Genomic DNA, 72,089 nt, shown 5'->3' on the forward strand with positions numbered 1-72,089 from the left:
GAAACAAGTTAATTGAAACCAGTAACCAAAGAGTTAACAGGGCAGGTAGGTGCAGCTAGAATTCTTTTACCCAAATCCTTTTTTTTTTTTTTTTAAGATTTTATTTATTTATGAGAGACACAGGGGGCTGGGGCTGGGGGAGAGAATGGGAGAAGCAGGCTCCATGCAGGGAGCCTGATGCAGACTCCATTCTGAGACTCCAGGATCACACCCTGAGTCAAAAGCAGATGCTTAGCCGCTAAGCCACCCAGGTGTCCCTCTTTTACCCAAATCTGCTCATTCTGGGGATGCTGTCTGCCACCACGTTTCTCTTATATTTTTGCCGGCTCCATGAGAGCCAAGGATTAATTTAGTTGTTTAGGAGAGATTTGAGGTCTCATCAAGAAGCTGGCCAGCACCAGTCAGGACCACTCACCTCCTCCTTGAGCACAACACAATGAAATAAGCTCCTCCCTACTTAGTAATTTCCTTTTTTTCTGATTTTGAGTCTATAGCTCCTGTTTCCTTTACCCAGAACCTTTCCCCTGGCCATTAAAGATCCCAGACTCTCCTCCTTCCCAGAGGTGGATTTGAAGCTTGCCCTCTCATCTCCTCCTTTGGCTGCCTCCAGAAAAAAACCCTTTCCTTGTTTTATACTCCTGTCTCAGTGATTGGAGAGTGGATGAATGTAGGCCCAGTTGCACAATCAGAAAGGCATAGTGTGATCCCATTTCAAAATGGAGGGGGGAGGCTGGTGAGGCAAGGAGAGAGGTATACATGGATATTCTCTGTCAGAAGCAAAGCCTTTTGCAGTATTGACAACCTTTCCCCCACCCCCGTTCCTAAAGGGAAGTGGTTTCTTACCACTCAGACCCATCTTGAACTTCTCTGGGGGACAAAAACAGACAAGACAAGACATGCTAGAGTCCTCAGTTGGCCAAATTGTCTTCAATTGCTTGAGACCTGGACCATGAGAGAGAAAGCTGGCTGAAGTAACATGTAACCATCTACTGCTTGGTCATGTGTCATATGACCCCTCTACAGAGTCTGCAAATAAACCCATGACCAAGATCTAGAACACCAGTGAGGTTTGGAAATTACATTTCTTTCTTTTGCATGTTTCTGCTCTGCCTATGAGGGGAGAATAAGAAACCTAGTTGATGGCTGCAGATGGGAGAAAACAGCAAGGAAAGATATCCCAGAATTGTCCAGTAGTTTCCTCTGCAAAGTTAGATTAGGTATTGGCAGCCTTTGTTACAATGAACATGTATTATATTTATGCCTTTAATAGACAGGTCTTTTATACTCCGGGCAGGAACTTGGATGAGGCAAGTAGGGTGCAGAATTTAAGCTCAGAGTACTTGACAAATGCCCCCCGGAGGGACCACTTACTTAAATTTAGCACCCCAGCCGCCCTGCTTGCCTCACCCCAGTGCTGGCCCTGGCTCACCCCTCTTCTAGGTCATTATCATAGTTCTGAATCTCATTTAAATTCAAGCTGGATGCCATGTGCCACACACACACTACATACAGAGTAGGCTGGCTGTCATTTCAGAAGTATTTTCACATACATATTTCACTGATTCTTTACAACAATCTCGGAGGAAAACGAGACAGAGGTTATGATTCCCATTCTACAGATGCAGGACTAGAAAGCTTAAGATACCTGCCCAAGATTACACTGCTCAAGTGGTGGAGAACTCAACCCAGTTCAACTGTCTCCAACGATTCCCACCCCCAGTGTTTCCAGGACACCAGGCACACAAAATAATCGATATTGTTGGTATCGGGGAAAAGTGAACCTAACCCAAATAGTCATATCTTCCAGCAAATAAGGCAGCGCATCCCTCCTTGCCACCTTCAAAACTACCGCAGGTGGAAGCCCACAGAAGATGCTGGCACCCTCTGGCCCAGACGGCCGCCCCATTAGGAGCAGCTCCTCCGAAGTCTCTCAGAGCAGCCTTTCACTGAGGGCCTACAAGCAGGTCGGTGGCTGCTGGTTAGCACCTGGTGTGAGTCAGAGAAACGCTGTGGAGGTCAGAGAGAGGGGCGCAGCTGCCCAGGGGACCTGAGCCTAAGAGAAAGCTCTCTCAGAGGCAGAGAAAGCTAACGGGAATGCATGCTGCCACTGGTGGTCAGCACTTCCCGCTTTTCTCCCCAAAGTGAGCAAGAGGAGCAACATGGCACCAGTAGCTGCTAACCTAGAAGCTCGGCCAGGTGGCCTGGTGACCTGGTGACCTGCAAGTTTGCTTAGGGAGGTGAGCTCAGGCAGAGGCTGAACCACCCCGCCCATCCAGCTGGGCCGCTGAGAATGCAACCCCCACCACCCCCCCCCCCACCGCATTTGATTAAAATGATGTCTCTCCCTCGCCCTGCCCTCTGAGGATTTGTTTTTCCTGCTTCCCAACTGGTATGGTCTTTTAAAACAGAGGTTTAAAAAAAAATCAAACTGAAAAAACACTCTGGCCTGCTAATTGTGTTTTTTCTTCCTTTGCGGAGGCTGTCTCCTACCGGTAGAATTCATCCTGCTTTGTTTACTCCTCTAAGAAAAAAAAAATGGATTCGTTTCTCTCTAGCCTAGGGTTTAGGTAGACTGTTTAGCCAAGTCTTTGCCTCCCTCTTCTGTTGAAAAGAGAAATAGCAGGCAGCGAATTCAAATCCGGTATTTGGGAAAGCTTACAAGGAAACCCTACCCTACAATGTTTACATGGGCGGTGTCAAGTGGCTTTAAAGAGTGTCTGGTAGTAGAGCATTATCCATATGACACTCCGATTAATACTTCCCAGAAAAAAATAAACTTCAAATCAAATCAGGATAAATTGTATACCACCTAAGTGAACAAAATCAATGCAGTGATTCCTTGGTCACTGGACTAAAAAAGATTCAAGATTGATTTTTCTCCCCCCTTTAGTAAAATACAAAACTCTCTGGTAACCTGAAGCATTACTGGAGTCCAGTATCTTGCAAGGATTTATGTGGCAAAGGCATAGCAATTTATCTAAAAACATTCAACAGCTATACATACAGATGGCTGAATTTGCATGATCTCACCAAGCAAAGATTTTTAAAAGCATTAACCTCACAAATAGGGAGAAAAAAATTCAAGTTTCTCGCTGAGTACCAGAAATCTCAATAATAAATCAATTCTTTTGCAAACTCAGTTATATCTTAAAATAATCCGTTATGACCTCTAGAGATATTCAGTGATATGCAGGGAATGTTGAATTTTCTAAAGAGCCTCATACTTTCCAGAATGTAATGGAAGATTCCTTTAAGGAAGTTTTTCTTTCTTGAGAAGTGCCCATGCACCACGGAAGACTATACATTCCTGCTGGGCCCACGTTAATGATGAGCTGTATCCAAGGTGGGATCACCTGGTATTCATACAGTGCTGGTCCTCCTGGTGAGGACGACCACTAGCGAGCATTGTATTAGGCACTGCGCATATATACAATGAGTTATGTTTACTTTCGTTTCTCAGGTTAGGAAACAGAATTTAAAGGTGAGGTGACAGGTTAGGTGAGAGGCAGAGCCATAGTCCTGGTTGACTGAACCTCAACGTCCATGCTCTTGAAGGCACCGCCTACTACGTCTAGAAGACGTGGCTCTTCTCTGGCCTGACAAGGCGACACACCTGAGACCAGGATTCTCTGGTGATAACAATCACCTGGGAAACTTGTTCACTACAGCTTCCCAAACTCCCTACTCTGGAGATTCTGACTCAGAAAGTCCACGTTTGGCCTAGAAATTGTGCTTTTAAAAAAAATTATTTATTCATGAGAGACACAGAGAGAAAGGGAGAGACACAGGCAGAGGGCACAAGCAGGCTTCGTACAGGGAGCCCAAAGTGGGACTCGAGGAGCCAAAGGCAGATGCTCAACTGCTGAGCCACCCAGGCATCCCAGAAATTGTGCTTTTAACAAATAATCAGGTGATTCTTATCCTCAGAGAAATATGGGAATGGTCTTAGACCAGGGTCAGCAAGGTAAAGGGCCAGAGAGTATTTCTAGCTTTGCTGAACACAAAGTTGGTCTCTGTCACAACTATTCAGTTCTGTCCTAGTAACACAAAAGTAGCCAGAGAAATATCACAAATGAATGGTGTGGCGGTGGTCCGATATTTTATTTACACAAAACAGGTGGCTGGCCCTAGTTTGCTGTCCCCTATTTTAGATCTTTCATAATATCATTAAAAAGAAACATTAACACTTGCTACTTGTCACCTAAGGTTGTTTCTCAGTTGGGCAACTGATCCAATGAAAATCTCCCCGACGCCATGAAACATCACCTACGTCAAGGGGTGCAGGAAAGGTTGTATCTTCCCTCCTTCAGGAAGCAGCACTTTTAAGGTCAGATGCAGGTTTGTGACCAACCCTGTCAACACAACTCCTGACAGTAGGAGAGAACATTAGTAGGTCAGGAATAGGCCAATAAGCAAAGCTTTCCCTTCTACCTACTGGGAAGCCTATAGGCAGAATTCTAAGATGGCCACCAAGTTTTCCAGGCCCCTGTGAATTCACACCTTCTTCAAATTATCCAATCACACACACATTTAAGGGCCACTCTGTAGGGATTTTATCAGTTGACCTTAAAGATAAGACCCATCCTCATGGGCCAGATCAAATCAATTAAGTCCTTTAAACCTGACTTGAGGAGTCAGAATCAACATAAGAAGAAGGGACTTGAGGGAAGAGTCTCCCTTGCTGGTTTTAGAGATAGAGAGGGCCACGAGGCAGGAAAAATGAGTGACCTCTAGATGTTGAGGGTGTCCTGGCTGACAGCCAGCCAGGAAAGGTATCCTCAATCCTACAACCATAAGGAAATGAGTACTTCCAGTGACTCGTGAGCTTGGCAGAGAATGTTGATCCCCAAATGAGCACCCAGCCCTGGGTGAGACTCTAGCAGAACAGAGATCCAGGCATGTCGTGCCTGGGCTTCTGACCTAGAGAAAGCATGAGATAATAAAATGATGCACAGCAAACTGCTAAGTTTGTGCTCCTTTGTTAGACAGCAAAAGAAACCTATTACAGAGAGGCTTCCATGTCTCCGTTACTGCTGGATAGTAAGTCCAACAATTTCTGGATTTAAATATAGGTGGATGTGTTCCTTTACAGCCATATTCATTTATCATGCCTGGATCCTCCTATGACTGAGGCCTATGTGCACTGCCCACCTTTCAGGAATATAGTTAGAGATGCCTCCTGCAATGATGTTTAATCCCAAGATCAACTCACAGGCTTATTTCAATACACCTGTCACACGCAAAGCATCAGACCGGATATAAGGGGGTAGATGGGGGATGGGGGATGAAAAGATAAATAAGGAGTTTACATCTTGGGTGAGGGACAGATGTTTGGAAAATTAACTGTCAGGCAGGCATTATCATTGAAATGGAAGAAAACTATACAGAGGCTCAGAAAACAGGACAGTTAATTCTGATCAAAAAAAAGATGGAATTCGCAATGAGAGGCCACTGTTTAAGCCAGAGAACAGAGTGCACAGTATTTTAAAGAACTAGAAATAGGTTATAAGTGTAAAATGTTAGAGATGGGGGGTGGGGCTTTGGACTATGTTCTTTGTGTAATGGACCCCAAGGGCCCCCAAATCTCTTCCCGCATCCTGGGAGTTAGTAGCTCTGACAACAGCGTCATCTTTCAGGGCACCTGTTGTTATCTTTTTTTTTTTTTAACTCCTTCATCAGGATGACTGATACTCAGCTGAATCTGAAGGAGCATTTGATTTGTCTGTTGTCCTCTGGGGATGCCCCTGCCTCAAGGCATGAAAAGCATCACAGATCATTCAGCCACAAGTGTGAGAGTCACTGTCACCTTATACAGCTTAGCCAATGTCCTCTAAAGGTTTTCCCCAGTGCAAGATCCAGAGTGGGCGGGTAGAAGGAAGTCAGGGTGTGTGGCTTAATACAGTGGAATTTCTATCGGCACTGGCTCCCAAGCAACCTTTTAACAGAGATGTTTAATTGATCTTTATTGAGCAGAACCCTCCCTTCTGCTTATAAAAGAAATGACCGCTCTTCCCCCTGGTTCTATCTGGAGGGCTTAATAGCCCCAGTTTTCTCTGATAGCAGACACTTAATGACCAGGAGACCATCATAAATAGAGTTTATTGTCCAAAACACAAGCCATGTTCTAATCAGCCTTCACTGAGATTGCCTTGCTTGTATCTGTTGATTTTCAAAGGGGTTTTTCCTGATTGACAAGGGCATTGTTCTTGCCACTCAGGGTCTGCTGCCAAATTAACAAATGCCTTCAACAAAATAATCTCTAGGCCCTTGCCAAAGACCCTTGAGGATGCCATAATGTGTATCGATTTGATCCCCGCATGAAGGGGCTTCTAGATGAGGCCCAAGAGCCGAGCCATAATCTTTTTGCACGCATTGTGCACGAATATTTTGCAGGTAAGAAGATGATCGTTGCAATACTCCCAGGATTCAGAGACACTTCCAAGAGTCAGTACAAATAGAGCCATTGCTTGGTGAGCTATGAAGAGTGATTGAGAGGAAAAGTAATACTTTCCAAGTTGCTTCCATTCGTTTTTGAAGGGCTTTATTGATATTAGCATTACTCCTTGAAATAACCTTCAAACAAGCAAGTATTTATATTTCCATTTTAGCTAGAAAATTTGGTATTAAACGTTCCTATTAGTGTGGTATTTAAGGAATAAACTAGAGCCTAGTCCTTGATGCCATAGAAAACCATTATTATTTGGGGATTTGGTCTGGAGTTAAGGATCTTCTGGTTCTTTTTTTTCTCTCCTCCTTCTGGCTGACCTCGCCCACCTGTCACCTGCTCCTCCCTCCTCATACTCTAAGCTGCCATCCTGGCATGGTAGGCCCCGAGGCCATAATTCCTAAACAAAATTTCGGGAACTCTTGTATAAAAAAATACAAGCGTTCTTAGGACAAGAGGACAAAGTTTTTGAAATCATGACTGTCCAGAAAAATCTAAGAGATATGATCACTTTAATAGTGAGGCTCTCACACATCCCCAAATGGCTAGCAGAAAACTATGTGGGAGGGTAGCACCTACCATTTATTAACACAAGAATATCTTTTTCTTTTTTTTAAGGTTTATTTGTTAAAGAGAGAAAGTATGAGTGGGAGGGGCGGAAGCAATAGAGTCCCAAGCAGACTCTGTGCTGAACATGGAGCCCAGCATGGGGCTTGATCTCATGACCCTGAGATCATGACCTGGGCTGAAACCAAGAGTCTGACGCTCAACCAGCTGCACCACACAGGTGCCCAAACCTGAGAACATCTTTAAGGAGGCCATAAAACCTGGGCCTGAGATCTTACCTGAAACATAAGGAGGAGAAGGGAGGAGGCTTTATACCTAAGACATTGGCTTTTTTTTCTAGTGTTAAGATATAATTAATACATAACATTAGTTATACAACATGACAATTTGATATATGTGTATTTGTGAAATGACCACCACATGAAGTCTAGTAGATACCCATCACCTCGAGGTGTCTGGCTGGCTCAGTTAGAGGAGCTTGAAGCTCTTGATCTCAGGGTCATGAGTTCAGCCCTACACTGGGTGTAGAGATTACTTAAATAAATTAATCAATTAAAAATCCATTGCCTCACATAGTTGCAATTTTCTTTTCTTGTGATGAGAACTTTTAAGATTCTCTCTGCAAATTTCAAAGAAACAACACAATATGAATTACAGTTACCATGCTGTACATTACATCCCCAGGGCTTATTTTATAAGTGGATGTTTATAGCATTTGACCACCTTCACTCATTTCACCCACCCCCTACCTCTAACAACCATCATCTCTTCTCTGTATGTAGCAGGTCAGTTTTTTGAGATTCCACATTTAAGTGAAAATAGAGTGTTTTTCTTTCTCTAGTTTATTTTACTTAGCATCATGTGCTCAAGATCCATCCTGGCTTTTACAGTTAGTATCACAGTTAAACATTCAGGACCATGGGGCACCTGGGTAGCTCAGTAGTTGAGCAACTACCTTTGCCCAGGGCATGATCCCCGGGTCCTGGGACCGAGTCCTGCATCAGGCTCTCCACAGAGAGCCTGCTTCTCCCTCTGGCTATGTCTCTGTCTCTCTCTGTATATCTCTCATAAATAAATAAATAAATAAATAAATAAATAAATAAATAAATAAAATCTTTTTTAAAAAAATCAGGACTATGTTGGTGTTATTACCAGGTCCTTCTCAGATGTTGAGGGCTGAACTGTGTCTCCCCAAAATTCATATGAAGCCCTCCCCTACCCCAGTACCTCAGAATGGAACTGTATTCAGAGATAGGGCCTTTAAGGTGGTAATGAAGTTATCATTAGGCCATTAGGGTGGGCCCTCATCCAGTCTGACTGGTGTCCTTCTGAGAAGAGGAGATTAGGAAGGACCCAGAGACACCAGAGATGCCCACAGAGTTTCGAAAGGCCACGTGAAGGTATAGGGAGACATTGGTTGTCTGATGGCCAAGGTGGGAGGCCTGGAAAGATCCTTCTTCCCACCATCAGAAAAAAACAATCCTGCTGACACCTTCATCTTGGACTTCCAGCCTCCAGAACTGAGAGGAAAAAAATTTATTGCTGATACTACCCCAGATGGGGTGTTTGTTACGGTAACCCTAGCAAACAAACACAGTGCCCAGAACGTATCAGGAACTGCTGACATGTGACAAAAACTATTCTGAACATGTTCGCTGTGAGGTGGGCACTACTATTCTCATCCCCATTTTAGAGATGTGGAAACCGAGGCACAAAGAAGTTCAGTGAATTGCCTAAGGCCATACATAGGCATGTGAAAAAACTGGAATTTGAACCCAGTTACCAGTCTGGAAGTCTTTTTTTCCTCAAATTTCTGCATGTGTCCCACAATTGATCATCTATAAAACCTTCCCCCCCCCCAAAAAAAAAAACCTTCCAAAACTGGTCTAGGAGACAGTGTGGAGGGTGAATCTGAGGATACTGTGCCCCTCTCTTGAGAGGCAAGGAATCACCAGTTGGAAAGCTTTAGAGAGACAAGGAAAGTCGGTTCTACTCAAAGGCCAGTGGGATGGAAGGAAGAGATATGGGGACCTGGTTAACTGAGGGCCCAGAGGCAGGAAGGTTTTTCCACAATGGCTGTCATCCTGACCACGGCCATGCCATGGACACAGCCCTGCCAGCAGGGAGCCTTGGGGTCCTCCAGGCATGTTGGCCCCAGTGGGCACATATATGAGGACATGGAGTCAGAAATGGCTCACTCCCTCTCCAGCAGCTATTTCTCCAGAACAAGCAGGGAAAAGATGCCAGACTGAGAGGCAAGGGGGACTCCCTTCATCCTCCAAGCCAGAGGTTTTCAACCCTGGCTCTAGTGATGGTTAGAGCTAGATCTGTATTTGTTGGGGGGTGGGGACGGTTGCCAGGTACACGGGAGTATGTTTATCAGCACCCTATCCCTAACAACTAGATGCCTGGACCCACCACTCTCTTGTAACCAAAAATGTCTTCAAACATTGCCAAATATCTCCGAAGGGGATAAAACCACCCCCATTGAGAAAAATTCTTTATCATCCAAGACAAACAGAGAAAGATACTTGCTCAGGACACTAATTTCCATCTGTCAGAAAGCTGTAGTAATAACATATGCAAATGTTCTACACCTATGATGTTGTATAGTGCACAACCTGCCCAAACGCCCGTGGCAGTCCTCTCCCTCCTCTTTCCCTCTCTAGTCGCACAGGAGAATGAGGCTAATCTGCCCTACACTTGATCATTCCTTTCTATTTCCCATACTCCTGATACACTATAAGGAACCCGAGGGCTGACTATACTGTCAAAATTCTAGCTTCCTGACCTAAGCTCAGGGTTGAGTTTGGGAATGACCTTTCTCCACCCTGAGGTAAAGATGAAGAAAATAAAACCCACACTAATCCTTCTGATTTCCTAGTCCAGCCATTAATGTGACGGGCATGAGTTGCTAATAACCCTTTTTCTCCCTCGTTGCTGAAGCAATAGATAAAACAATTTTATAGCTGTGTTCCCCTATCCCTAAAGCAGGAAGTATTAATTAGGAAATAAAGCAGTGACAGGGTGTGCGTTAATGGGCTATTAATGCCTGCCGTGGGTGCCCTGCTCGCTCTGAAGCCAAAGGCCAGGCAATTTCCACCGCCCAGTAAGCACACTAATAGCCAATTAAAGTCTATCCTAAATCGGCTCCTCTCTCTTGGTCAGGAGTTTTTTCAATTTAAAAAGTCGTGAAGTTTCCAAGCAAGCATAGGCTTGTTTTAACGCGTGTGCCTTTTCTCTTCTTGCAATAAAAGATGAATGCACACACAGGGGATCGGAGGAAGGAATGCAAGAAAGAACGGGAATGACAGGGGTTGACATTCTGACCCTGGAAGCAGTCCTTTGACCCCAGTGGCTGGAGGCAGGAGGCCCCTCGGAGTGGGCTTCTTACTCCACCAGTACCTCTCTGGGTGTTCGAGCTGCAGGAGGGAAGAGGGCTCACATTTTGTAGGAGCTTTTGTTTTATAGGATATTTTGTCCTGTTTACGCCTCATCTTCTTTTTTTTTTTTTTTTTTTTTTAGGATTTTATTTGGAAAAGAGAGTGTGTGTGCATGAGAGACCACGAGCAGAGGGGAGAGGCAGAGGGAGAAGCAGACTCTCCTCTGAGCAGAGAGCCCAATGCAGGACTCGATCCCAAGACCCTGGGATCATGACCTGAGCCAAAGGCAGACATTTAACCCACTGAGCTACTCAGGTGCCGGACACCTCACCTTCTAACAATACTTGTCTCCTGGTAAGAATCGGAGCTGGGATAACACAGACTGGTGGTGGTTTACTATGTGCCTGGGCTATTTATCTCATTCAATCCCCATAACAGCTCTGCAGGATTATGATTAACTCTATGCTGCTGATGGATAAATAGACACAGAAGGTTAAATAATTTACCCAAGAGCGCACAGCCAGAGAGTGGGAAAGCCAGTTTTTAAACCCAGACTACCTGCCTCCAATTCCAGGTTTGGGGAACCAGACCCATAGCCTATAGGCCTCTTCTTCTGCCCTTTACCTGGTGGTACAGGACCCTTGCCTGCGAGGGAAGTAGGTTCTAGAATCCCTATTGCAGGAGATTTCTCCTTCAGCAGCAGACATCCAGCTCTAGCAGGAAGCAGGGGCAAAGGCAAGAGCTACGGCCTTGCTATTGCAAGTATGGCCCATGGTCCGTCAGCACAATCACACCTGGCTGCTTGTTGGAAACAGATCCAGACCCACAGGAGAACCATCAGATCCCACTTTTTAACAAGATCTACAGGAGATGCACCTACATATTAAAGCTTGAGAAGCACCAAGCTAGAGTCCAAGTACCCCACCCCTAGTACCAAGTTCTCTGCAACTAATTAAAAGAAAGCAAAGATTCATTCCATGCATTCCATGGTCACCTGGATGTCACGCAAGCTCACTATATCCTCCCCAGAACTGCAAATGATACTGAGGTCAGAGTGGTCGAGTACCTGTGGTTCCACCAAAGAACATGACCAAGCCACACTGGAGCCCAGAGTCCCCATTAGAAAAGCCCCCTCACATAGCATCACAGCACAGCCACCCAAGCCACGGGTCAGGAGGACAGATTCACACCACTCTGCCAATGTCCTCAGCAGAGCACAACACAAAGGTGAGAAGTAAATTCTTTTCATGGAGTCTCTGCATTTTGAGATTTAAAGAAGAAAAAGTCTTTTTCTGGGCTGGTTAAAATAGTATTACCAGGGAGTAAAGAGAGGGTGTCTCAAGGCCCCTTCTGGACTTAGAATTTAATGCCTATTTATTGAGAACCTCTTGGTGCATTTGCTCAGTACTACATCAAAATGGAGTTGTTCTCTGTGCCCTAAAAGCTTATGATCTAAAAAGGCCGCAGAAATGGGGGAGACATAAAAAATGCCAGAACAATACAACAGCCTTAATCAGACCGTCTTTGCTTTTCTTTGCTTATAAGTCACTGGCTTTAAATTTAATATAGTGTCATGTCTTTATTTTTCTTGAAGTTTTCTTAAAAGACCATATAAAGATTTTCTTCCATGGTAAGACTTTTATATTGTATTTTTCTTAAAACAGAGTATGGTACATTTACCCTTCATCAGATGATTGCTTATAACTCACCTTGCTTTATTAAGAACACTGCTAGAGGCTTCTATGCCCCTAGTAATAAAAATGTATTTTCAGGCCCATTCAAACCAATGAAATTCTGAGTTTTCAGAGCACAAGATAATGAAAATTCTCTAGATCGGTGTCTTTTACTACTTTTAATCTGTTAACAGACCCTGAGTGTCTCAGATGAAAGGTACTCTAGCGTGAATTGCTATCGTTAATAGCATTCCATACAGGTAACTCTTGATTATTCCAATTTCTCACAAATTTGGACACTTTTACTACCTCTATAACATCTCTAGGGGGTGTGAAAGAAAAGAGACCTTTACAATTTATTTCTCAAAATATACACAGAAATATAATTGTGCATGCATAGAGGGAATCTTATAAATAATGTATGAAGAGCAATAGAATGTCAATACTAAAACTCCTCGTTTGGAATGACAGCACCAGTCACAAAATGCCCCCTCACCAAAAGCAATCACGAGATTTTAGGGACTGCCAAACCGGAGATGGAGAATTATAGGAATGTGAGAGGTTTAAAAACTGACAACCTCTTGGTGGAAGGCAACAGTTGTCTTCCAAAATCACACACACACACACACAAACAAAAAACCAAAAAACCGGCTCCAAATAATCTCCTTGTATTCTCAACCCGGTGAGGTGAGGTGACTTTACAGCTTCTCTCATGGAGAAGTAGACTCAGTTTCCCCACCCTGGAATCTCGGTTCACCATTTTACAGGCCTTGGCCAATGGAATGCAGCGAGGACGACAGTGTGCCACTTCAGAGCCGGGCCTCAAGATGCAGTGTCTACGCTCCCTCTTGGAGCCCTGCCACCACCACGAGCCCAAGCCCTGGATCTCTGGTGGGGATGACAGACACGTGGCCCCAGGCCCACTGACAGCCGGCCCTGAGCTGACCCCACAGGTGCACGAGCAATCCCTGCCGTGATGAACTCGGTTTTGAGCGAGAATCAACAGCACATGCACACGCTGTACAAACTGCTCTGCCCACCACTTTGCAGAAGCATGTTTCTGTTGTTGTGAATCCCTGCAAGGACATCTCGAAAACACCACTCCAACCAATGAGTACTCAGAGGAAAGAATGCAAACTGAAACCGAGAGTCAAATATGTTAGCATATCCAAATTCACATAAGGTTTTTATAAATTCGTAGACCAGCAGTTGAAAACAGACTCAGATTAAAAAAAAAAAAAAAAAAAAAAAAACCAGTCCAAAGAACAAGAAGGGTGAAGAAACATGTCAGTGTAACACCAACTATGCCCCAAGGATATAATGGAAAGTATGTGTTTGGTTTTGGTCACAGAAGCGTTATTTGATGTACATCCTTGGGAGAAAACCGAGCGCTATGATCACTTGTTGGTTTGCAAACCTGCTATTGCCAGGGGCCCGGGAAAGGCAGGACACCGCACAGGCCACCGCAGATGGGCAGGTGGCAGTTTTAAGCAGCAGGGAACTTTCGAGGCTTGTCTTGGGTGGTGGTGAAGCAAGAGCATCTCTGCCCTTACCAGAATCTTCAGAGTTTATACAGAAGCCTTACCAGGTTTCAGATGGTCTCCACGACCTACTGCTCCCCCAAGGCTGTGTCCTTTTTTTCTTTTTTTAAAAAAATATTTTATTTATTTATTTGAGAGAGAATGAGAGAGAGAGAGAGAGAGAACAGGAGCTGGGCTAGTGTCCTTCTAAGCAGCTCTGGCTGTGGGAATGGCAGGCAAGGGGGGGGGGGCGGTGCCTCCAACTTGCCCGGATCCTGCTTGCAGGTCAACTGGGGGTCATGTCCTCTCGATGACCTCTGCCAAAATTATCAACAAGGACAAGGAAAGATAGCAGAAAAGATAGCTTAGGGCAGGAACCACGCTCCACGTTATAAGGAAAGCCAGGGCAACCCAAGCAGGTAGATAGGTATCCGCGTCCAATTAGGGCTTGGAAGTAGGAAGCATTAGGGGGGACTAGCCCCAGACTGGCACCGACCTCCGTCCCCCGAGGGACAAGGACAGCAGGAAGCTGGATGGGGTCAAAGGAGAAAACAAAGCAGGGGCACCTGGGTGGCTCAGTGGTTGAGCGTCTGCCTTCGGCTCAGGGCGTGATCCCGGGGTCCTGGGATGGAGTCTCGCATCGGGCTCCCCACATGGACCCTACTTCTCCCTCTGCCTGTGTCTCTGCCTCTCTGTGTGTCTCTCATGAATAAATAAATAAAATCCTTTTTAAAAAGAGAGAGAAAAAACAAAGCACGCAGGTGTGGGTTTGTGGCTGTCTCCCTCGTTCTCCTTGACCCCCACCCATCGGTACAGACTCGGGGTTGGCTCACTCACCTCCCCGTCCACCTACACCGACTCGACTGTTGACAGTCCCTTCCCATGGTGAGCCAGCCTGGTGGGACTCCACAGCTGCCGGGGAGGTGTGAGACCCCAAGGAGTCAGTTAGTCCCCCCTGGGAGGGGACAGGCTGTCAACAAGGACCCTACGGGAAGGAAGAAGCAGTGCTCAGTGGACTGACCGTGGATGGATGACGAGTGTTTCCCTTCTGAAGAGCTAAAGACAGCAGGTGTGGAGAAACACAAAGGGAAGGGGATCATGAGGATACCATTAATTTACAAACTTTATATAAATTCCATTAAATCTGCTCGGAATAAAAAAGAGGAAAAAAATGATCATATCAGTGACTGTACTTGTCACAGCACCCCAGGAGCTCCCAGCCAGAGTGAGAGGGAAATGGGGGTGCGAGTCTGCTGTCCTCTCAGGAAGCCTCGGGGCCCCCAGGCTCCGAGGCCTGTCACTGCAAAGTGTTATCTCCTTTTGCATTTTTCCAGCAAATATACACCGCGGCCGGTTTCTGCCCCACCACTCTCGTGAAAGCACCCTCCTTGACGCCCCAGTGATTTCTTTGCTAATAAGGTCAAAGCAGTGCTTCTCAAGCCTCAGCTATGTAGCATCTACTGATTTATTTATAAGTAGGTTCCATGCCTCGAGTGGAACCTGACATGGGACTCGAAATCTCAACCCTGAGATCAAGACCTGAGCTGAGGGACACCTGGATAGCTAAGAGGTTGAGCATCTGCCTTTGGCTCAGGTCGTGATGCCGGGGTCTTGGGGTCAAGTCCCGCATCAGGCTCCTCTTGGGGAGCCTGCTTCTCCTGCCTGTGTCTCTCATGAATGAATGAATAGATAGATGATGATAGATAGATGATAGATGATAGATAGATGATAGATAGATAGATAGACCTGAGCTGAGGTCAAGAGTCAGTTGCTTACCTGGCCAAGCCACCAGGTGCTCCTCATCTATGTGAGCTGTAAGGTTACCACCTCACATGGGGCCTCTGTTGTGACAGTATTTTCCTTCTTCGGTTTCTGTGCTGGCCAACCCGCCTGAAGTTATTCTCTCTCACCCTGCCCTATTGGTCTCTTTCTGAGACTTTGTCTCTGGTGGCTCTCTGCCCTTCCTTCCCCTAGGCTGTCTCTCGGAGGATCTCACCCACTCTCCTGGCCTCTACTACCATGGAAGCCTGTCTCCATCCAAACCCCACTCACTGCAGCTTTCCACTTGTGTATGGGACTCCCTGTTGAACACCCCCATTTCAATGCCTCATACAGGCACCTCAGACTCAACACGTCCATGTTACTCAATGCCCACTCAGAAAAATAGCCCCAAGAAAGGCAGTTCGATACAGCGAATTTCATAGGGTGATGGAAATCTAAAAGGCCAGATGGGATGGCGAGACAGCCAAGAGAGTCATGGCAGTGAAAGCCACAGCCACCCCATGGTTGGAGGGACAAGGGGATGGCATTGCCATGGCCAGAGCCAGGCTACCAGGCACGAGCTGGAAACGCAGCAGGAACAGTTGCCAGGTGGGGCAGGGACTCAGAGGCCCAGCTGCAGCTGTCTGAGGAGACAACAGAGAGGGAGGGGAGAGAGATACCTGGCTTCAACCTTCCTCCTGCTCTCCTGCCAATGCTTTCTCCTGGCTGACCCTATGTTGAAAAGAGCTGGCAAGGAAATGTGAGAGATAGGGGTTGCAGGGCCAGCCTTGGGGCCTTGAGCAGAGCAATGGAAAGGCAGGGAGCAAACAGGCAAATGACAGCACGGTTACCTGCTTCTCCCTGTGTCCCTGATCCCATTGAGTGGAAGCATCTTTCATTCATTGCTTACACCACACTTGACCTTTCCCTCCCCCTCACCTCCCACATCTATTCATTAATCCTGTAAGGAGCTCATCCAGCCTCCTCTCCTCCCACAGCCACCACCATCACTCACTGTCTCCCATCTCCAGACTTCCCACTCTGATCAGCCACTACATTCCTGCCAGGACTTTTCTCAAATGCACATCTTATATCAGCCTGCTGCTTCATGTCCTGCAATGGCTACCCACTGTGCTTAGGGGTATGTGCTATTCAACATAGTACTGGAAGTCCTAGCCTCAGCAATCAGACAACAAAAAGAAATAAAAGGCATTCGAATTGGCAAAGAAGAAGTCAAACTCTCCCTCTTCGCCGATGACATGATACTCTACATAGAAAACCCAAAAGACTCCACCCCAAGATTGCTAGAACTCATACAGCAATTTGGCAGTGTGGCAGGATACACAGTGTGCTTAGGGTCAAGTCCAGGTCCCATGGCAGGACTTCATTTGCCTCTCCATCTTCTTGTTGTGACAAAACTCCTTCACCCACAACGTACTGAACTTCATGCTCACCTCTGAGTTCCCTGGGGCAGCTTGACTCCTGGTCTTCACAGGTGCAGAACAGCATGTTCTTCATGGAACGCTCCCCTACCCACGGCTGTCTCCCTCCCTACTTACACCTGTCTCATGAGTCTCAATGGCAATTCTCGTAGGAAGCCTTGGCCAGTCCCCATTGCATATGTTCCTTTGTGCCTGACCCTTCTCCAAGTGGTAGGTAGGGTCACCAGATTTCACCAATAAACCATGCAAGTTTAACTGGACATCTTGTATTTTATCTGGCAGCCTGACCTGGTTTTGTACTTGTCCCAGAGTATAACAATTGCATGTTCATATTTTCATTTCCCTACCAGGCTCCAAATTCCTTTAGGATAATGATCTTGTCAACACTGTTTGCATTTCATTAAATGAATAGGTAAGTGTGAGTGCCTTGCGTGGATGGATAAATGACTCAGGGGTGGGAGTTTTACTCAGAATTCTATAGGACTGGACTTCAGACCTAAACAGGAAAGATGATTCAGACGCTGAAAGGAGATCAAGCTGGAAAAGATTAGTTCTGGGCCAGGCTTGAAGGCCATGACAGAAAACAGTAGGCCGAAGGGAAATGACAGAGGGTATAACCAGAAACGATGATTTAATGCTTTCAGCCTTCACAAAGCCAACAGACCAGTGCCAGCTGGTTTGGGGATTGCCCTGCTCAGTTCTCAGTTTTTTGCACAGCTAAAAGCCTGTTTGTGCTTCTGCAGAGCTGAAAATGGCAGAAGAGGCCCGAAGGATGGAACTAAGGATGATCAAACATCTTACGCTTTTTGCCTTGGGATGATTTTCTAACAGAAAGTTCAAATCTTGCTATTTGCAGACCCAGTAACCAAGAGACAGGTAGTAAGAAGTATGACCAAAAAAGTGGGCTAGGTGGAAAAAAAGGCAAATTAGAGCCTTTCTCGCCAACTAAAGAGCAGCATCCACTGGTTCCAGACATTTGTCACCACACCGGAATACAGACTCAAATGTTCTATGCCTTTAAGAAAAGACAAGAATTAAGATATAAATCCTTCTTGACAAAATACAGCATCCATTCCTGATCAAAACTCTTCAGAGTGTAGGGATAGAGAGAACATTCCTCAACATCTTAAAAGCCATCTATGAAAAGCCCACAGCAAATATCATTCTCAATGGGGAAGCACTGGGAGCCTTTCCCCTAAGATCAGGAACATGACTGGGATGTCCACTCTCACCACTGCTATTCAACATAGTACTGGAAGTCCTAGCCTCAGCAATCAGACAACAAAAAGAAATAAAAGGCATTCGAATTGGCAAAGAAGAAGTCAAACTCTCCCTCTTCGCCGATGACATGATACTCTACATAGAAAACCCAAAAGACTCCACCCCAAGATTGCTAGAACTCATACAGCAATTTGGCAGTGTGGCAGGATACAAAATCAATGCCCAGAAGTCAGTGGCATTTCTATACACTAACAATGAGACTGAAGAAAGAGAAATTAAGGAGTCAATCCCATTAACAATTGCAAGAGAAACAAAAGCAAAAATGAACTATTGGGACTTCATCAAGATAAGAAGCTTTTGCACAGCAAAGGATACAGTCAACAAAACTCAAAGACAACCTACAGAATGGGAGAAGATATTTGCAAATGACATATCAGATAAAGGGCTAATTTCCAAGATCTATAAAGAACTTATTAAACTCAACACCAAAGAAACAAACAATCCAATCATGAAATGGGCAAAAGACATGAAGAGAAATCTCACAGAGGAAGACATGGACATGGCCAACAAGCACATGAGAAAATGCTCTGCCTCACTTGCCATCAGGGAAATACAAATCCAAACCACAATGAGATACCACCTCACACCAGTGAGAATGGAGAAAATTAACAAGGCAGGAAACAACAAATGTTGGAGAGGATGTGGAGAAAGGGGAACCCTCTTGCACTGTTGGTGGGAATGTGAACTGGTGCAGCCACTCTGGAAAACTGTGTGGAGGTTCCTCAAAGAGTTAAAAATAGAACTGCCCTACGACCCAGCAATTGCACTGTTGGGGATTTACCCCAAAGATACAGATGCAATGAAACGCCGGGACACCTGCACCCTGATGTTTCTAGCAGCAATGTCCACAATAGCCAAACTGTGGAAGGAGCCTCGGTGTCCATCGAAAGATGAATGGATAAAGAAGATGTGGTCTATGTATACAATGGAATATTACTCAGCCATTAGAAATGACAAATACCCACTATTTGCTTCACCATGGATGGAACTGGAGGGTATTATGCTGAGTGAAATAAGTCAATCGGAGAAGGACAAACATTATATGGTCTCATTCATTTGGGAAATATAAATAATAGTGAAAGGGAATAGAAGGGAAGGGAGAAGAAATGGGTAGGAAATATCAGAAAGGGAGAACATGAAGACTCTTAACTCTGGGAAACGAACTAGGGGTGGTGGAAGGGGAGGAGGGCGGGGGATGGGGGTGAATGGGTGACGGGCACTGAGGGGGGCACTTGACGGGATGAGCACTGGGTGTTATTCTGTATGTTGGCAAATTGAACACCAATAAAAATAAATTATTTAAAAAAACATTCTTGAAAACAAAAACAAAAAAAAGATATAAATGCTTCATCTCATGATCTTTTAATGTGGCCATTAATTTAATAAGTAGTAGATGCTTCAACCAAAACACAACTGGATTGGTCACTCTGTATGGGCTTCCAAAACTGTGCAAAGGAATCAATGTGTATCTCCATGCTGAGATCCCCTCACCCTGCAAACCTCAGGCAGATGTTGATTCAACTTTCAGAAGCCTCTAGTAGAGGATCAATGCCCAAGACACTCTGCAGAATCTTGGAAAGCATTAGCAAATTTGTTCTGGGGTGAAATCTTACCAATATCAATCAGGAATAAATGTAAATTATTTTTCCATGGCTATCAATATAGTCATCTATATGTTTAGTCAACATTTATTGGATATGACATATGGAAGGTTTGGTGGTCCCTAGACCATGGGAAGATACTAAGGAGAACAAGATACATTCAGGGCTGAAATCCAGCGGGTACACACCTCTGCTGCTGTACCAGTTGTTGCCCTGTTTATCTGCTTCCAACCTACTTGGTTAATTGTCACCATTCAAGCCCCAGCCCTGCAGGACAGTGCCCCAAACACTATAATGGCCAATGCTGGGTGCTCATGTCACCCTCTGTGGTTGTGACCACCTGTGGCCAGCTGGTGCTTTCCTGCAGTCTTGTGGCCATTTGTACAAACTGTGGCATCACACACCAACTCTTCTAAGAGAAAATAAAATAAATGTCCCCCAAGGTGCCCAAATTTCTCTTGTCTCTCCTAATCTCTTTTCCTAATTAACTCCTGCTCTACCATTTGGATATCAGCTCAAACATCACTTCCCACTTTACAGACTGTATCTCCCTGGCATGAGTCTCATAGGTCTGTTCCTTTACTTCATATCTTGTATCCAAATATTTGTCTATTGTCTGCCCCCCCCCCCCAAGTAGGCTGTGAGCTCTATGGGGGGTAACAGAAAGCAGAATTTATCTGGCAAACTGCACAGGCTTCCTTCCATATGGTGTAGGTGGGGCTGGTCACCCACCCAGCCCCAAGGATAAGCTCTAATGTATTCCAGCCAGTTAGCATATTGCTTCCTCCCAGCCCTAATATTTGGTTCAGGAATGAGAACCTGACAGGGCAGCCCAAGCAGAACGGCCTGACTACTCTCACTGGGAGGCGCAAATACAGGCCTATTCTCCTTCCCTGGTCACTCTAAGTACTCCGAGCCAGCATCTGAAACTACTACTGCCTGACGTTATCGTGAAGCAAGGCATGAGGGCAAAATGTCCCAGAAAGGTGAACCCAAAGGCTACATGTCCTGGGCCTCTGGAGCAAACCAGACTAGGCCTGGCCCTGCCTTTGAATATTTCAGTTCTCTCAACCAATGGATTCCTTCCTCTGCCTTTATTGTTGTTGTCGTGTTTTGCTTTAGCCAGTTGAGATCAAGATTTCTATCTATTGTGACCAAGAAAATCCAGAGAGATACAATGCCTTGATTATTTTGTTTGCCCCTGTATCTATAAGAACCTTGCTCATGGAAGACACTGGATTAACTATCCACTGGACAGGGGTGCCTGGGTGGCTCAGTTGGTTAAGCATCTGACTTCGGCTCAGGTCATGATTTTGGGTCCCAAGACCAAGCCCCATATCAGGCTCCCTGCTCAGGGGGAAGTCTGCTTGCCCTTATCCTTTTGCCCCTCCTCCTGTGCTCTCTCTCTCTGTCTCAAATAAATAAATAAAATCTTTAAAAATAGAAATAAACAAATATTCACTAAACAGTGTGCTACTGGGTGATTGGAAATAGCTTAGGAACCCCTGGTTATCTCAGTTGGCTAAGTGTCTGCCTTTGGCTCAGGTCATGATTCTGGGATCCTGGGATCAAGCCCCATATGGGGCTCCCTGCTCAATGGGGAGTCTATTTCTCCCTCTCCCTCTGCCTCTCCCCCCCTGCTTGTTCTCTCTCTCTCTTGCTGTCTCTAATAAATAAATAAAATCTTTTTTTAAAAAAAAAGAAATGGATTAATGTAGGAAATGACTGGGTAATAGTCAGTTGGAGCCTTAATTGAGCATATTTCTTTACAAAACATGTATGATTTCCCAAGATTTAAGTGCATCAAAAATTCAGAAGTATTTCCCCCAGTGTATATTTTATAGCAGAATGGTTGTTACCTGAGGTTATTAACCTGCTCACCTGTCATTTCCTAACAATTCCTGAAGATTTCTGCTTCAACCCCTGGACTTTCACCCTAAAGAAAGTATGGTTTTAAAGTGGGGGAAGGGAGCAGGAAGGAATATTGAGCCAGCAGGCACCACTTACTCTGCTGGATTAGATCATTATCCAACCCCGACCCCCACCCTGAGAATGACCTATATAGCCTCTAATGTTTCCTTTATTTCAACCTCAAGTTTTATTTTTCAGGCATTTAAGATGCTTTCAGCTTTTTACCGGGCTAGGTAGAAGCCAAGATTTTATTTTTCTCTCGGGGACTATTCTGCGAGGCCAGAAACATCAGAAGCAACCTTAACTTTAGGCTGTTATATGACATCTTTCAAAGTATAATCAGGCTGTGTGGTTCATGGTCCAGCTATTAGATTAAGTGCCTGTGTTGCCAAAGGGCTGTTCTTCTGAAGATATTGAGAATTAAACAAACCTGGCTGGACAGGGGCAGGGGGAGAATTCTACAAGTTGGTCCCTGTATCCTGATCAGGAGATTTTTTGCTTTCTTTCTCATTTCACCAAAAAGCACACTTGCCCATACTATTCACGTTCCCAAAACACATTTGTTACTCTCAGGGCTCCTGGGATATATAGCCCCAACTGTTGGCTTTTGACTTTCCAATGTACTTTTTTTTTTCACACCCTTGCTTATATTTCAGGGCTTCTTTTCCCTATGGGTGAGAGAGGAGTAGATGGTAGAAATACTGGTGGAAAATAAGCAATAAGTCACTTTACCTTCTCCATCATGAAGAATTGAATAGTGAGAGCCTTGAAATATCTCTTCATAAACCACTTATTTAAAAAAAATTTAAAAAAAAATAAACCACTTATTAGCTACAAAGGGACAAATAACTTGACAGTGGAAAAACCTCATGGACACCACCTAAAGCATGACACCAGTGAGACAGATGGACATCAAGTGCCTCCTACCAGGATACACAAGGACAGACATCATTTCTGTGGTACCCCTGCCAAAACAGGAAACAGGACCAACTCCAACAGACTCCATCATCATACACCACAAGCAGCCTGTGCTCTGCACACAGTCAGTAACATGAGGGACAAAGAGCCTGAAGAACTCTTTCATATTTGACTTAAGGAGACATGGAACTCAAAGCAATGCATGCTTGTGAATTGATTCTTGGACTAAAATAAATAGCTATGAAGGATGTTAGAATAATTGGCAAAATTTGAATACAGGTTGTAAATGAGTCAAATAATATCAACATTACTTTTTAAGATTTTATTTATGGGGCACCTGGGTGGCTCAGTGGTTGAGCATCTGCCTTTGGCTCAGGTTGTGATCCCAGGGTCCTGGGATCGAGTCCCCCATCAGCCTTCTTCTCCCTGTTAAGTGAGTGCCTTTGGCTCAGTCATGATCCTAGGGTCTTGGGATCGAGTTCTTCATCAGGCTCCCTTCTCCATGGAGAGCCTGTTTCTCCCTTTCCTTCTGCCTGCTACTCCCCCCTGCTTGTGCTCTCTCTTTCTCTTTCTCTGTCAATTAAATAAATAAGATCTCAGGAAAAAAGTATAGAGGCACCTGGGTGGCTCAGTGGTTGAGCGTCTGCCTTTGGTTCAGGTTGTGATCCCAGGGTCCTGGGATCAAGTCCCACATTGGGCTCCCCACAGGGAGCCTGCTTCTCCTTCTGCCTATGTCTCTGCCTCTGTCTCTGTGTCTCTCATGAAGAAATAAATAAGATCTTAAAAATATATAACTTTATTTATTTGACAGAGAGAAAGAGAGAAAGAGCATGCGCAGGAGGAGTGGCAGGCAGAGGGAGCCCAACTTTGAGCTCTTTCCCAAGACCCTGGAATAATGAGCTGAGCCTAAGGCGGTCGCTTAACCAACTGAGCCATCCAGGTGCCCTCAACATTACATTTCTGATTTAGATCATCATTATTTTGGCCACACAGGAGAATGCTGTTGTGAGGAAGTCATCAGTATTTGGAGGTAAACAAGCACAATGTCTCCAGCTTATTGTTAAATGGTTTGGGGTGGGGTGGGGAGTAAATGTAATGCCAAAGCAAATGAGGCTAAATGTTAATAATTGGTGAATCTCAGAAAGCAAATACAATTTTTAGTATACGTGCTGCCAAAGCGAGCACAGAAAGCAAATACAAGAGCTCTTTGTATTAACCTTGCAACTTCACTGTAAGTTTAAAATCCTATCCATCTACATCTACATATATATATATATATATATATGTATATATATATATACTAAACTGCACAACTCAAATAAATTTATCACCCAGAGCTTCAATCTAAAATCCAGCCTAGGGATCCCTGGGTGGCGCAGTGGTTTGGCGCTTGCCTTTGGCCCGGGGCGGGATCCTGGAGACCCGGGATCGAATCCCACATCAGGCTCCCGGTGCATGGAGCCTGCTTCTCCCTCTGCCTATGTCTCTGCCTCTCTCTCTCTCTCTCTGTGACTATCATAAATAAATAAAAATTAAAAAAAAAAATTTTTAAATCCAGCCTATTTCTCAGGTATTCTTAGGCCATGCATATAGAAACAAGTCTAGGATACCAACAGTGACCAGGTCAGCAGATTTACTAATTGGGGCCTTGTCTATCTTTCTACTAACTCAAATTATGTTTGATTTGAATAAAATGCATCAGACTTCCTTAAACGTCGTGCTGATTACATACATGCTTAAACACTCAATGTACAAATTCCATACTTTTCCCCCAGTGAGGCCCAAGGTTTTCAATACTCTCATACACTAACAGGTAGGCAAAGCTAATTGCTATAACCTGATTGTAGAACTTTTGTATACCTAAAACTTTTTCTAATATGCCCAGTTCCTTATTTTCCTACAAAATCCAATTTACATCTCTAGGATGTCAAATACCACAAATACCATGTTCTTGTTTTTGTCACATCAAATGAACTATTTTCTTCTTTACCTTCTTAAAAAGAAATTCAATAAATCTTTGCTCACTGCTGGCTTCTCTATCTCTTCCCCAGGATCTCCTTCTTTGATCAAGCTTTTCCATCCACTCTGGAATAATCCGGGGGTAATTAGAACTTCTTACCTTCTTTAGCCCAAAAGGAGCCAATTTATCACAAACTGTCATGGATTCCGATTCTAAATTACCAAGAGTCCAATTACCGACAGAGGCAAGGAATCTTCTTTCCAATTAAAGTGATTGATTTCTTCCCAAACCCAGTAGCATTTCACTTTTTAATTATGTACATTCCGATCAAATGTGAGAAAATTCTTCCTCATTTTATTTTCCTTCCAACGAAAAACGTTACAACAAACATTAATCATGAAGTGATACAAGGCTGGACCTGCTAATGCCTTCTGCAGAAATGAATATCTAATATATCAGTGGGTTTTGTCTATTTTATGGGTCTTGGTGGCTCCTTCAGCTCCGAAGGGGGCAAAAGGAATAACTTAACACCTAGTTCACCAAAGGGCTTGTCAAACCTTCTAGCATCAGCTAAGTTGTGATGAAGCAGCATTGGATATTTAGATAAACATAGACTAGCAGGGGAATGAAGACTTCGGGACAGAACACAATTTGTTTCTTGTGCAAAGGACAGAACCGCAGCATTGGGAGACCAAGTAGTGTGTGAAGGTAAACATAAGGAACATGGAAACGATTCTGCTTTTTTCTCACTTGAGTAGCATTAGAATGATTATGTGCTGGCATGAATTTTGGAGGAGAAAAATCAAACTTTAAATTCAGTTTGGGGAAAGTAGAATTTGGGAGTAACCAAAGGATTGTGAGGCTCCTGTGTCTTACAGACTCCCCATGGCCTGAAAGACACTGGTTTTATCTACTTTGCTTTTAATCTTAAAGGGAAGACTGGCTGGCTCTGGCTCCTGCAGCCTGCTGACCCAGGAGCCTAAATTCTTATCTTCCATCCCACCACTTTCCACATGGTCAACAGACTGGCATCAGTTCATTCACATGAGACATCTAAAGGTCAAGGTTTTCACTCGATGAGCATCTTCCAGCAATCTGTGTGCCGAAACGTAACTACCCTTTGTACTTGTACGAATGCAGTTGCTGATCATTTTCCAGAAGCATTCACAGATTTATAATGAGTCTGACAGCCCTCCAAGATATTAAATTTCCCTATTCAACCAGAGTCCTATCTGACCATTTTAGTGGAAAACAAAACTATATTGTATACTAAGGTTTTAAATTTTTTTTTAAAAATCCATATAGGTAAGATTGTATGTCTGCCTTTAATCCAGGTTCAGTTTGTGAAACTCACGAAGATCAATATGACCTAAGACTTTTCATTCCTTAAACAGACAATTGTTGAGTAGCCCCTAAGTGCAAGGACGACAGCTGCTGGAAGTGGAGAAACATGGCTCCTCCATGATGCTGTAAGGGGAAAGGTACGTAAGTGGACACTTCAAGAGGGAATGCAGGCATGTGATGGGTAAAATGGTCACCCTTGTAAGAACAAAGGAAAGGAGCATTGTTCCAACAGAGCGGGGACTCCACTGAGGCAGAAACTCCAGGCCAGGCATGTGTGTCATAGCTTGGGCAAACACAGTCCCATTCCAAAAACCATTAACCTAAGGAAGACAAGGCCAAGCTAGATGCTACAAAGCCCTGAGGCCAGGCTGAGAACCCTGGGTTTTTAAAGTATCAAGGAAGAACATGAGGGAGAAGTAATAATCCAACTGGTATGCAAGAGTGGGACTGGAGATGAGGCTGCAGAAATAATCCACCATGACATGAGAGTAGGCCATGGCAACAGGAATGGAGTTAAGTGGAAATTTGAAACTTTGGGTTGGTACAAACCACAGGGACTTGGAACCATCAGGAAAGGATGAAAAAGGTGAGGTAGACTGAGCACTCTTCTATGTGAACACTTAGGTGGAGTCCATGGACTGGTTGGCTTTGCTATATAAACATTTATTGTAGTTACTATTCATATCCTGCATTGAGCCCTTGTTTTAAGCTCTTAAACCTCTCCAGAACAAGTCAGAGAGTATTTCAATCCTCTTTTTTACAGATGAGAACTAAGACGAGGGAAGCCTAGCCCTGACCAGTGGAACCCAAATAACCCAACTAATTGACGTTGAGCTTGGATAAGAGATCAGTACAGTCCTTGTCACACAATAGAACGAAACACAAAGATAGCTTAGAACTGCCCTATTGGCATGCTTCTGACCTATGTGGGACAGAGCTCATAGACCGAGCTCATAGACCTTTATACCGTGGCTGTAGGGTGGTTTCTTGATAATATCCATTCCAAAAGCCAATGGAAAGCCACAACTGTATACCGAATCATTTTTTTAAAAATGGATGCACAGGTCTCAGGTCTTACCCCTTTGGTGGAACTTAATTACCCTTATCAGATGCTACAGTCAGACTCAAGTTTTTCCATTATAAAGTTTTTAACAGAACAATCCATCTAAAAAGCAGGTGAAGTGGAGGTGCCTGGCTGGCTCAGTCGGTAGAGCATGAAGCTGTCGATCTCCAAGCTATAAATTCGAGCCCCATGTTGGGTGTAGAGATTACTTAACATACATACATACGTCAATAAATAGCAGGTAAAGAAATTTATTGACAAAGGTTTACATGTTTTAGGACTTAAATGTCCTCCACATAGTCAAGAGAAAATAACTGACAATGAATAAACAATAGGAGAAAAACTCTTCCACAAAGATCTTCCAGAACTTCACAGCATCACTGGTCAAATGCTATAAAGAGAACTGTCAAGTGAAACCAACAAGAAGGGAGTTTAACAGAGAATTTTAATTTAACAGCCTCACTGAAAAATAAAGAACAAAGCAACCAACCAACCTTCTCTTCTACCCACTAAAAGGAACATCAAAGGGAATCAGGGAAATTTCAAAATCTTGCAAAGTAGTTTTTTTAAAGACAAAAGGGGGAGGGGAGGGACACACCATTGCAAGCGTTAACGCCTAATACAAGAAGACAAGGATTCTAACAAAGTCTCTAAGTCTCTACATATGCGTCACCAAGAATCATATTATTAGAAACAGGCTACATAGACATATAAACTATTTGGTATTAAAAACAGACCTTGCTATATGAACACACAGTATGCCACTTTTATCTCTTTAGAAGAGTAACAGGAGAAAGAAACATTCCAAGTTTGCCCTTTAGCCTGGAATCCCTCAACACTCACCACACAGTGAGTGTGGTCCTGAATTAACAGCTTGCAAAACCCAGGAGACCCCATCGTGTCATTTTGTAAAGGATCAAGATTCAGCACCTAGAGGTCCCCACCCAACCTCTATGCTCGGTGTATGTGTGTGTGTGTGTCCCAGAAATAAGTAACTTCAAGTTGCATTATTAAGTCCACAGGCAAGTTTGAATACTGAGATTTAGCTAGAAAAAGTAGCAGCAAAGACAAAATTAGCTGGAATTCACTAGAAAAGATAAGGAAGATTTTAAATAAAAAACACTTCCAGTTCAAGTCAGAATGAAGGTGAGGGCCATTAAGACCAACCAGCTTTGCAGAAATGTGGATGTTGTGCTGTTGTTCTTTGAAAAACGAGGTCCCTAAGAAGCATATTTGCTCGAGAAAAATATTGTGTTTTCTAAGTTTCTATTGCCATCCCCAAGTTACTTCCAATTTTGTACACTGTTCAAGGGGAGAGCATATGTTGATTAAGATGTCTTCACAGCTGATGCATTTCCAAAAAGTTCTTCATGAAGGCTGCCAACTTCTGAACATCCTCAATCGTGACAGCATTATACAGAGAGGCCCGGATGCCTCCCACAGACCTAGAACAACCAAAGATGCAGCCATTATGAACAAAAGCATCCCGTTAAGGGGATCCCTGGGTGGCGCAGCGGTTTGGCGCCTGCCTTTGGCCCAGGGCGCGATCCTGGAAACCCGGGATCGAATCCCACGTCAGGCTCCCGGTACATGGAGCCTGCTTCTCCCTCTGCCTATGTCTCTGCCTCTCTCTCTCTGTGTGACTATCATAAATAAAAAAAATAAAAAAAACCATCCCGTTAAGCATCATGACGACCCTCTTTCCAGTCTCCAGTTACCCACTCCTGAGAGAAACACAGCACCTGAGGCCATCATGTCCAACCTGTCACCTGAAGGCCCCTACGTGGCCAGCAGGTTCAAATGTCTAATTGTTAGGAAATTCTCCCTAATATAGTGAAGGACCGTCATGCTCACACATCACCTAGATTAACTCAGTCAGGTATCTGGTGGGCCTGCCTCACAAGAAGCAGGGAGCAGGCAACCACTGCGGGGCAGGTGTCTCACTTCCCCGGGGGCGAGGACACATATTTTTCATAGAGCACGCAGGACCCACTCTGCTGTTTAGCAGGAGCAACAGCAATCTGTTTTCTCCAGTCATGGGATGCCAACCTCTGCCATAAAAACCACTGAAGAGATTTTCTAAGGTAATTTTGTTTTTTTGTTTTGTTTTTAAAGATTTAGTCATTCATGAGAGACACACAGAGAGAGAGAGGCAGAGACACAGGCAGAGGGAGAAGCAGGCTTCATGCAGGGAGCCCAACATGGAACTCGATCCCAGGTCGCCAGGATCACGCCCTGGACCGAAGGCGGCGCTAAACTGCTAAGCCACCCAGGCTGCCCCTCAAAGGTAATTTTGACAAAAGCCTGTAGATGTGGTCTATGATGCACCCAGCCAGGGAATCACACTAAGGGTCTATAAGTAAAAATAGAAGGATGCCTAGCTGGCTCAGTCAGTAGAGCATTAGACGCTTGATCTCAGGGTTGTAAGTTTGAGCCCTGTGTTGGGTATAGAGAGTACTTAAAAATAAAATCTAAGGGGTACCTGGCCGGCTCCATCAGTAGGCATCCTACTCTTGATTTCAGCTTAGGTCATGATCTAAGGCTAATGAGATCATGCCCTGTGTTGGGCTCCATGCTGGCATGGAGGCTGCTTAAGATTCATTCTCTCTCTCTCTCTCTCTCTCTCTCTCTCCCTCTGCCCCTCTCCCACCCTTTACCTCAAATAAATACATAAATAAATCATAAAATCTTGGAGGGGGGGAGAGGAGAATTATCCCATGACAACTGTTTTTTTTCAACAAGTTATAATAATTGCTACTCCAAGCTGGGCAAGACTCCTAGAGAGGTAGATAGGTTTCACTCCACATTTGAAAAACTATGAGGTGCAAGGGTGGCTCAGTCAGTTAAGCATCCAATCCTTGGTTTCTGCTCAGGTCATGATCTCAGGGTCATGAGATGGAGTCCCACCTTAGGCTCCGTTCTGGGTGGAGACTGCTTAAAGATTCTCTCCTACTCACCCAAACTGCGCACTCCTGCTTATACGTGAGCACTCTCTCAAAATAAAAATAAAAAAAAAAAAAGAAAGAAAGAAAAACTAAATTCTCTAATGAGCATCTGAACTGGATATATACTCACCTATGCCCCTTTAAGGAAATCATATTGAGTTCGAGAGCTTTATCAAGAAATCTTTTTTCTAAAGCATCATCTCCTTTGGCATTGCCAATGCGGAATGGAATATTCATCTTGCTCCTGTTCTTGGTCTCCACTGGACATCTGAAAAACATATTTATTATTCCAGCTATTTCTGTAATGTGCAACAGCCATTAACAAGTCAACAGAAAAACTGCTTTAAACATTTTGTCAACACAAATAGATTTTAAAAAGTCTGCCCTGGAACTGATCATTTTTACTTGAGGCCACTCTTGCAGATGGAACAGTGAGTTAGCATTCCCTTGTATGACTTATACTTAATTTCCATTAGCCTCAGTTTTCCTCACCTAAATAATGGAAATAATACCTTCATATCAGACTAGCTGTGATAGCTCGGTGACACAACATATATGGATTTTCCAATACATGGCAATCACACGGCAATGTGACTGACCCTTTCTCTACAAGGCTAGAGAAAAAAATTTGTTGGTCCTAACAGTGGCTGAAGGGCTCAGTCATGAACAGTTTTCAAAGCACTGTCACACTGCACTGTCCCAAGCTGTGTGACCTTGAGCAAGTTATTAGACCTGTTTTGTCTGACTTTGCCATCTATTGAATAGTGGAAAGAGTAATGGAACCCACTTTCTAAGTTTGATGTGAGGATTGAGCGAGTATTTATAGGGGGCTTTGGTGGCTTTTAAATGGTCACAAATTCTCTACAGCCATCCCAGCAAGAAGCGAGGTCTAGTTCTCCATACCTTTTTATTTTTTTATATTTATTTATTTGAGAAAGAGAGAGAACAAGCAGGGGGAGAGGCAGAGGGAGAGGGAGAAGCAGACTCCCCACTGAGCATGAAGCCCCACGCAGGGCTCGATCCAGGATCCTGAGATCATGACCTGAGCCCGAGGCAGATGTGTAACCGACTGAGCCAACCAGCTGTTTGAATCTGGCCAGCCTTGTGACTTGCTTTGACCAAGAGACTGCAACATCAGGGTTTCTATGCAACTTCCAAGCCTAAACCTCAAGGGGAATACAAATACAGCCTCTATAGCTGCCCTCTTAAAACAAGGCTGCCATGTAAGCAAGCCAAGAAGAGGCCCAGCAACAGCCAGCACCAACTCCCAGACATATGAGTGAGGTCACTGTAGACCACTGGCTACAGGTGAAGCACCACTGACCCTGTTAGCATAAGCCATCCCAAGTGAGAGGAGCTGAAGAACCACCCAGCTAAGCCCAGCCCAGCCTGCTGACCCAAAGTCATGAGCAAAAAAAAAAAAAAAAAAAAATCGCTGCTTTAACAACTGTCTTCCATGTTCTCTGTGATGCATAAACAACAGATAACTGATACAGTTTAAAACAGTGTCTGGAACATATTAAAAGAACCTAAGTATCAGTTAAATTCAACAAGTTCATCATTTTCTTCCCAGCATCGTGCACAAGGCTTATACAGATTCTCAAAAATGAAGGATGTGTGAATTTTTATGTAGGAAAGGTTAGTATTTTGACTTGAGTTTCTGATCTGAAACATAGGCAGTCAAAATTACATTCCATCGACAATCAAAGGAGACAAATGAAGAGCTGACATCTACTCTGGAATAAAAGAAGAGTAAAATATGTAATAACCACTTCTGCATTTTCAAGCTTATCCTGTTGTATTCTTACACTTCTACTGGGGTGTGATTCATTAAAATTAAACAGCAAATAAAAGCAGTGTGAGGAAGCCCCTATTAAAAGTTATGCTCTCCCCTAAGGGCACATACATAATTCCTACTAAAGTTAATAAGAGTCAAGTGCACACCTACAGGCAGAAAAGACGCAAACGGGAAACCAAATATCTAGTAATAGGCTTTGAGCCTGATTTCTGCACACCACCCCCCTTTCACTAGGTGGTAGGTTTGGTGGTTGACATTTAAATTAAAAATTCATTGGCTACCCTTCTGATACTCTGCTGCCTCAGGCTCCCAACAGGAAGGTCCAATTATAGAGGTGGCACAGCAAAAAGCAAGCCTAATTTAAGAAAAAAAATTAAAAGGAGGGAGAATTAAACATCTTATTTACAGTTCACCCCCACCCCAAATTTGCCCAACCTATCATGAAAGTAGATGGCATCATGACAGTAAATAATCGGCACATGACAAATATTCACACAGTGCCCAAGAATGTCTCTGGTATAAAGCTCAGGGAGGGAAACAAAGATTAAAGGGAATTAACTGCTCCCAGTCTAGTGAGATGGCAGCGTAGGGAATTAAATTTCCAAGGGAGAGGTCTGTAACAGCAAGAAGCACAGAGCTGAGCAAGGAATTCCACCCAAGAGGAAGCTTAAATGTTTCAGAGGGACACGGCAAGGTTAGGACAGGTGAGCATCTACAAAGGCCCAGGGGACCCCCAGCAAGAACTTGGGGAACTGGAGTGTTGGGTTTTGCTGGCCAGGGGTAGAGCTTGGACTGCAGGGGGGAGGCCCTGTCGATTCACCGAAGGGAACTAGATTGGGTCCTTGAACAACGAGGAGCAGTCAGGTTTCCACAACATGAAATCTAAATTTTAAAGAACAGCAGCCACAGAGGAGAGAATGGAGAGTGGGAACACCAGAAGATGAAGAGACCTGCTAGAAAGCTTTTACAAAGAAGTGTCCTGATCAAGGATGCCTGGATGGCTCAGTCGGATGCCTGCCTTTAGCTCAGGTCATGATCCTGGGGTCATGGGATCAAGCCCCTCCTCAGCTCCCTGCTCAGCGGGGAGTCTGCTTCTCCCTCTCCCTCTGCCCCTCCTCCTGCTCAAGTTCTCTCATAAATAAATAGATAAATTAATTAATTAAACAATTCTTTTAAAAAACCAGAAGTTTCCTGGTCAGAAGAAACAAGGCCTAAGACTAGAACAAGGGCACTTGGGGAGGCAAACTCAAATGCCAACAGAGGCCCAGCTGTCATACAAATGAGAACAGGTCTGGTGTGCCAGACTCAGCACAAACTCCCTTTGTTACACAACAAATGTGACTGCCCATTCTTTGCCTCCCCAGAGAAATATGCTCCCACTTTTTCTTTTCAAGATTTTATTTATTTGAGAGATAGCAAGAGCACAAGTGGGAGGAGGAGCAAAAGGAAAAGGAGAAGGAGCAGCAGACTCCTGGCTGAGCAGAGCCCAATGTGGCTCAATCACTGAGCCACCCAGGCATCCCTGAAGCTGTGTTTCAAACACTGCAGGAGCTGCAAGCACCACTGTGGGCTGCACTTGGCCACCGCTCCCCAGTGTGCAATCTGGGCAGTCACTACCAAATTTCAGAGGCAGGCAGAAGGTGCCAAGACTGAGAGTAAGGTCAGGGTGGGTCCTAGGCAGCATGTAAAACCCCCCTGGTAATCTCAGGACTACAAAGACAGAAGGACAAACTCCATGTGCTGCTTCCCACTACTGTCTATGATAATATTGGAAAATTGGTTGCATGACCTTATAAATTTAGGAAATCCTGTGTCAACAGGGCTAAACTGGTTTCTTGACTCCTAAACTTCACAGAGCCCGTCATAAGTTCACATGAATTTAAACTCCCCAGATGAGAAATCCTACAGGGACACAGTTTTCCTCAAATGATGTGATTGAAAAATGCTTTGGGTCTCTGGGACTAGTGCCCCAGAGTGGCCACTGAGAAACATCAGGACTTCTGAAAGTAGCAGAGTGGATGGCGTGGGGCCAAGGCACAGCTCCCATAATCACCCACCTTACAAAGAAGGTGAGCGTTAGCATGGCCAAGTTTCAGTGATGTCCTTCTATAAGGACAGCTGAGAAAGAATGAGGAAGACTGCCCTGTGAGAAAGAAGCCCACAAAATGCTATAATCAGGCCTCTCCTTACTGCCAGATTTTTTTTTTTCAGATTTTTTTAAAAAGATTATTTATTCATGAGAGACACACGGAGGGTGAGGGGGTGGAGAGAGAGAGAGGCAGAGACACAGGCAGAGGGAGAAGCAGGCTCCATGCACAGAGCCCGACGTGGGACTCAATCCTGGGTCTCCAGGATCACAACCTGAGCTGAAGGCGGCACTAAACCGCTGAGCCACCAGGGCTGCCCATTACTGCCAGATTTTTAAAATAAAATATTAATTTTAAATTTTGATACGATTTATGAAAATCCAGAGTAAAAATACAGAAATCTACCATCTTCTTCCTACAGAGGGGGTTCCCACTGATGTGCACTCCCCAGGCTCTTCTTAAACATACAAAGATGTATAGACATGCCCAACATGGGACTCAATCCCGGAACTCTAGGATCATGACCTGAGCCAAAGGCAAGACGCTCAACTGCTGAGCCACCCAGACTTCCTGAAATGTTGTGGCTTTGTAAGTGAATTAATAATAGATGCATCCTTTCCTACACTTGCTTTTATCTTCTGTCCAAATAATAGAACCTGGCCAGTCTCCCATGTCTGTTCACAGACCTCCCTCACCTTTCTCACTGCACACATTATCCCACACTGTGGATGGACCCCAGCGGCTTTCTTCCCCTTTTTTTTTTTTTTAAGATTTTATTTACTTATTCATGAGAGACACAGGGAGAGAGGCAGAGACACAGGCAGGGGGAGAAGCAGGCTCCCTGTGGGGAGCCTGATGCAGGACTTGATCCCTGGACCCAGGATCACAACCTGAGCCAAAGGCAGATGCTCAACCTGAGCCACCCAGGCGTCCTGACCCCAGTGGCTTTCATCAGACGCCTCCTGATGGGCATCTGAATAATCTGCAGATCTTCACCTAGCAGGACCAGACTTGCAGGTACCACACCTCTGGATCCATGAGTAGAAATGACAGCCATCTACTTGGCAATAAAAATCCCTGGTCAAAGATTAAGAGTTTGAATTGTGATGGGGGCTGCACACTTCACTCCAAACTGTCCAAGTTCATACCTGACACACCAAGTGCATTCCTTGGCCTGATGTCATCAATCGTTATAATTTCTGATTAGCAGCAAAAAAGAAAAAAAAAAATCTCATGGTTGTAATCTTTTTACCCCCCTAGGCCTGTATCTTGCCACTTGCCTTTTTTTTTTTTTTAAATTGGAGTTCAATTTGCCAACATATAGCATAACACCCAGTGCTCATCCCATCAAGTGCCCCCCTCAGTGCCCATCACCCAGTCACCCCCATCCCCCGCTCACCTCCCTTTCCACCACCCCTTGTTCATTTCCCAGAGTTAGGAGTCTTTCATGTTCTGTCTCCCTCTCTGATATTTCTCATGGTTGTAATCTGCATTTCTTGAAGAGGTTGGCCTATTGGCCAGCTGTGTTTCTCTGGGTCTCTGGCTCATACCATTAGTGACCACCACCTCATTGTTATTTGGTTTATTTTCCTTTTTCATTTGTGGGCTCTTGCCTATACCAAAGATAGTCACCTAAATTTTATGCTACATACTGTGAAACTTTTCTCATGTCTGTCATTTTTCATTTTCATTCCATTTGTGATATCTTAAGCTGTGCAAATTTTTAAAATTTTTCACATAATTAGACGTCTTTTTGTTTTATGGCTTCTGAGTTTTACAGCTTGTTTAGGAAGGCCTTCTACACTTTCTACATTCAAAGAAACTCCTCTATTTTCTTATGGTATTTTTATTTCAGTTTCTTCCATTTGGATCTTTTAACTCATTAAAATTTACTTTTGAGTATGGCATGATGCAAATATCTAGCTCTATAATTTTGTCTAAAATGGATTATCAATGCTTTGAACATCAAAACCTCAAAGTTGGGATCACTGGGTGGCGCAGCGGTTTGGCGCCTGCCTTTGGCCCAGGGCGCGATCCTGGAGACCCGGGATCGAATCCCATATCAGGCTCCCGGTGCATGGAGCCTGCTTCTCCCTCCGCCTGTGTCTCTGTCTCTCTCTCTCTCTCTCTGTGACTATCATAAATTAAAAAAATAAAAAAATAAAAAAAAAATAAAACCTCAAAGTTATGAACATGCTTTTCTTTTACTTTTTTAAAAAATATTTTATTATTTATTTTAGAGAGCAAGTGCATGAGTGGGCAGAGTAGAGGCAAGAGAGAGAATCCCAAGCATCCCAAGGTGGGGCTCAGTCTCACAACTCTGAGACCATGACCTGAGCAGAAACCAAGAGTCAGATGTCCAACAAACTGCATCATATGGGCAATCCAAACATGCATTTCTACCTAATTTAAAATGCCATTCTTGTGACGCCTGGGTGGCTCAGCGGTTGAGCATCTGCCTCTCGATCAGGGCATGATCCCAGGGCCCCAGGATCGAGTCCTGCCATCAGATTCCCTATGAAGAGCCTGCTTCTCCCTGTGCCTGTGTCTCTGCCTCTCTGTGTCTCTCACGAATAAATAAATCAAAAATCTTTTTAAAACTTTAAAAATAAAAAATAATATTAACAATAAAATAATTTTTTACTGGAATTTTTTTTTTTTTACTATTCCACTGGCATATTGCTTATCTGTATGCCAGTGTCCCATTACATTACCATGGCTTGTTTTTGGTAAACCACATGTTAACATTTTATTAATGTAAATACGTATTCTTAAAATTTTTCAGCTATCCTTCTGTATTAACTAACTTTTCCAGATGAATATTTGGATTTTTAGATCTTACATGGCTGGGACGTCTGGGTGGCTCAGTGGTTGAGTGCCTTCAGCTCAGGTCGTGATCCCAGAGTCCTGGGATCGAGTCCCATATCGGGATCCCCACAGGGAGCCTGCTTCTGCCTCAGCCTATGTCTCTGACTCTCTGTCTCTCATGAATAAATAAATACATAAATAATCTTAAAAAAAAAAAAAGAACTGACATGGCTATTGCAGCAAATGGGATCTTTTTAACCTCTTTAACGCTTTTTACATTTATTTCTGGAGTATGGGAAAGTAATTGGCTTTTATGTATTTAGCTGAAGTAATCACAATTCTGAACTTGATCATTTCTAAGTTTTCCACTGATGCCTGCATTATAGAGTCACATCATCTCTGGTCTGTGATTGTTGTAGTTTCTCGAGAGTAGTACATAAGCACCCTGGAACCAGCACTCCCATGACCCTCCTCATGTGCATACCCTGGCTTGCTCCCACTTCCCGGCCACCTTAACCTCTCTGTGCCTCTGGAAAATAGGCTTCATTTCTGCTCCACAGGGCTGCGCTGACAATAAAATGTGTCAGTAGCTATAAAGCACCAGGGTTCTACCTACTTCCCTTATGTTGAGGTTATTGCTAGGCCCATCACACACTCCCCTCCTTCCTAGGGTCTGGTCCCCACGTGAAGGTACCAAGAAAGGTGATCTCAGGTCTCGATATGGGCGCTATCACTTAGATATCTTTAGAATATCAAAATTCAGCATTCTGTGTGCTTTCCATAGTAACCCAAAATAATACTAGGACCTAACTCTTAAGGAAGGCTCCCTAATGCCAAGTATGGTTTATGCAAATTAACCCACGCTGGAGCCCATGTTCTAAACCCCTGTTATATAGTCTTTATTCATATGGATTTTCACTTAGTCCTCAAGACAGACAGACAGAAGTATGTACCACCATTACACACACTGTACGGATAAGGAAATGGGAGTCTGGAGCAGTCAGGTCATTGGCCCAAGGCCACATGCTAACAAGTGGCCAAGAGGGGGTTCTCTGCCCTGAATGCTACACTGTGCCCATGGGCTCAAGTCAGGGTCAATCAGCGCCATATGGGTGGTTAGGCCATGGGATGAACATATGGACTTCGATGGCTATCTTATCTGTCTGGGCATCTCTGCCAGGCTCACTAGCAGAGCTGGTGTGGCCCCCAGGAAACTGCCCACAACTGTGTTCAGGATTGTAATTCTAGCGTACTTGGTATTCCTCTTTAAAATCACTCACCTCCCTTGTGGTACCATATTTCTATAATTTTAAAGAAAAGCAGAGAATTTCCTGAAAATTAAAGTGACTATAAAGAGTAGATACCAACACTGAGGAGGGAACAAGTGGAAAGCCTGCTGACTCCAGTAACAGTGTCCTGGTGGGAACATCACATGCTAGAGTGACATTTTCTGGGCGGGCAGCCCAGGGCAGATGGAAGTTCCCAGAAAAAGGTTTATTGTGAAGAAGATGAAAATTCTAGGTCAAGGCTGTGCATAAGTAAATGAAAAGTTCTGGGTGGGAAGGTGACCTGATTCCCCCAGAGACAACCCGCCTGCCACGTTGGCTTAAGCAGGCTGCCTTCTGGGAAATGCCAGGTTGGGTGCTTGGAGTTTTTAGGAGCTTGGAGGAAAAGGAATCCCAGGGATTCCCAGGGTTCCTCCTAAGTTTTGTTTTGTTTCTAATTCCCTGGGTTTTTCCAGAGGCATTAGCATTCTTTCTGTCCTCGCACTTTGTGCCTATACATCTCCTGAGAAATAAATGGAGCCTAAAGCCAATAATAGAAAATTTGGTCTCTCCTCCACAATAGCCAAGTGTTTTCACTCACATTCAGGTTCTGAGTACTCTTTGGGAGTCAGGAAAGATACCTTGTTCTTCTGAGTATCCCAGAGCCTAGAACACAGCCCAGAGTAGGTGCTCAGAAACATTTACTAGATGGGTAGATGGATAGGTGGATGGATGATAGATGATGGATGGGTGGGTGGATGATGGATAGAAGGGTGGGTGAGTGGGTAGATGAGCAGACAGGTGAACAGAGGACTGAACAGGTGGACTAAATATGTCTTCAGACCTTTCCAGACCTTCCTTCTAATCTCAGCACAAACATCCCCTCCAGGCAACTCACTCTTTGCTCCCCACACACAATGTACTTTCTTCCCTCAGTACCTTTGCAGGGGCCACTCCCTGCTTTCATAAAAATTCCCAAAAGTACTTTTGCCTTCTAACTCTACTCATGCCCAAGGCTCAAGCTCAGTCAAAAACCCCTGTACACCTCAGGCAAAGCAATATCATGTTACCACTCCAAGCTTGTAACTATTATTTAGCCCCTGGCGCTGAATTCCTTGGACCCCCCCACAACCACCACCACCACCAAGCCCCCCCTGGCTGCACTTGGCTCTGCTGAACCATGCACAGGCAAAAAGCACAGTGTGCATCCCTTCCCCCAGACTGCTCATGGGAGAGGAGCCTAAAGGCTAAGGCATCCAGCCAAACCCGACTCCCCCAGGGCCTGTGGCTGGAGGGTCACTGCATGCCAAGAACTCACAGGAAAGGCAACAAGCATTTTCAGGGCAGAGGTAGCAGTAGCATGCTACTTTATCCTAACTGCTCCAAAAGTATATCCCCATCTCCCACCCTTGGGTGGTCATGGGGATGTATTAACAGTTAGGCTTCAAGCATTGTTTTGTCCATCCTACATGGCACACTGAATTCTCAAAGAGTATAAATTCTCCAGTTACTATTGGTCAGTTGCTATCCTTGAACCCGAAAGAGTAGTGGTCGCTAAGGAGGAGGTCCCAGGCTTTGTAAATGACTATGTTTACGTATATGCATATAAATGTGTATAAACACAAATATACACATGTGTACGTGCACGCATGAGCACACACACACACACAGCATAAAATTTCATAAACCTGTATGTCACTTTAAGGACAGGGAAAGACAAATGAAAACATCTCTGTGTGCCAGGCACTGCACTAGGTGCTTCACACCTACATTCTGGTGAGAGTTCTATGGTAGGGGACTGGATAGTGACCCCCTAAAAGATACACTCATGTCCTAACCCCCAGGGGTTGTGAATGTGACCTGTTTGGAAAAGGGGTCTTTGCAGATGTAACTATGTAAAAGGTCTCTAGTTGAGATAAATAATCCTGGATTATCTGGCTAGGCCTTAAATCCAATGACCAGAAGTGAAGACGCACAACAAAGCTGACGTCAGAGCCTAAGGTGACACACCACAAGCCAAGAAATGCCTGGAGCCACCAGAAGCTGGAAGAGACAAAGAATGGATTCCTCCCTAGAGCCTCTGAAGGGAGCCCAGCCTCGCTGACATACTACACTTCAGGCCTCCAGAGGAGTGCGAATAGACTTCTGTTGCTTTAAGCCACCAAAGCAATACATCTTTGTTCCAGTGGTCCTAGGAGACTAACACAAGACCCATCATCTTAGTGGTCCTAGGAGACTAACACAAGACCCATCATCTCCTGTACCCCTCAGAGGTGCTCATCCAGTGGTGGACACAAAAGAGTTTAACTAGAAGTCTCCTCATACCATAGCCAATTCCATTCACAGACAGCATTCCTGGAGTGGTAATATTTGTCCTATAATAAGGGAAGTAGTGAGCTATCCTAAAAAGCTAAGTGACCTAGGGGCACCTGGGTGGCTCAGTCGGTTGAGATCCAACTCTTGATTTCGGCTTAGGTTGTGATTTGGGGGCTGTAGGATCAAGCTCTGTACTGGGCTCTGTGCTCTGCGCAAAGTCTGCTTGGGATTCTCTCATTCTCTCTCTCTCCCTCTGCCCCTTGCTCTGCTCATGCAAGCGTGCACGCTCTCTCTCTCAAATAAACACATAAATAAAACGTAAAAAAAAAAAAAAAAGGCAAATGACCTGGCTGAGGGGACCAGGAGTGGGTATTTATACCAAGGGTTTCCAGAGGAGTCTCTGGGTAAAGCTGAGACCTTCCAGCAAGCACAGTGTTTTTTCCCAGGGGACACAGAGAGGAGGCAGACAATGGGAGAAGGGTCTGCCCCAGCAGGAAATGAGACATCCCCAGGAAGTATCTTTCATGAAAAAAACATCACCACCCCCTGGGGAAGAGGTCCCTCATCGTGGGATTCCCAGGTGGGGATGCACAAGGGAAGAACTCACCTGTTCCCTAATCCTGGGGCCTGGGACTACCCAGTTCACTGCACTTCCGACACCTCAAGAAAGGGAAATATGTCCACTTCTCAAAGGTACAGGACATACACAATTTAAAATTCACAAGAGGCAAAATGTGAGATAAAGCCAATCAACTTACACATAGAATCCTTGAGAATTATCAATAATATCATAGATCATTTGCGATTTGATGGAGCTGAGCTTCTCCATGGCTGCTGCACCACCATTGTTCTTAATCCACTCCAGGACCAAGCCCATGACATAGATGCTGAAATAGAGATTAAAACAAATCCATTACATGATAATAATAATAAATTTAAAAATAAGACAAATCCACTTAGTTCAGCTTTGCAAAAGTGGAAAGACATTCAAGCAAACTATTGTTTAAGTCACACTAAAACACACTTAAGAATGCCATGGGACAGACAAGATGAAAGCAGGCCATGTGCAGACCAAGGACAAAAGTGTGTCATGAAGCAAGAACTAGGATCCATCCAACTCTAGGCCCCTGAAGGTCATTCAGAACAAAGGTTTAATTAGACTCCTCTCTGGAACTCACACGGGTCTCCATCTGTCCAGCCCAAACCCTAATGCAAACTCTCCACAACACCTGGAACACACTTCCCTCTCTCCCTTGCAGCAAGCTTCCTCAGGACTCTGGCTCCCCACCCCCACCCAGTTAACCCCTTCACCTCCTACACTCCCTCTGCCCATACTTCCCATAGTTTGTACCTTCATTCCCTTATTTTATATTTCTCTGTGCCCATGACTTGGACTCTGTGGCTGTAGAGGATCTAAAGCACCAAGGTTCACCTTTCCCACCCCCAAGCCCTCACAGGGGGCCCTCTACCGCGCAGGAAGTAGGGTGACACGATACTAGGAGCACAGGCTCTGAGTCAGTCCTGACTCTAGTCCCACTGCTGCCACTAAGAGGACTACCCATGAAGAGTCACCTTGGGAATCCAAACCTCGGCTTTCCCATCTGGAAAGAAGGAGGCCTCCCACCCTATGGTGGACACCCGGCATTTTAGCAGCCCTGATGCTCCTAAGCCTGCTCCCACCCAACAGGCAGATCCAGCTGGGTCCTTTGTCCCCTGGCCTCACAGCAGGGCAGGGGATCTAACCGAGCCAATCAGAGCCCTCCCTAGGATTCTCGCCTTGGCAGTGAGGACACAGAGGCCAACCTGTGTGTTGGTGAAAGTGTGAGACATGAGGAGGAACATTTGAAGGAGGGACACCTGGGTGGCTCAGTGGTTGAGCACCTGCCTTTGGCTCAGGGCATGATCCCGGGGTCCTGGGATTGAGTCACACATCGAGCTCCCTGCAGGGAGCCTGCTTCTCCCTCTGCCTATGTCTGCCTCTCTGTGTCTCTCATGAATAAATAAAAATCTTAAAAAAAAAAAAAAAAAAAAAAAAAGAACATTTGAAGGAGACTCCTCTGAGAAAATGAAGCCAATATTCCAGCAGAAAGAAGCAAGGATCAGGAACAGAGAGCAGATGGGGTGGGATTCATGTCCCTGGTTCCAGGGGGAACCACCGCACCTCAGTGAGCTTGGGGGTGTTCCCTTCTGAACCAAAATGTCAACTCCATCACCTTTAAGACCTTGGGGCTCGAGAGGACTATAGAAGCCTAGGAGGCAGGTTCAGTGAAGTGCTCAGTGCAGGGTCCAGCACATGGCAAGTAGGTCCCACAAGTGTAGTCAGTGACATCTTCATTACCAAGGGCTCAAAACTAAACCAAACGGAGGACCTGGGTGGCTCGGTGGTTGGGCTCAGGTCATGATCCTAGGGTCCTGGGATTGAGTCCTGCATCGGGCTCCCCACAGGAAGCCTGCTTCTCCCTTTGCCTATGTCTCTGCCTCTCTCTCTCTCTCTCATGAATGAATAAATATTTAAAAATAAAAAAAAAAATACTAAACCAAACATACACAGTGCTGAAGAGCAGTGGATGGTTTCCCAGGGGTCTTCTGAAAGCCCTTCTCTTAAAAAGCTGCAAAGCGCACTTCACTAAAGCTTGGGGGGGCAGCAGTACAGGTCTTCAAAGGAAGAGACACCACCCACTGGAGCTGGGAATTTGAAGATCAGCTCTCAGCTACGTCCTCCCCAAAAGTGGGACAAAGGTCCCCTATGGGAATCTGTACAAAATGAGTTGCCAGGAGTCAATGTCCAGCAAAGACCTAGGGTGGTAACCCTTGGACAAGAGCTTCCTTGCTTACTACCACCACGGTTTCCCACCACGGTGACCAGTTGAAGCGGGAGATCACTAGACCTGGAAGACACTCTAATAGCCAGAAGCTGGTGCCAGGGGAAGCCCAAGGTTCTGACTGGCTCACTCACTGGCTCAACCTGGTAGGTAGGAGACCCAGGTCTTTCCACCCAGAAGGTAGACCACAGACCCAGCTGCCAAGTGCAGCTGCCACAGCAGCTTCACAGCATGTGTGTGTGGATGTGTGCTCCAGACGGGATGCCACCTGGCCACCCCTCTGTTCCGTAAGATGCTCTAGAATTCCCCTCAACCCCAAACTGCTCACTCGCTCCCCTACGAACCACAGAAACACCCCTGCCCCACGATCCAAGCAGAGCCACTAATGCCTATTCACTGACTATACTCTGCAGAGGTCACATTCTGCTTTTACCCACAGCTCTGTTATCCTAGAGTCCCTAGCTGCTTTCTCGCTACTCAAACCCAAGGCTGCAGCGAGGCCCCAGGCAGGTCCACAATCCAAGCCAGTCCTCAACACCAACACACTGCCGTCTTTGTGGCTGTCATGTCCAGACTCACTGCCCAGAAACCCTGCCAATCTTAATGGGATCTGAGCAGGCAATCAGCAGAAAGCCCTCCTGTTTCACACGCTGCCCAGAGCCAGCACCCGGGTCTCGTCCCTGAAGCCTCAGCATGAAGGAAGCAGGTTCTCCCTGTGGCTTCTAATTCATTATTTATTTTTTTTAAAGATTTGTTTGTTTGTTTATTCATGAGAGACCCACAGAGAGAGAGAGGCGGAGACACAGGCAGAGGGAGAAGCAGGCTCCATGCAGGGAGCCCAATGTGGGACTCCATCCCGGGTCTCTAGAATCACACCCCGGGCTGATGGCGGCACTAAACCGCTAAGCCACCAGGGCTGCCCCTTCTAGTTCATTATTAACTCATGCTTCTCCAAACTCTTCAAAATACAGGGGACCTAAATGCATATGCAGCTCTGCAATTTGGTCTCAACTCTCTTCACTAACCAATGTAACATACCAGATTCATGCCTTCACTTCTAAAACGCCACCTACATCACACACACATACCATTTAAAGCCTGCCTATTGGGACGCCTGGGTGGCTCAGCAGTTAAAGCTCCTGCCTTCAGCTCAGGAGAGCCCCTAACCTGTGCATGTACACTAGTGTTCTCTCTCTCCTGAAAATAAAGATCTTAAAAAAAAAAAAAAAAAAGTACACCAGAAAGTCCCTGGAAAAACTCTTCCCGGCTATTTGTTCTGATGATTCAAACTGCAGAAGCACATCTGCTTTTGGGGTTCATGGTGAGTGAGGTTAAGGCCCTAGGCAGGCTCACACACTCCTCCTCTGCTAAGAAAGGTGGCCTTGGTTAATGGGGTTATTTTGTTTCTTATTAGTTATTTTCCCTCATACTACAGCAAAGACAAATTTAGACTTACAGGTTCAGTTTGTCATGGTAAATAAAAAATTGTTTTGTGGGAACAGAAGGGAAGTTTAAGCATCTTTTTGCCCGTCCATTCATTGGGTTTAGGGTGATCTACTAAAGGGTTAAAACAGAATGACCACGTGTTCCTTTATTCCACCCCAATTCACTGCTCAGAGCTACAGGCAACAATGTCAAGGCCAGTTAGCCAGCCCAGCTCACACAAAATGTCCAGGGCCTGTGGTCATTCAGCTCTGATTTTGAAAGGAGGAAAAAAAGTCTTCTTTTCCAATGTGGGGCCTTTTCAAGGACTTCTGCATGATACAAAGTTCGGAAGGGTTCTTCATGCCTTATCAGCTTACCCTCAAGATTGGGGAGGGCATTTGGCACGAATCTTCCCATCTCCAACTTAGGAGCTTATTCTCACTGGACAAGCTACAATTTTCTAATCTTGAACATTAAAGTACCACAAATGAACTCTGAGGTTTTTCAAATCATAGATTTAGGGTAATTGCCCAACTATATACACTTTTACTTTTCTCTTCTTTCAGGGTAAAAGAAAGCAAAGCAATTCCCAGAGGGTGTCTTGGCCAGAACATATTTACCCAAGTCTCTCTTATCTGCTACATTTACATGATTCTGATCAATATTAACAATCCCGCCCAATGAGGTACCTAGGTGGCTCAGTCAGTAAAGCGTCTGCCTTTAGCTCAGGTCATGATTCCAGGGTCCTGGGATTGAGTCCCAGTGAAGATGGGATTCCCTGCTCAGCAGGGAGCCTGCCTCTCCCTCTTCCTCTGCCCCTACCCCTGCTCTCTCTCACACACACAAATAAATCAATAAAATCCTAAAAAAAAAAAAAAAAAAAAAGAACCTGCCCTTGGATGGTCTCAGGTGGTCTCAGTTATTAACACTACTCTGATCTGCCTAAGGAAAAAGATTTGCCCCCTTTCTGCCCTTTCTGGCTACTCCTGCTCCATAGGAGAGCTCTGGGGAGGCAGCATCTGCCCTCCCGCACCCCTCCCCACTCTCCCCCAGGTGACCAGCTGACCCATCGGGTGAAGGCCTGGAGCTCATGCCAGCGCAGGGGCTGGTAGGGCCGTGGCCCTGCATGAGAGTCACTGAAAGGAGCCCTTCCTCTCTGTGTCTATAGGTCTGACTCCAGACATTGTTGTCTCTTATCATTTTGTCATATTGATGAGACACACTGACCCGCTTTCTCACTGTTCCCGTTGACTTTTCACCCTAATATTAACAAACAGCATTTGAACATATTCATCACATTTTCCATAACTTGCTTCACGGTAACTCTTCGTTACCAGAGAAGGTGCCAGAGGGTGTGCCCCCCACTCCCCGGCTCCTCCGGGCTCTGCTCAGATCTGAACTTACCAGCTTTCAAGCCAGATTTCAGGCACAACGTTCTCCCTGCCTCTTCCTGGGGCCCAGGGTGGCCGCTGCATCGCCCTGAAAGATTCTGGGAGCCCGGCCCTGTCCTTGCTGGGGGGGCGGGGGGCAAACACCTCCTATCCCTGTGCGGCCTGGCACCTAAGCCCCTTCCCCAGGGGCCCTGCACCTGCGTCTTCACTGCTCAGCACCCCCAGTTCTCCTTCCCAACGTGGCCAGTGATCACTAGTCATTTTACTGCTGGACCCCCAGAGATGGGAGGAGTCGGGGAGAAATCCAGCCCTACTGCCCCACCCTTCCCAGGCATCTCAGAAACCCTTTCACCCAGGATGAAACAGTGGGATTTACAGGTGACCAGGAGAGTAAGCACCCCATTCCCTGAGGAATGCAAGAGATACAAATGAGTGGCTGTGTCCCTTTCCAGCTGTGAGGAGAGGCAGCAGGAAATTCCATCAGAATTCTAACTTTGAAAAACAACACCTTTCTTTCCTATAGCAAATTATGTGGGAGATTTTTCTACAGGCAGCCCCGTGGGGGAGAACTCTGGCAATGTCCCAACCCATGAGGGACCGCTGCCTGCACCAGCCCAAGCCCACCCTTCCACACGCTCTTCTGAGAGCACCTGCACCCACCGTAGAAACTCCATTATGGAAGAGCTAGACTCTAACAGTGACCTACTCACCTAAGACCAACTCCTTCAAACAGAAATACATGCACACTGATCATCTCACTTCTGGGGAACTCTAAGGTACAAGGTATATACATCCTGGCTCTGAAGCCAGGCTACCCGAGTTCAAATCCCAGCCAGGCCATGTCCTAGAAGTATGACCTCTGCTTCTTTACCTACAAAATGGGAATTAATAGTATCTAACCTCATAGAGTACTTGGGGGGATTAAACGGGTCATACATATAAAGTATCTCACAATTCTATTTCATGCCCGCCTGAAAGATAAATCCATAAACTCTGGCTCTTCCCTCCCCTGCTAAGGCTCTGGAAACAAACACCAAGAGAAACAACAACAATAATACAGCAACTAACATTTATAAATCACCAAGTACCAACCACTAAGTACAGATAGATAGATACATACGTATGTATGTGTATATATATATATATATGTTTGTGTGTGTGTGTGTATGTGTATATATATATATATGTATATGTCTCCTCATGGCAACCCAATCAGCAGGGTACTTTTATTTCTCCTGGAGGAACTTGCTGCACACACAGGTTAAGTGACTTGCCCAAGGTCAAACAGCCAGTAAGTACTACAATCTCCCAGGCAACTGTTAAATCCTAGGGGTCACAAGATTTTCACAAAACACCCGAGGCTAGCTGTTAAACGATCACATTACCGGGGCAGGGAAGCCTTAATTTCCTGAATGTGCCTCAAGACACTTTTTTCCCTTGCCCAATGGGAAGCCAAGTTTACAGGACACCTGCAGATAGGGTGAAAAACCAGAATGGTGTTTTTTCCAAGCCAGTATGTTCACTGCCAAGGGACCAACAGGGAAAGAAAAGCAAGCTGCAGGAGGCCTGGCCTCTCAAAGCCCTTTACTTAAAGTAAAGATTGCATTTATTTATTCAAGATAGAAAGCAAGTGAGAGAGAACATGAGCAGGGGGAGGGACAGGGGCAGAGGCAGAGGGAGAAGCAGACTCCCCACTGAGTAGGGAGCCCAATACAGAACATGAGCAGGGGGAGGGACAGGGGCAGAGGCATAGGGAGAAGCAGACTCCCCACTGAGTAGGGAGCCCAATACAGGGCTCGATCCCAAGACCCTGAAATCATGACCTGAGCTGAAGGCAGACGTTTAACCCACTGAGCCACCCAGGCGCCCCTTGAAGTCCTTCTCCAAAGCTTTACAGGTTGTTTGAGATACAACCCTGCTGCTTCATTTGCAGAGAGCTTTTGGGTTAATGGTGAACCAGTGAGGCTGTCGAGATCAAAGAAAAACACCACCCCCCAAAAGAAAGGGCAAGAAAACCTGATTGAACAGGGCACAGGAGGTTAAGAGGGAGAAGCAAGCTGGGCAGAGAATCCTGATAGGAAGTCTGAGCTATTAGGTCACTGGTTCACGAACACATGCTCTTCTCTAAAAAGCTACCTCCCTCCACTCTGCCAGGAGAGAGTGAGACCCCCCTCCCCCCAATCAGTCCCCAAGCCAAGCCCCAGAGCAAACCTGAAGCATGGCGGTGTGTTGTACAAGGAGCCGTTTCCAGCCTGCACTTTGTATTCCAGGACCGAGGGGCACTCTCTGAGGGCGAACCCCAGCAGGTCGTCACGGATGATCACAATCGTGACCCCAGCAGAGCCCACATTCTTCTGGGCACCAGCAAAAATCACACCAAACTGAAAAACAGGAGACGTGCTGCTTTAGATACACTTGGGTCATTTTTCATAAATGTATTCAAATTTCTCTGATCCCTCTCCAAAGCCAGAGGAGGTGATTCTGTTCTAATCCTGCTCAGAATGCATTCCACTCTCTGAGGGCATCTCCATCTATCTGGGACAGCAAACATACTCACGAGTTCAGAGGCCTACAGGTTACATTATGTGCCTGGTCCTTCTCACCAGCAAGGGGCTAGCCCGAGCCATCACTATAAAGATCTCACACATACTTTTTTTCTTCTAAGATTTTATTTATTTATTCATGAGAGACACACACACAGAGAGGCAGAGACAGGCAGAGGGAGAAGCAGGCTCCCTGCGGGGAGCTCGATGTGGGACTTGATCCCAGGACCCTAGGATCATGCCCTGAGCCAAAGGCCGATGCTCAACCACTGAGCCACTCAGTGTTCCAGCAGCCTCATTTTAATTACTGGTTTGGGTGTAAAAAGGAGGCATACAGAGTGAATATGAATAGGTATGAGAGGGCCCGAGGAGAGCTTCAGTTTGGGAAGATAAAAAGTTTAGGAGATGGATGGTGGTGATGTTTGCACAACAGTGTTAATGTACTTAATGTCTCTGTACTGTACAAAATGGTTAAAATGGTAAGTTTTATATTATGTATCTTTTACCACAGTATGTTTTAAAATGGCAGGCTACCATTTAGTGAGTTTGTTTTTAAATGCTTTACAGATATCACGCCCCCTCCTTGCATGCACTTGAGTGCAGTGCTCCTCGGCATGCCTTGCTGTGCCACTTAGAAAGTCTGTGTCCTGTTGATGCTCTTGGAGTTGATTGAGGTGGGCTCAAGAAAGGTGGAGCTCCTTCACAGACCCACCAAGCTTGGATAATCTGGGAAGTCAGCAAGCTATCCCAATTTACTGGCTAAAATATTTCCTAAGAGGCACCCTCAAAGGCAGATAAACTCCCCAAGGACTCCAATGTGACTCTGTGAGGCAATCATTAACACGGAGACTTACACATTCTGACAACCCACTTAAGCAAGCAACTGTTGGCCTGGTCATTGGGAGCTGCCTTGGCCTCAGGGTCTCTGCTGGCCCAAGACACTCTGGACCTTTCCTTGTTCTTAGATATCTTAAAAATGCTGTTACAAAATCCAAAACACTGGAACTCCCCCACCAGGGCCTTTTATATTGTACCTTGGAAACATCCACTGGCTTGGACAGGAAGTTTGAGGACATGTCGCAAACCAGCACTGCTCCCTTGACGTCAGGGATAAAGTCAAACTCCACTCCATGCACGGTCTCATTGGCGCAGTAATACACATAGGAGGCATCCGGGCTGAGGTTCCAGGTGTTTGGATCTGGAATTTCTATCACAGAAGAAAAGGTGAAGACTCTGCACTTTCATTCTTCTTTCCTTGTGTAGGTGGGAAAGACCAGGAATGACACCCCTCCCCTAGCAGTGAAAGGCTATTCCAAAGCCCTCCCAAGTGAAACTACACTATGCATCTTACATCATAATCCCCATCACCAACCTAAAAGGATTACCCAGCCCATCCTTTTGACAGTTATTGGGAGCACTAATCTTCAAGAATAGTATGGTGGATATTTTTCCTATATTCCAGTCTCCATCCATCCTATACCCACTGAGTTCCTTCTTGGGGCTCCAACCTCCCCAACTCAGTCCATGCAGTTCCAGTGTAGCCAATTCCACCGGCAGCCACATGACTGAATGGGAATGGTGTACAGGAGATGCTGAGACTGTCCTGGGGAATGCTTTAGCAAAGGCACTGAAACCTGGGAGAATATAAGGTCAGGAGCATCTTCTAAAAGGGAAGGGGGGGGTACCTGGGTGGCTCAGTTGGTGAAGCATCTGCCTTTGGCTCAGGTCATGATCCCAGAGTCCTGGGATCAAGCCGTGTGTCGGGGTCCCTGCTCAGTGGGGAGCCTGCTTCTCCTTCTCCCTCCGTCCCTCCCCCAGCTTATGCTCTCAATAGCTCTGCTCTCTAATAAATAAATAAAATCTTTAAAAAAAAATAACCACTCCTCTTTTAAATTAATTTATTAATTAAAGGGAAGGAATAACTTTCATGATTATGGAGCCATCATAGAGGAGACAGGGAGAGGCACCAAGACCTGCAGACACTGTTGGGGCCTGTGATCAAGCCATACCTAAAACCAAACTGGCACAGGCTTTCTCAGCTGAGGAAACCTATGAATATTCTTTCTGCAGCAGCCAGTTAGTAATCTAAACAAATAAGGCCATGCAATCTAAATGATATCAAATCAATTACCGACAAGAAGGAATTAAAAACTGCAGGTTGCCCGGGACAGGGGTCACCTGGTATCTGAAGAGAAACCACCCATCTGGCAGCATTTGTCAGCATTTCATTGTCATTAGGGAGCTCAGATCCCAGCACTTACTCGTGTAACTCCCAAGTTTAGGGTGGACGACATTCACGGTCCCAAACTTCTTGGCTTCTTCAGCGGCCTTAGCTGACCAAGATCCTGTCACCACATAGTCGGCACACCTTCCTGCTTTCCGGCCAATCAGGTTTAAGGGGACAGCACTGAACTGCCCAGACCCACCACCTTGCACAAAAATCACCTTGTAGTTGTCTGGAATGGCTCTGGGCAGAAGCACAGGTGACAGTAAAGAGAGATACACAGAGGGTCAAAGAAAGAGAATGAGTGATGCTCTACCGGCTTTTTACCTTGGGTGAATATACTACAAGAAATATGGTAGAGTCCTACCACTGCTTGGCCTTCCCCAGTGCCCTCCCTTGGGCTCTGTGGTGGAAGCCTATGGGTATTATTTGGAGGGAAGCTAAGAACACCCTGCTCTTCCTTTAGGGACTCATCTTGCTACTACTCTCAATCTACGAGGTTCAAGGATGGCCAACTCTGGCTCCAGCTGATGAGCATAGGACTCAAGCTGGCCTGTGCAGTCTGGTTCTGAGACCTTTGCTCAAACGCCTGGAAAAAAGGAACAGTTTCTATTGAGGGAAAGAACAAACCAGTCAATCCTACAACCACCAGTGGCCATCTGGTGAGGCTAACACATAAAAAAGCAAAGCCAGGAGATGGAAAAAAAGACCTTCCCAGATCTCACCTGAGCTCCTAAATCACTCCTGCACTTTACAGTTACAGAAGGTAACACATTTCCTCTTTTTGCTTAAGTCCAGAGTTGGGCTTCTGTCACTTGCAACCAGAAGTCCTAAAAATAGATACTTGCTGGTCCATGCTATGAACCAAATGACACTAGTAAAGGATCTTAGGTAATGTTTTAGGCCTAAGCACATAACTGATGTACATTAGGTAATGTTTTAGGCCTAAGCACATAACTGATGTACATTAGATTAACAGCGAAATGTTTTAACTCCAGGATAGAATATTAAGATGTTCACTGGAATAGCTACAGGCAGTAGGAGAAGACCAGCTCCAGAGGGACTAGGTCATGGAAACTGGACCCAGCCTCTGAGTAAGGCCAGAGCTTGGGGACAGGTATACAGAAAGCAGATGGCTGGGGAGAGAGATCTAGGACAGAGGCACAAATACCAAAGGGCAAGGCAACGTGAGAGGGTCCTGGGGAATGGGTGGTGTACAAGTATCTGGTCCTGAACCACATCTGCCTGTGATCATGCAGGGCTTGCAGGCCAATCTCATTAGGAGGCTCTAAACATGAGGTTCTCGGCAGCTGGGAAGGCTGGCAGTCCAGGGCAGGGTTCCAGCCACCAAATAGAAAAGAAGCCCAACACCTGGATGGAAAGACACCGACAGAGGCCCAGGTACACGGGTGCAAGGTAGGCACTTGGTTAGGAAAATAAAGGATAGCCCAAAAACTGAACTGGGAGTCCAGTCCCAAGAGGCTGACATGTCAAATGTCACATCTTCTGGGCCAACGTTCCAAATACCTGTTCTATGAAGGACAGGACTGTGCTATGAACATGACATGGGACCCAGCAGACAGACCCCATGTGCAAAGCCAAACAATTACTGGTTGACCACTCACATTGCAATGGGCTTCTACTGCTCCTCACAAAAATGTAACCAGCCTACCCCATCTGAAGCATTTTATCAAGGCAATTTAAAAGGAAAGTATTAGTCGGTACAATTCCAGTCTTGTAAATGAAATAATTCAAATTTGGACCCTTGAAATGTTAATAATAATTACCTCTGACTGGTGGGGTTACAGATAATTCCAGTTTCATCTTTGACATTCAGTTTTTCCTAAACTTTCTACCGTGAATATGCCCTAGTTTCATGAGCAGAAAACATGGTTGTTTTTTTTCTTTCAAGATTACCGTATTCGTAACATTTATGTGAATATATTTAGATAATATATATATAAGTCTCTCCTTTAAGCAGCAATCTATTTAAGAGTAAGGTTTCCTCTGGGTAAGGAGAGTAGTGCAGATAAGCTAAGAGGGATCATTTAAGAAGTGCCTGGAGTGAAGAACTCTTAAAATTACCCAAAGAGTCTGCTCAAGATGAAGTTTTCTGCAGAGATTCTGACTCAGCTGGGCTCAGTGGGGCCCTGCACTTGAATTTTTTAATACCTGCCCCAGCTGGGTGATTCTGACAGGTGGTATGAGGCCCATGCTTTAAGAACCAGTGTGAGGACCAAGATGACCATTTTTTGTTATTTAAATCCCCGTTAAGCTGGAAAAATCTTTCCTGGATATAATGATTTCAAATCTTTGGAAATACCACAAAAAATAAAAACACACAGGGGTGCCGGGTGGCTCTGTCAGTTAAGTACCTGAGTCTGAATTTTGGCTTAGGTCATGATCTCAGGGTTGTGAGACTGAGCCCTACATGGGGCTCTGCCCTGGGCATGGAGCCTGCTTAGCATTCTCTCTCTCCCTCTCCCTTCTCTCTCTCTAAAAAAATAAATAAAAACACCCACAAACTCAGGATGGGAAACAAGTAAAGAGCATTATGTACTAATTTAGTGAATTTGGGAGAATTTTTAAAAGATTTCTTTTTAACTATGAAATATTCTTAACACACAGCAGAGAAAATACCCTAAGAGACACCTACATATGCAGATTATCAATGAGTAACAACTTTGGTCTTTAAAATTTTAATATCTTTTTTTTTTTTTTTTTTTTTAATTTTTTATTTATTTATGATAGTCACAGAGAGAGAGAGAGAGAGGCAGAGACACAGGCGGAGGGAGAAGCAGGCTCCATGCACCGGGAGCCTGATGTGGGATTCGATCCCGGGTCTCCAGGATCGCGCCCTGGGCCAAAGGCAGGCGCCAAACCGCTGCGCCACCCAGGGATCCCTGGTCTTTAAAATTTTAAACTTACAACAATTCCCGCACAAGATTCTCTGCGTTGTTAATAATCTTGGCAAAATCTGATGATCTGTGGCTCATTTCTGTGGAAGGAAAGATAAACAAGAAAACAAAGTTCCTGCTTAAAACCAAACAAACAGAAATAACTTTAGAAAGAACTACACAATTTGCAAATGAAATAATTTCAGTCATCTTGCACTCAAATTGTTGGCCAAGTTTCACTTCATTTAGGAGAGAAATGCAAACTGATTTTCACATTGCAAACATCTGATGAGCTTTAGAGTCACAGGAGAACGATTTTTCAAGTGGCACACTCATTAAATGAGCCATTTACTAATTCAGCCTTCCGTCCCTGTGATTTCTCACATCATTCCCACAACCACAAATCCGTGTGCAAAGGCTGCCCAGTAAAACAACAGCACAACATTCCACAGTGTAGCTGGCACTGCACAGAAACCCAAGTGCGTATCCCAAACCCACAGGAACAAAATTTAATAGCAGTGAGCATACGGTTAACCCTATGATCTCTTAATACTCTGCAGCCTTTGGAATCACCAAAAAAAAAAAAAAAAAAAAAAGGAAAAATGAAATTCAATTTTAAAAAGTAAATTTTGCAAATCAAAGGGGATCCCCTTCCCTAAATGATAAAGGAGAAATTTACTGAAATTATTAATGGGCAAGATCTTGAGCAAAGGCTTATAGACTTTTAAACTTTTACTAAGTTCATTTTTAAGTACAGTCAAAACTGTTAAATGAATGGAAGGGAATACAGCAGAGATTTGGAGCACTGCAATGCACATGTTGGGCAGCTTCTGATCTTAGATGCTATGAATAGCAAACACAGACACACAAGAACCTATCACCAGCATGTATGCTGATTTCAAAACTGCTTCTAGGGGCACCTGGGTGGCTAAGTCGGTTAAGCAACTGCCTTTAGCTCAGGTCTGATCACTGGGTCCTGGGATCGAGCCCCCCATGGGGCTCCCTGCTCCGCCAGAGTCTGTTTCTCCCTCTGCCACTCTCCCCCACTCATGCTCTCTCCTCTCTCTCAAAAGAGTAAAATCTTAAAAAAAAAAAAAAAAAAAAGAACTGCTCCTATCAAACATGCAACCAACGTTACTAAAATATAAAAATATATCCATAAAGACCTAAAGGAAGATCAAGGAGAAAAATTCGAAACTTGATGCATTTTAATCAGTTCCCTTTGGAACCCAGATATTCCTAATCAAAAAATAAATCTTACCAAGAACACTAATTCCAATTCCTTTGTAGTCTAATAATTCTTTTTGTATCTCTAACAGTACCTAGAAGAAATAAGAGAAAATAAAATGATTTGAATAATCTGCACAGAGGTCTCCCTCTAGACATCAAACAGAGCCTGTGACATCCAGAAGTTTCTACCCTGCCCATGGCCAAACCCCTTCCTCCCACCCAGACCACAGAGCCCTGCTGATACAACTTACATACAAGTGTAAAATTACGTAACATGATTGATGTTAAAATGCAATTTTCCCCAAAGGTATGAATTTACTTAGATATAAAAATTCACCTGGATTCAAATAAAAAACAAATAATTTTTCTGATGATAACCCTAAACTGTCAAGAGAAGACCTTTGGGAAAACCAGATTCCCCAGAAAATGTCCCCTCCACAATTACATTTGTCAGTCTCTGAAGGCAAAAGTACAACAAAATGCATGAAGTTCTGGGTTCAGGGAACATTGAAAAAAAAAAAAGTCTAGTAGGCTGAAATTAAACAGATAACTCAATTTTCCATCTCACTGGTCTAAGATGCTCAACTGGGACAGGTTGGGTGTGCAGGAATTAGGAAGCACCTGCTGTGAGTTAAGATTAATCCAGAGGGATAGTGACATATCCCTCTCACCAATAGAGCCCTGAGGGTGATATTCTTGTCCCCAATTTGCAAATAAGTATCCACAGCGGCTCTGCAGAGTTCGCACCTGGCCAGCCCCTTGACCCCTCTACGAAGATTACTGTAGTCCCTTACCATGTTCTACCTTACAGGGACACCTGGGCAGGGGGAACCCAGCGTACTGCCAAGCCCAAAGAGTCAGGAAACAGAAGCACGGTCCACAACCCCTACCAAAACACAGCTGGCTTTGGAGGATCCCCAAGGGTGTTTCCTTCCGCAAGGTAAGCAGAATGCAAGTAACTACACAATGAAAAACAATTACCAATCCTTTATTTTTCTTTTTAAGAAGAGAGAAAGCCCAATCAGAGATGAACACTAAAGTGTGTGAAATGACATGATAGCTCGGATTGACTTTAATATAATCCAGAGGCGCCTGGGTGGCTCAGTCTGTGGAGCATGGGACTCTTCACCAAGGGTTGTGAGTTCAAACCCCATGTTGAGTATAGATATTAAGTAAAAAAAAAAAAAAAAAAAAAGCTGATATTTTTTAAAAAGTATTTGTCACTGTTTTTGCTAACTGACTAGACCATTATTAGTACTGGCTGATCAAACACACTTAATGAATCCTTTCTTTAATTAAAACAAACAGAATCATCTTTGAATACTTGTTTAAGACAGGATTTAAAAAAAAAAAAAAGACAGGATTTCTCTTACAGACTGTATCCCCTGAAATGAGTTTATAAACCAAATCATTACAAAGAGTTTTAAAGACTTCTACCTCAGAAGCATGTGCCCTCTACTCCAGTGGAGCTTTTTTTTCAAAGTGCAGCATGCAATCACTCTTGTGGATCACAACTAATTTCTTTTTAAATGAAATAGAATAGACTAGAGTAGAATAGAGTCCAAAAGTATATATGCCATAGTTATTTAGGCTAAATATTTCATAAGGCTTTAATCAAAATTAAATGTATATACTTCATCATTTTGTAGAATATATTTGTCCTTGTGGTCACAGTCAACAATAAAGTTTAAAAAGCTTCTCTAGAGGCACCTGCGTGGCTCAGTGATTGAGCGTCTGCCTTTGGCTCAGGGTGTGATCCCGGATCCTGAGATCGAGTCCTGACTCCCCGTGGGGAGCCTGTTTCTCCTTCTTCCTAGGTCTCTACCTCTCTGTGTCTCTCATGAATAAATAAAATCTTAAAAAAAAAAAAAAGCTTCTCTAATTCTTTTTTTTTTTTTTAATTTTTATTTATTTATGATAGTCACAGAGAGAGAGAGAGAGAGGCAGAGACATAGGCAGAGGGAGAAGCAGGCTCCATGCACCGGGAGCCTGATGTGGGATTCGATCCCGGGTCTCCAGGATCGCGCCCTGGGCCAAAGGCAAGCGCCAAACCACTGCGCCACCCAGGGATCCCCAGCTTCTCTAATTCTTACAATAAAATCAAATCAGGGGCACCTGGGTGGCTCAGTGGTTGAGCATCTGCCTTTGGTTCAGGTCATGATCCTGGGGTCCTGGGATCGAGTCCCGCATCTGGCTCCCCATGGGGAGCCTGTGTCTCTGCCTCTCTGTCTCTCATGACTGAATAAATAAAAAATCTTTTTTAAAATTAAAAAAAATAAAATCAAAACTCATAAAAAGCAACATCTGCCACTTCCTCCCAACCCGTCCCCCCCAGAGAGGGTATCTGAGGACAAAAATCCTCCCAAGAAAATAATAAATAATTGTATTACTGAAGACAGCTGCCATTATAATAAATGCATAAGAAATTGCACAGAGGGGATCCCTGGATGGCTCAGCGGTTTACTTAGCGCCTGCCTTTGGCTCAGGGCGCAATCCTGGAGTCCCGGGATGGAGTCCCATGTCAGGCTCCCGGCATGGAGCCTGCTTCTCCCTCCTCCTGTGTCTCTGCCTCCCTCTCTCCCTCCCTCTCCCTCTCTCTCTATCATAAATAAATAAATCTTTTAAAAAAAATTGCACAGAGAGGGGCACCCGGCTGGCTCAGTTGGTAGAGCCTGTGACTCTTGATCTCAGGGTCCTGAGTTCGAACCCCACTGCGGAGAGAGTACTTGAAGGAAAAGAAAAAAACAGAGAAAAGAAAGAAAAGAAAAGAGGAAAAGAGCGAGCTAGCACAGGGAACAGATAGGCTCCAAAACATGGAGAGGGGACAAAGGTGAGAAGGGTACAAGAAATATTTGCACAGCTCTAGCAGGGAAGGAATCTCGCCTAAAACAGACTGTAATAAGTAGGGGAAAACCCAGCCTTGTTCTCTCAGCTACTATGAGCCTGCCCCTAGAAAAGCACCAAGTCCTTTCCCTTCTAAAATTATGAGATTCCCTGTTCTTACAACACAGAGGAGGCTCTATCCTGGGGAGATTTCTACTCTTTTCAACAATAGATCACTGTAAAGCACTTGGCTATGTCCCATGTTGCTACAACATATTATCGGAGTCGCTGTGGTTAGAAAAAAATACAAGAGCAGTGATAGCTGCTTGTCAATCAAGGCCCATCCCCAGCTGCCTTCTTCACGGGGGGTGGGAAGAAGGGAGGGGCCTGGGGGAGGGGCGGAAGCCGGGCTGGCGGCCCGGGAAGGCAGGGAGTGAGTTTCCACTTGAACTTGAACAGTCTGCTCTCGGCCCCAGGGAAAATTCAATCATCCCATTTCCTCCGAAACAAAATGAAGCGAACTGGGCTGACAGCCCAACGCCAACCAGAATTTGAATACTCGAACGCCTTCAGGAGTCAAGCCAGTTTAAAAAAAAAAAAAAAAACCTACGCGTGAAATAGGGCTGGAAAAAGGGGGGGGGGGGGGGTAAGGGGAGGTTCTCCTGGGAAACAAAGGCTGGACCGAGCTTTCAAATCTCCATTTCTGAAAAGCCAAGTTCCCAAGTGCTGGCTAAACCCTACACCCCTTAGGAGGGGCTCTGCGCGCGGGCCCCGTCTGCACCCCCCGCAGTTAACGCGATCCCCCGTCCCCCGCTCCGTCGCGGTCCATTCACGGACGCCCTCAACACTGCCTGGCCCGCAGCGCTGCCCCCCAAGGCGAACCCAGACGGGAGAGCTTGGCCTTTCCGCCCCCCCCCCCCGGAGGCGCGGCGCCCGAGTCTGCAGGTGCGCTGCGCGGGCGCGCCAAGTCCTGCGAGGCGCTCACGGGCCGCGGGCGCCAGGCGCAGCGGCACAAGCACGTCGCCGAGCTCCCGCGCCCGGTGCCCGCTCCCAGAAGCCCACTTCTGCGAGGCACCCGGGACCGGGCTGCACGCCGGTGCGGAGCGTTCCGCGGGGCCCAGCGCCGGGCGCGGAGATGCGCAGCCCCCGCGCGCGGCCCCCGCTCCGGCCGCCCTCCCGGCGCGCGCTCGTGGGGCCTTACCGAGCGAGGCAGCTTGGCAGGCCCGGGCCCGAAGTTGACCACCTGCCTCGGGGCGCTCATGGTGCGGCAGCGCAGGCGGCCGGGGCGGCGGGGAGCGGCGGGGAGCGGCGGGGAGCGGCGAATCGCGTGCGCAGCGCGAGTCTGCGGCGGGCGCGCCGTCGGCCGGCTCCCGGCTCCCAGCCGGCGCCGCCATTGGCCCGCGCTGTCGCAGGCCCTGCGCTGATTGGGTCGCGCTGCGGGGCTCGCAGCCCCATTGGTCGCGCTCGCAGCTAGGCCCGGGAGCAGTTGCTCCTCCTCTCGTTTACTGTTTCGACTCCCTTCTCTGATCTTTGCAAGGCGCGCGGGAGATTGCACCAGCCGCCCGGCTCGGCAGGGTGCCCGCGCTGGGATCGTGGGCGGCGGGAAAAGGCTTCCCCTGCCCACGTGCCTTAGTGCTTCTGCAGCCCGGATCAGGCCGGTGCCCGCCTTCCAACCCTGACCCCAGCCCCTCTCTGTCGGTCGCACCGGGAGATGTGGAGCAAATCGCTCCTCGATGGAACCACCCCTGCCTCACCAGCCTCTGGTCCGGGTTCTGATGCACGTTTCAGAACCAGCAGTTATTAATCCACAAAACTTTTCTAAGCGCCCCCCCCACCCCCGCGAGCCCCAGATACTCCAGCGAAGAGGCAGGGCTCCCACGAAAAGGCACCGCAGGGTGGAGGATGAACGGGGGAGGGGCTCTCTGCAGGGGGCCAGGAGTAGAGCGGGATGAAAGGATGGAGGCGGCCAAGGACTCTGGGAAGGGCACCAGCCAGGGAAACCTGGGTGCCCCCCAGGCAAGTCCTTGCAAGTTGCCGACTCTCCTTGTCCTCCTGTGAAAAGAGCGAGCTAGAGCCTGGCTCTCGCTCTCAGTTTGCGCCGGCGCTGACAAGCTGTGAGCTCAGAAACGTGAGGAGATAGTAATGGCAATGCGATACCCCTAGGGAGTCGGCGCAAGCCAAGGAAGAGGCCCAGGCCCAGAGCCAGGCCGGGCGCGGGGCCAGCGCTGCTCAAACTTTCACACAGATGCATCGTTCTCAAAAGAACCCCCATGGGGTTCTGAAACAGGGAGACTCCCTTCCCGATGTGAAAGACAGTTCTTTGAAGTCTGGAATTTCATCATTTTTTTTTTAAACTATGAAGTTTGCATTCTACTTTAGCATTTAACCTAGTGATAAAAATATTTTACCAAATCTTTGGGCGAAATTGATGCTTCAGGATTACAGTGCCTATCCTGGGACTTTCTTAACACCATCCACAGCGTCCATTACCCCTGTTTGAAAAGGCTTGTAAGCTAACAGGGTTTTGGCTTTTGTTTTTTGCGGTGGGAGGTCCTGCTTTGGATTCTGGAGCCGGAGAGGGCAAAGTTGCTAGAAAAAGCCGAAATGAAGCCGAAATGAAAAAGCTAGAAAAGCCACTGCTTTCCACAGCACCGTCCTTTAGAAAATTGCAAAAATGGGGGTAGCCCGGGTGGCTCAGCGGTTGAACCTCTGCCTTCTGCTCAGGGTGTGATCCCGGGGTCTGGGATGGAGTCCTGCATCAGGCTCCCCGAGGGACTACTTCTTCCTTCTGCCTATGTGTCTGCCTCTCTCTGTGTCTCTCATAAATAAATAAATCTTAAAAAGAAAATTGCAAATTTGAGCAAAGGATATGAATCTCAGCCCATAAACTAAGATGCACAAGAATCATCACTTATCTATTATTTTATAAATGACTTAATCTGTCAACCCCCCCAAAAAAAAATCTGTCAACCCCTAGCTGCTAATCTACTGGAGGAGTAGGGGAGCTGTTCTTCCTCCTTCCTGGAGTCCCTATCTATAGGGATTTACATGGTCCTATGGTATAGGATGGAGAGGGAAGCATGCATCCTTTTGGTCTCCCATCCCCAGAAAATGTGGCTGAATTGTGTTCACCATCCAGGTGTATATGGCTGCTTCTACTGTGGCTCTACCACTTCTATGGCCCACAAGGTGATGAAATTTGGAAGTTTTGGGGTTTGTGAGGAAACTGCTCAGAAGAATTCCTGAGTCATTTTTTGGTGCAAAAAAAAAGTGATTTTATTATAGCCCGGAGACAGGACCTGTGAGCAGAAAGAGCTATACTGAGATCATGAGGAGATTATATACTTTTTCATTAGTTGGGGTTAGGGATAGTGTAAGACTCCAAGGAATTTGGAAGCAAGGCTTTCAGGATCTTGAGGGCCTAGCTGCTGTTAAGATAAGATTACTTTTAGTCTTTAATAACACATAAGCATTAAGGCACTAAGGCAGCCATGAGTTCCTTAAGGAAGGCCAGGCTCTGCATGTGTCAGGTATCCATCACTGGGCTGTAAGCTTTTAGGAGATTTAACTTAAGATACATTTCTCTTGCCTTTGTTTCCCATATCAGAGGGACACAGGAAGGACACCTGGGTGGCTCAGTGGTTAAGCATCTGCCTTTGGCTCAGGGCATGATCCCGGGGTCCTGGGATCATGGGATCTGGGGTCCTGGGTGCTGCATTGGGATCCCCACAGGGAGCCTGCTTCTCCCTCTGCCTATGTCTTTGCCTCCCTCTGTGTCTCTCATGAATAAATAAAATCTTTAAAAAAAAAAAAAAAAGGGACACGGGAAATTTGGGTGGGGTGGGGCTGGTTGTTATCCCATCTGCCCACACCTGCCATGTAGTCAGCCATTGCACCTAGAGCCTTCCAGTTTCTGAGCTGTTATGACAGGGGAGTGAGGCGCACAGAGCCCTTGTCATGAGCACACCAGCTCCGAAGGCACACACACGACCTGTGTCTTTCCACAATGTCAGTTTTACTTGATCATCAAGCAAAGTTAAATCACAATTATATAACAGGTTCAGGATTCTAAACTCAATGACATTTCCCAGGTGTGATTAAACTTGGCTTCTTACACAGCACACAGAGCAGGGCGTGAGACAAACCACACCACAAACATGGTAACAGGTGTAGGAAGCAATGAACCAAAGGCAAAGTCAATCTGTGGGCGCGCGGTGGAGATAAGGCCTCTGTCTGGTCCACGTTAGCTCTTCGCACTTACTGCTTCTTGTGTTCAAGGATCTCGGTTCTGTTTGGAGATCAACTGGGCAGAGTCTTTGGGGGCAGTTGCCTTTTTTAAAAAAAAGATTTTATTTATTTGACGGAGAGATAGCAGAAGCAGGTGGAGCAGCAGGCAGAGGCAGAGGGAGAAGGAAACTCCCCGCAGAGCAGGGAGCCCCATGCAGGGCTCAATCCCAGGCCCCTGGGATCATGACCTGAGCCAAAGGCAGATGCTTAACCGACTGAGCCACCCAGGTGCCCCGGCAGTTGCATTTTTGAAGTGGTCAGACATAGAGGGATCAGGTCTGAAGAGTGACAGTTGGCTGCCAAAATCCTCCCCCTTTTTTTTTTTTTTAATCCTCCCTTTTTAAAGGGATATCATTGGGCTCGGGCCCCTGCAGGCCTCCTCTAGTTCTGCTTCTTATCAGTTCTGGGCTGTCAGCTGATGCTGGTCCCCACGATATTTCCTAGGGACAATACCTTTAACTGCTTACACCATTGCTTGCGCAGGCCCCTGCTTGACTTGAGAGACTCCATTTTGCTCTCTGCAGACTTGCCGACCTCTGCCTCTCTCTTCCTCAGAGCATGAGGGAGTCTCTTTTTTTTCATTCTAAAGGGAATCCACTTCTTTTTTTTCTTTCTCACACTCTGACACAAATGCCTTTAGCTTGAGCCAAGAATTTCAATGTTTCCTGGGCCACTCGGGGAAAGAAAGGCAGTGGTGAGATTGTGCTAAATTGGAACATACCCACCCATTTGTGAGGGAGGGGCACAAGCCCACCACACATCCGTGCTTCCCTTCCATGGAACAGAGCCGTCGCCAGGAAGCTGCCCAACCAGACTCCACATCTCCCAGCTCCCCCTGGCATCTAGGCAGATCACGTGACAGGGGCCCATCTGGGCATGGCACCCAGGTTGTCCTTTCAGACCACAGTGATTGAGAACTGGTGTGCCTCTCCACTTCTTTTTCCCATTCCACAGGCTGAATTCAAAGAGTCTGAGACCCCCAGGGGTGGTGGAGACACAGGAAGGAAGGATCTGGAGTCTCTGTATCACTGACTCTGGGCTTGTTATTCACAAGTGTGAAATTGTCTTCTTTTCTGTGATGCCATGGAAATCCGAGGGGCTGTTTGTTCCAGGGCTCGTGTCACCCTTGTTAATACACCATTCTAAATCCAACAGCTGCAAATGCGATCTAGCTGTTGTTGCCGAATGGGCAAACAAGGTTGTTTGAGCTGTCTCCCTATGTATAAGGGAAAACCAGAAATCCGGATTTTTATGTGAAGTTTCCCAATGTTTAAAGGTCTCCAAATTAAAATTTCAGAAAACACTTTACAGATCGACATGGTGGAGGGGTCGAGCTGGCTTCCCTGCAGGCCCTGATTCTGCTCCCTGCTTTATAGTATGCTGCCGTGTATTTCCCTCATTCAGTGAAAGACACACTCTGTGCCCTGCTTGAATAAAGGAACAGGAAGAGAAAAAACACTGGAGGAAATGTGGTTGAATCTCAGAATATTGTTCTGTCGCTGTAGAGGCTGCTTTTAGGCAAACAGGCTTGAGCAGTGGTTGCCCCCAATGACCACCAGGCTGAATGTAGGTGGGCCAGCAGACGACCCACCATAGGCCCTAACTAACCATTGGGCTACTTATAACCAGTTACCAAAGAGGGGAGATCCAGACCTCCTCACCTTTCCCCTTTATTTTTTTTTTAAGATGTTTATTTATTTATTCATAGAGACACACACACAGAGAGAGAGAGGCAGAGACACAGGCAGAGGGAGAAGCAGGCTCCATGTAGGGAGCCTGATGTGGGACTCGATCCCAGGTCCCCAAGATCACACCCCAGGCTGCAGGCAGCACTAAATCACTGCACCACTGGGGCTGCCACCTTCCCCCTTTAAAAGTAGCCCCCACCCACTACCTCCTGGCAGACAGCCTCTCAGCTGTCCTGCCCAAAGCTCCCTTGTGGTGTATTTAGTAAAATTCTATCATCTCTGTTCTGCTTCAGGTGAATTCTTTCACCTCTGTGCTATTGGCTTCCACCAGATAGTTGCTCCATATTTGGGGATCCCATCCGATCGAGAGACGCCCATTTATTTTTTAAAAGAGTTTATTTATTTATTTGACAGAGAGAAAGAGAGAGAGCACACAAGCAGGGGGAGCAGGAGTGGGAGTGGGAGAGGGAGAAACAGACTCCTGGTTGAGCAAGGAACTCAATGCGGGACTCAATCCCAGGACCCTGAGATCATGATCTGAGCTGAAAGCAGACGCTTAACCGACTGAGCCACCCAGGTGCCCCAAGACACCCATTTAGACACCATGTTCTCTCTTGCCTATTTTGCAGTGCAGATGCATAAAGCCCAGGGAATTCCTGCATTTAAGTAGGGCCTCTGTCCCCCTCCGAGTAGGCTGCCATTGAGAAGGTAAAAGAAGCTTCTTTATGAAAGGTGTTTTTTGTAAATGCCAATTCCCAGGGTGTTACTTATTAAGTTCTTACTTCAGTGAAAATGTTGCCATTTCCAGTCAGATGGGCCAACCTATCTAGAGAGGCATGGGAAGTGAAGGTAACTGAACAGAGAAGAAACCTGTCTAGAATGAGGTGAGATTTTTTCTGTTGCACCTTTTGTAGTTGGAGCTGAAGATCTCGTTCCCTTATCATTATCCCCAGAGGAAATGAGGCCTGGAACAAGGCAGTCGTTGTAGTTTAAGTAGCAGAAAGAAACAAAAAGTCAAAATCCTATAACAAAACAAAACAAAACAAATCCTATAACATCTTTCATTTTAACCCCCAAAGCCAGAAAAAGTTACCCTCCTCATTTTACAACCTCAGTTTATTTCCTCCCCTTATTTTGTTTCATTTTTCAAAAGTTGTGATAAAATATACATAACAAATTTTACCATTTTAACCATTTAAGTGTCCAGAGTCCAGTGGCATCAGTACATTCAGTGTTATGCAACCATCACCACCATCCATCTCCAGACTTTTTCATCTACTGCAATTAAACTGACTGCACACATTAGATAGTAAATCCCCATCCCCCTCTCCCTGAGTCCCCATAAATCACCATTCTGCTTTCCGTCTCTAGGCATTTGATTGCTCTGAGGACCTCCCATAAGTGGAACATACAGAATTTGTCTTTTGTGACAAGCTTATATCACTTTTTCCAAGCTTCATCCATTCTGCTTGGTTTTTAAAAAATTTTCAAAACTTGTACACCTGGGTGGCTCAGCGGTTTGGCACCTGCATTCAGCCCAGGGCGTGATCCTGGAGACCCAGTATTGAGTCCCTCGTCGGACTCATTGCATGGAGACTGCTCCTCTCGCTGCCTATGTCTCTGCCTCTCTCCGTGTGTCTCTCATGAATAAAAAAAATCTTTTAAAATATTTTTTTCAAAACTTTTTTTAGTAGATTTTATTTTTAGAGCAGTTTTAGGTTCACAGGGAAATTGAGAGAAAGTCATGGAGATTTCTCGTCTACCCCCTGCCCCTACACATGCATAGGTAGCTTTCCCAATGACCCATATCCCCCATTTGAGTGGCACTTTTGTTACATCTATTTTGATACATCATTATCACCCAAAGTTCAGAGTTTACATTAGGGTTCACTGTTGGTGTTGTACAATCTATGAGTTTGGACAAATGTATAATGATGTGTATCCACCATTACAGTATCATGTAGAGCAGTGCTCTGCCTATTAATCCCAATTTTTTTAAAGATTTATTTATTTATTTGAGAGAGAGAGAGAGAGAGCAAGAGGGGCAGAGGGAGAGGGGGAAAGAATCCCAAGCAGACTCTGTGCTGAGCTTGGAGCAGGATGTAGGGCTCAGTCTCACAACCCTGAGATCACGGCTAGATTGGAAACCAACAATTGGATGCTCAACCCACTGCGTCACCCAGGCATGCCTCCCTATTATTTTTCATTTTTAAATTTTTTAAACATAATCTCTGTACCCAGTGTGGGGCTCAAGCTCACAAACCCGAGATCAAGAGTCACACATCCTACCAACTGAGCCAACCAAATGCCCTCCTCTCACTCCCTTTTTTTTTTTTTTCTCACTCCCTTTTTAAATGATCAGTACAGAGAGCATTCTACTGCAGGGTGTGAACTAGTAAAATCTCTAAGAGGATCATTTTAAAAGAAATGCTCTTTATGGACCAGTAGACAAAATTACACAGGAGGCTGCAACCGCTTACATCTTTCGACAGCCTAAAAAGATTCTGGAATGGAAAAAAATCAAGAGTTTTTTAACCTGAAAATATATTTCACTAATTTTGTTTTGTTTTTCTAAAGGAAAGGAGCAAAACTCCTTGGTGCTATCTCTCTGGTGTGTACACATGATATTCACCGCACCCAGCAGGGCTGGCTCTGCTTATGTGTAGGTGCATTTTTGGATTAGGACTCTTCACCTGGGCTACCTCATCCCAGGGTTCCACATGGAAGCATGAAAATGGCCACAGAGCACCTGTTTAATCACCTGTCCAAAGTCTATGTGTGCCTATTATAGAAACCACAAGTCTCTCTTAGAATGATATTTGTAGTGTGAATGATCTGGTGCTGGTTTTATTTTTTCCTTTTATTTTTTAATTTTTTATGATTTTATTTTTAAGTAATCTCTACATACACCTATCGTGAGGCTTGAACTCACAACCCAAGATCAAGAGCCCTGTGCTCTATCCACTGAGCTGGCCAGGCTATCCCCCCTACCCTTACCTCTACCCCTAGCCCCCATCCCCATCTCTGGAGGCCAGAGCAAACACTAAGACAAGAGAAGGAGCTAGAGCAAAACCAGGGGCAATGGGGGCAGAGCCAGTGCAGGACTTGGAACTTCCCGCTCCTGCTCCTTTTCTTACCCCAAACCCAATATGTACTACTTCAGAAACAGTGATTTTCATCTAATTGATTTACTAGCTTATGTTTGGCATAGAAAGGCAGCAAAGAGTAATAAAAAATAGCAAGAATCCAAAGCTGCACAGGTGAGAGCCGTTTCTGTAATCCTGGAGATGAGATTCAGGAAAGACAAGGCAGGCAGTGTGTCTGAAGGGAAGTGACTAAGAAGCATGCAGAGTCCCATCAGTTCAATATATCATGGTTTATGCATGTGGTGAACTGCTATACCACTATTTCAGGTAATGCATAGAAGACCATTATTTTTTAAAGATTTATTTATTTGAGAGAGAGAGAATGGAAGCAGGAGACCCAGAGGGAGAGGGAGAAAAAATCTCCAGCACACTCCCCTCTGAGCGCAGAGCCCCACTTGGGGCTCGATTCCAGGACCTGAGATTATGACCTGTGCTGAAATCGACAGTCAGACGCCTCACCTACTTGAGCCATCCAGGCGCCCCCATACAAAGACTTTTTAATGACACAGGGATATACTCAGTATGAAAAAAATCAAATGAAAACAAAAGCCACTTTCCATCACTGCAACCATTAACCATTTACATTCTGCAAACATTCCCCCACTTAAAAAAACAAAAACAAAAAAACCACCTTCCTTAGGGTCACAATTCCTACTCAGACTTTGACAATTTATAGTCCCAAACCAGAACATTAACAAATGTATTCAGACTCATTTATTCATTCCACAAATATTGCATTCCTACCATGTACCTCAAGGAACGCAGGCATAGCTCCTGCCCTCCCACAGTTTCTGGGATTTGATATATTTATAGAGAATCTCTTTATATTTTGCAAATGTCATCAGCTCAATGAGGCCTGCCATGATCACCTTGATAATATCAAAACCTAACCCTCCACACCTGTGGCTCTTGATTACTCTTACCCTAACATTTCTTTTTTCCAAAGCATAAATCACCTCTAACATGCAATAGAATTCGTTCATTTATTATTTATTCATGTGTATAAAAGGAAGGAAAAATTCTTTTCTGTCCTTCAGGGTCTTCCAGCTGAACTAAGAATTAAATTGACATGAGACCCATCAATAGGAGGAAAAACCAGAGTTTTATTATATGCTCACGGAGGTCCAATAATGAAATGGAGACCTAAGTCTCCATTTGTATACTTTTTAGACAAAGAGACAATAAATCTGTGAGGAATTGACAGGACAAAGAAAAGTTAACTTTGAGAGCTTCAATTTGTAAAGGAATTCTCAACTGAGTTTGGGCTGGAGTAGTAAATTAGGAAAAAAGTAACAAGGGCTGTTTATTCAGGCTTCTCTGCTCTAAATTTCCCATCTCTGGTGAAAAGGATGTCTCTTCATTACCTGGCACGGGAGGGTGCCTTCCACAGGGGAGAGTTCTTTCCTGCTTTCAGGGGGATGGGGAAGGGTCTGAGTGTCCCTCTTGCATAAGAAACTTTTATTTATCGCAAGCAATATGCCAAAGTGGAACATTTTGGGGCAGCCTGCCCTTGGCCCCTAAATGTATAGCCTGTGGGGTAGAATGCAAATTCTGTAGATTTGCTAGCACACCTAGGTCAGTGCCTAGCTCAGGATAAGCTCACAAGGATTTGTTGAATGAAAGACTGAATTTATAAATACTAGGTCTCCTATGATAATTTTCCTAAAACCAAGAGGTCTGTCCCAAAGGTGAAGTCTCTACCTCTAGAGACAGAAAGTTGCTTGCCTTTACTTTTTTAGAGATTTATTTATTTGATAGAAAGAAAGAGAGAAAGAGAGAGAGCTCACACATGTGCGCGAGTGAGGGTGGAGGAATGTGGAAAGGAGAAAGAGAGAATCTGAAGCAGACTCCCCATAAAATGCAGAGTCTGATGCAGGGCTTAATCTCATGACCCTGAGATCATAACCTGAGCTGACCAAGAATTAGACATTCAACTGACAGAGCCCCCCAGGCACCCTGATGCTTGTCTTTATCATTAAATTATTCCTCACCCCATTCTTCAAGGTTCCAGAGGAGGTTATACCTTCCCTCACTATCATATTCAATCTCTTAGCAAAGTGTTTCTCCATTCCATCCACTTCTCTCTGTGTCTGCTTGCCTCTCCAAGCTCCCATGGTCTCTTCCTTTCCAGACTCTTAGACCTGGTCCCCTTGCATTCAATTTGCCCCCCTAGAATCCATTCTCCAAACACAGCAACAGTCATCTTTGAAAAATATACATGAGATGGTGTAACTACTCTGCTGAAAGGCTTTAACAGTAGGCCATTACCTTTAGAGCAACAATCCCACTCCTAACAGGCCCACAAGATACTACCTGGCCTGGTCTGATCCTTGGTCACCTCTTGGCTCAGTGCTTGACTTGCTTCAATACCCAAAACTCTGTCGGTCCTGGGACCCTCTCAAGCTCCCTCCCTCCTCAGCATCCTCTGGCACCCCTAGGCTGGCTTTGTCCATCCCTTATTCCTCAGTTCAGACACCACTTCCTCAAGTCCTGCCTGGCCACTGCATCAAAATGCTCCCAGCATACCCTTTGGTTCTCTGTCACCATATTTCCCAGGCTATTTCTCTTGGAACTTGCCAGTCTCTGAAATATTTGTGTATTGATTCATTATCCACTTTCTCACTAGAATACATGTCCTCTGAAAGGTGAGACTACACGTGCTCTGTTCATGCTATACCCACAGCATCAATATAGTATGTGCTCAGTAGATATATTTTGAGTGAATGTCCAGGGCAGGAAGAAGGAATTAACAACAAGGCTGACAATCTTTGTTGCTGGGAGAAAGAAATCGTGAGTATCTCTTACTGCTCCAGAATTTTCTATAGTGAATATTAAAAACAGTAGTCATTTTTTAAAGACTTTTTTTAGATTAATCTATTTGACAGAAAGAGAAAGCACAAGCAGGGGGAGCGGGGGAAATAGAAATAGAAATAGGCTCTCCACTGAGCAAGGAGCCCGATGTGCAGCTCAATGACAAGGCCCTGGGATCATGACCTGAGCTGAAGGCAGATGCTTAACTGACTGAGCCACCCAGGTACCCCATAGCCATTTTCTTAAAAGTCGGTTATTTTTAGGGGAGCCTAGGTGGCTCAGTCAGTTAAGCATTTGTCTTTGACTCAGGTCATGATCTCAGGGTCCTGGGATCGAGCCCCAGGTCAGACTCCCTGCTCAGGGAGGAGTCTGCTTTTCTTTCTGTCCCTTCCTCCCTCCCTCCCTCCCCTATTCGAATGTGAGTGCAGCTGTGCTGTCTCTTTCTCTCTCTCAAATACATAAATAAAATCCTTTTTTAAAAGTTGGCTATTTTTAAAGAGTGGGGTGACGACAGGCATTTGACCATGAGAAACTCTGGTGATCCTGGCATCCCACTTTGCAACGTGGTGAGTGCTGAGGCCTGTCCTGCCCAAGGCAGGATGTGCTGAGATTTGAAGCCTCCCCCCTACATCAAGTATGAACATGTCCCTGTGCAAGTAGAATTCTAGGTTAATGTTTTCACTGGAGAGAGAAGCTGCAAGTGGGAAATTAGCAAATCCCTCACTCCTATGCAACTGGCACGGGATTCAGTTGCACTTCTCTGACTTGGCACAACCACCCAGAGTCCACGGCAGCCTTAGTGAGTTGCAGGTGGTAGAAGTGATGCATTTTGTAGGGGAAGAAGAGGTGGCTAGAAGGGCAGGGTGGCAGAGGGTGGAGACAGAGTGCCCGCAGAGCTGTAAGGAATCTTGGAATGTCATCTCGAATCATCCACCCACACATTCTGAGAGCCAGCCTCTCCCAGCATTGTCCTGGGGCAGCAGGGAAGAAAATCACATTCCCCTATAAATCCCACAATGTCTGTCCCGGATGACTGCCCAAGGATTAGGGTGAAGTTGCAGAACTGGGGAATGGGATGAAAGAATAAAGATTTTTTTTTTAAGATTTTATGTTATTTATTCATGAGAGATGCAGAGACACAGGCAGAGACACAGGCAGAGGCAGAAGCAGCCTCCTTGCAGGGAGCCCGATGTGGGACTCCATCCCAGAACCCTGGGATCACGCCCTACGCTGAAGGCAGATGCTCAACTGCTAAGCCACCCATGCATCCCAAGAATAAATATTTTTAAAACAATTATCTTTATATTGACGATGTCTGTTCTAGCATCCCTGTAGCTTATGTCACCAAACTCCTCTCAGGTAACAGAATGACTTGGTGCCAGGCTGGCCCCATGAGTTTGGAACCCAGTGGTCAAGGACAACCGTCTGCATTCTGAACTCTAAGGTTATAGATGGAAGAAAATGGCCAAGTGCACTTCTGAAGAATAAAATGATAAGTGTACCTACCCTCTTCCAAACAACATGGGCTCATTCTCGAGTACTAAATACAAGGTGATTCTGGTGTGTCCTGCATCTATTGGGTGGTGTTATAGCATTCACACTTAGATCTTGGGGATTTAGTGCAACTCCTCCAGTTTCTGGTGAGGAACAGTGATGCTGGGGGGCCAGTCCTGCCCTCTGTGTCTCCACAGCTGCTACCACCTGCTGATCACTAACATGTGTTCCCATTTGGCAGCGGGAAAGCTGAAACCCAGATCAAGGATTTGTCTAGTTTCACCAAGAATCTCGTCAATCAAACCACAGAGAGGACACCAGACCACTGCATTTCAAGTCCCAAGAATATAACCATTAGTCTTATATGCATTTCCCTGCTTTTAAAAATGACTTCAAGGGAAGCCTGCCTGGGTAGCTCAGTTGGGTAAGTGCCTGACGTCAGTTCAGGCCCTGATCTCAGGTTCCTGGGATCGAGCCCCCACTCGGACTCTGTGCTCAGTGGGGAGTCTATGTCTCCTTCACTCTCCGCCCCCCCCTCCATTCCTGCATGCTCTCTCTCTCTCTCAAATAAATAAAATCTTTAAAAACAAATAGAGGGCACCTGGGTGGCTCGGTGATTGAGTGTCTGCCTTTGGCTCAGTGGTGATCCCAGGGTCCTGGGATCGAGTCCCGCATCAGGCTCCCTGCATGGAGCCTGCTTCTCCCTCTGTCTGTGTCTCTGCCTCTCTCTCTGTGTGTCTCTCATGAATAAATAAATAAAATCTTTAAAAACAACAAGAACAAACAAAAATTACCTTGAGGGGTTGGCAAGGTTATTTAAACTCTCTCAGAAAAGAGCAAGCTCAGAGAAATACAAAATGAACCCCAGGCCATCTGAGACCTAGAAAGTGAAGGGCATGTGCTGGGTAGGCAGTTGCACAAGCCTGGGACCTGCCCACCTCCCCCTCTGCCTCGCCCTGCCTCCACTCCCTCAGGAGGAGGCTGCATCCTCTGGGATCTGCAGGCAAGGGCTTCACATGGTATTCCTAGGCCTTTTTACAGGCATTGCTCCCCTGTTCTGCCAGCCCCAAAATGCACCCATTGGACACCCCCCCCCCCCGCAGTTTTAGTTACATTTCCCTGTAGAACTGTGGTCCCTCTCCATCCCATGTTAGTTACCACTTGGTTTCCTCCATTTATCACCAAGTTGGCCTCAGCCCGTTGTGCTGGTCTTCAATCCT

At 45.5% G+C, this 72,089-nt stretch overlaps 1 protein-coding gene across 1 annotated transcript; it reads right to left on the bottom strand.

The window, feature by feature from the left end:
- Window positions 1-27,104: 27,104 nt before the first annotated feature.
- PSAT1 (phosphoserine aminotransferase 1) lies at window positions 27,105-58,797 on the bottom strand. The gene is made up of 9 exons (XM_041746189.1): window positions 58,645-58,797; window positions 54,652-54,712; window positions 53,422-53,491; window positions 50,531-50,736; window positions 49,304-49,476; window positions 47,938-48,107; window positions 40,847-40,975; window positions 29,945-30,082; window positions 27,105-28,314 (listed from the first exon to the last, which is right to left on the bottom strand). Exons 1-9 carry the CDS (start codon window positions 58,702-58,704, stop codon window positions 28,209-28,211), a joined length of 1,113 nt encoding a protein of 370 aa, XP_041602123.1. The 5' UTR covers window positions 58,705-58,797; the 3' UTR covers window positions 27,105-28,208.
- Between the last annotated feature and the right edge of the window lie 13,292 nt (window positions 58,798-72,089).

Source organism: Vulpes lagopus, chromosome 2 (genome assembly GCF_018345385.1).
Source record: "Vulpes lagopus strain Blue_001 chromosome 2, ASM1834538v1, whole genome shotgun sequence".
Taxonomy (NCBI): Eukaryota; Metazoa; Chordata; class Mammalia; order Carnivora; family Canidae; genus Vulpes; species Vulpes lagopus.

Coding starts and splice junctions, on each gene's coding strand:
- PSAT1 (XM_041746189.1), bottom strand. CDS start 58,704: ATGAGCGCCCCGAGGCAGGTGGTCAACTTCGGGCCCGGGCCTGCCAAG. Junction 50,737..53,421: donor AATCTTGTGCGGGAATTGTT/GTAAGTTTAAAA, acceptor GCTTCTGCCCAG/AGCCATTCCAGACAACTACA. Junction 49,477..50,530: donor TAAACTTGGGAGTTACACGA/GTAAGTGCTGGG, acceptor CTTCTGTGATAG/AAATTCCAGATCCAAACACC.